Below are 71,490 nucleotides of genomic sequence, written 5' to 3' on the forward strand. Positions count from 1 at the left end.
TGGTTAACAAAATCATTTGCGCTCATTATATAGATCCAACCAGCTTCAAATCTGTAATTTAATTTATACTTTTGTCAAATGTTTTACAATTGGTTAATTTTCAAATGAAATATAATAGTGCATACTTCCCTATAGTTAATAGTTGTAAGTATCATTGTTCTTGAAGCCGTGAATTGGAATGGAAATCTCACTTGCACTGTTGCACTGGGGACTGCAGTATCATAATTTTAGGTAAGATGTGTATGTTTTTCCATCATTTAATATAAATGAGATTCGTGATAAGATAAACAAGTATAGTAATATTTTAATTTCTGAAGATGTGTTTTTCTTAACCTAAGTTTTAGCAATAGTAGATCATATTTATGGTAAGGAAAAAAAACAATTTGATAGAAATTTAAATTCATTCATTATTGGCAATTTTTTTCTATAATCAATATTTTTTCCACTTTTCTTTTGGTTCAAATAAATATAGAAAAGTTTTCAATCTCCCCTTGTACCTTTTTTATTCATAACTTCTTGGAAGCTGATAGAAAATTAATAATAATTTATGGATATCTGAAATATTGATAAACACTTGAGATATGTATGGAGAGGAAAAAGAGGTTTTAATAGAGATATATGAAAATATAAGTGTGCGTATATAACATACTACAGAGGAAACATAAGTTTTAATTTACAGAAGAAAAAAACGTTGATTGCCGTGTATATATATATATATATATATATATATAATATTGACATCAGGAAAATGGATGACATTCATTAATTTTAATATTTTTTTAATGAAGCAGCGGTTTCCATTATGTTAGAAACAAAAATAATAGTTTGACACACTCAATTGGTTTGACAGTCATGTGAGATCCTTGTTTTAAAATATTGATAGGGGATAATATGGGAAAGAAAGAAGGTGACGTTTTTTGAAAAGTTTCTTTCGTTTATAATTTTGAAATCAAAGCACATTATCATCTCATCTATGTCTGATCTCTGATTTGTGTCCATTATCTAAAGTTGTGGTTGAAACAGAGAAGAGCAAAGATCTTCCGAAGCAGAGCACACATTGGTCACATCCTTTTTTGAAGAGAGAATCATCTTAAGGTGATGTAACCTAGCCATCCTACGACGTAGCAAGAAGCCCATTTGGAAGAGGCTGGATTTGAGGGTGACCAAAGTAGAAACCTGCATGTTTATCATAAAAGGGTTAGGGTGTAGGTATTTTTTTTTCTTATATATGAACGATAGATGTATAGTACAAAAAGAAGTTTTTGTTTTTTTGCGTTGTTTTTTATCATCGTGTTGATATTTCTTTTCCTTTTCGGCTGCCTTCAATTGAACATTATGAGCATAAACAATTTTAGTCCTTGATAGTGCAAAAAACTTGAAAGGACGAAGGACGAAGTCTAATGTGGTAGATATGGTAGAGTTCTTTGAAGTCATAATGTAATGTTTTTTACACTCTTCCATTGAATTCAATGGACATTTTATTTTTCTTTTATAATTGTAGTTTTAGTTTTGGCAGAGTTCTTTTACTAATTAGCATTTGAATATGGTGCTTTGTTTTATTGGTAGTGCAACACTTACATTTTGTGCACATTGAATAATTGTGTTCTTTTAAATCTTGTAGTACCCTTAATTTTTGAGCACCGTGTACCTTAAATGTTTGATTTGTGCGTGTACGTCTGTCTCAACTTGATTGTGAAGAAATTGTGTAGTACGGTTAGGGTTTTGATGTTTGGAAGACTTGGAATGTGGTGGAATTGAGTTTACTGTGAGTTATTGTATGATGGAGGGTAATTATTGAGAATATACTATTGGTTTGTGATGGATGTATGAATATTAAAATCAGAACTAGAGTAATGTGAGTCCCAAAATATTTACGATAAAATTTATTTTATTTCTCTCCAGTGATGTATAACTCAGTTATTAAGTATGTATGAATTTAAAATATGATGAATTTAAAATATGAATTTCAGCCACCATCTTTGTTTTTACTGTTGCTCGTTTGTTACTAGCTCTCCTTGATGTGATCCAAAGCAAAGGATGTAATAGATAATGAGAATACCTCACATGGAATAGATAAAAACACTTCAACAAATTCCTTTATAGATTGACTCGTTGAAATGTTTTCCTTTAGAAAAATGTTCTTTTAACAACATTTTTTGACAATTTTTTTACAGTCATATATATGGTAGCTTGTGATTGATCTGTTTAAAATATACGGATCAATAAAATAGTGACACATAATCTATTATCAAAAAGTTATTAACATATCAGAGTCGAAACCAAGCTTTACTCATATAACACCGTGAGCTTATGTTCATGGTCATATGCTGGAATTAGTTTGACACCAAAAACAACTTTGTTCACTAATTTCTACTTCCTTTTTTTGATGTGTGTTGGAGAGTTGCTCAAGCCAAAAATAGAATCATGAAATCTCAATCATAAATCTACAAATTCTTGATAGCTAGAGTGACTTTGCTCTCTTGAATGCTTCCCTTCTTAGTGCAAAATTTTATTATGTTTTCTTTCCTTGTAAAACAAAGTCCTATATATATAAATTCAATGTTATGTAGTTCCAAAACAAAAGTCTCATTTTCAGTAGATCCGACAATATGACAAGTAAATTGATGGCATCATAAATTGTGTCATAATTAATGCGACCCTAGTCATTCATTTTTGCAAAATTCTGAAACAAAACACCCATCACTATTAAAATTTAGTTCCAATACTTCATAAAATCTACACTGGTTTATCATTTTTTTCTCATGCAATTTCAGTTTCTTAATTTTTTATTATTTTGTAATTTTAGATTGTGAATTTATTTATGCAATATTGATTCTTTAAGGTTTGATTGTTGGTAACTTTACTCAATTTTTTTAAGTTGAATTATCTTAACGGAGAAATTAAAATCATATGAAAATAATTTAGGAAACAAAATTGTGAATTTTACAAAATATAAGGATTAAGGTTGTAACTAAGCATAAATTTTAAAATCATTTTTCAATCATTATAGGGCATAGCTTATGAAGTGATTATATTAACATTTTAAAATTTTAAAATTGTGTACATTTTATAATATTGTATAGAACTAACACGCTCTAAAAAACTATTTTAATGATAAGGTTAATAAAATTAATGTTTAACTTGATTTTTCGAATTTTATCATTAATATATGTTATTATTTAAAATATAATCCCATTAATTTCATCCAACAAAAGTCGATAACAAATATCAAATTGTTTCCCGAAAAACATCAACTTATAAATTTATTTATTTATTTAAATATATTTTTTGTTTTTCAAATTGAAGGCAATAGCTATTTTGAGTACTATTTTTTTTAAGTTTTTTAGTTTTGTGAAATAGTTTTTATTATTTTTGCAATTAGATGATGTTTAGATTTGCCAAATTAGTCCATCTAATATGAATTAGTCTAACTCAAAAAAAACTCACAGGTTCAAAAAAAATTCTTTATTAAAAAAACTGACTAAATATCCATAAAATCCTTAGGTTAGCACTAGTTCATAGAATTCCTTTAACATGTTAACTATTTTATTTTTAATAATATTTAAAAGTTTTCTAATTAAGTTAATACATTGATTTAATTAATATTGTAACTTAATTATATCTACTAATCTTGCAAATTAAATTATACAATTGTATTAATATCTAATTTCTTATTTTTCTAGTTTTATAAGATTGTGTATAATTGTATTCAATTTTCATATATGAAAATGTTTATGTTATATTAGCATTGTTTTATAAAAACAATAACTTATTTGATTTTTTGATGGATGATTCTTTTGAGAAAAAAATCATTTCTTTAAGGATTAAATATGTTTTTGGTCCCTTAACTTTCAGTAAAAATTAGAATTGGTTATTCTTCAAATTTTGATCTAATTTAGTCTCCCAAATTGTGGAATGCATTGATTTAGTCTTTTTAACCAAATTGTATTAAGTTCATTTGAGATTTCAAACGCGTTTCTCAACTAATATTGAAGCAAAAATGTATCAAAGACATAAACAACTCAAAATTATTATGAAACACGTTTGAAACATCAAATAAACTTAACCAAATTTGATTAAAAAGACTAAATTCAGACATTCTTAAAACTTGGAGGATTAAATGGGTTAAAGTTTTGAAGAGTGACTAATTTCAATTTTGACTAAAAGTTAAAAGACCAAAAACATATTTAATTTTTAAAAAAAATATGAAACACACTTATTATATTTTAGATGTTAAAAATAAAATTAAGTTAAAAGATTATTTATATATAATCTTTTTAAAATATTTTATTAAAATACATTCACAAAAACTTTCATAACACGAAAAAATTAAAAGAAAATGTGCTTTTAGAATTATATTTAAATATAAGTAATTTTTAGACTTACAAAAAAAAATTAAACAATTTTTTTTCAAAATTATCATATTTTAAACTTAAACAAACTCAACATATATTATATTTTCAACTTTTCAAAATAATAAAATTACGTATCTAAAATTTGATTATAATTAAAAAAATATTATGAATAACTTTTTATATATAATCAATATTTATGTATTTATATTTAAAAAAAATAATATAAATAAAATATCATCCGAAACTTAAAAAATTTTAAAAAGAGAATGGAAAGCCAACGAAAATAGTAATTGAAAATACATTAAAAATAAACTAATTTAGTTTTTTTTTGGAGAACCTCATTCTAATACTGTCATAGAGACCCAAAAGACAGTAACATGGATAGTCTATTCAATATTTATCACGTGATTTAATTTATTAATAAGTCTTGTTAAAGTTTATTAAGATTTAAATATCTTTTAGTCTCCAAACTAGGGATCCAATTTATTTTTATTCTCCAATTAAAATTCCTCAACTCTTTTATTTTTATTCTTGGATTTGAATTTTTAATTAGCCTATACAAACACATGAAAATCAAACTTTTCTCACTTCATTCCCACATTTCAAAATTCCAATAACTCTAACCCTAAGCAAAATGCCACTTTGCTAATCAAAATATTCTTACACCAACCCTTTTTACTCATTAAGAAAGTGATGTGATGTCATTATCAACAAGTGTGAAGTGGAGTTATTTTAGTATATATCAAATATGTTACCACTTTTCAACAAAATAAACTAATGAAAAAGGAAGTCAAATATGAAATGAACACTACAATTTTTTCAAAGATTAAAGTCAACTATAGTAAAAGATTGTTGGTCACATTTTTGTAAAGGTGGCCAAAATAATGTTCCACTAAAATAACATTATACCCACAAATTGAAAAACTCAAAACATGTTTAAGTCGTTTTTTTTTAATTCTCTCATGGTCTTTTCATTATATTTTACTTTTTATACTTTATTAATTGTGATAGCGTTATAATGTTAGAGTACCTGAAGTGTTTTACATGGAGGGACCATATATTGGAGAACTTTTCATGTAGAAATCAAAATGAAAAAACAATGTTAAAGTACCTAAAGTGTTTTACATGGAGGGACCCAAATGAAATGCAAATGTTTTAGTATAAGATTAAACCAGAAAACAATGCACCAAAAACCCGACATTAGCATGACATTGATAAATGAAAAGTATTATTCATGAATAGGTTTATAATATAAAAGATCTTTAGGTAGCCTCTGAACTGCAACACACACATGTGATAGTTTTTTATGTAGGGACTGAAATCAAAAATAGTGTCTGAAGTATAAACCAAGTTTAAATTAAATCTTTCATACTATCTTAAAAAATCAAATAAAGAGAAAGTGAGAGAGCAAAACACAAAATCATAGTCCCAAGTAAATCTCTATTGAGTTCATTTGCATGTCAAATATTCTGTCTTGTGCTTATATGAATACATGATAAACTTCCTTTATTGTTGAAAACAACAAATAGAACAATAGTCAGCACATCATCAAAAGACTGATTGCTGCTTACTCAGTGGAAGATGCATCCTCGGCTGGAACACTTCCCCCTTCTTTGAAAAGGACAAAACATCACAATTTAGTTAGTTCATTTTTGTTAGATATATTAGATTATTAAATATCTTAAATAGATATCTTATCTTTATCTTTTATCTTCGGTTACTTTGTTATTATTTTTTATTTGTATTTTGGACTTAACTCATATTTTCTTTATTATAAATGCAATAGCCTAGATGTATTTTTTACACAAGAAAGATTAATCTCATACAGTTTTTCACTTTATTAAATAATTTTCATGATGCTGAGTGACATAAGGGAGAAGGGAATGTAAGTTTAGCCATCTTAACTCAACAAACGAAGCTATCAAAGTGCAACATACCTTCTCCTGAAGGAGCATAAGGAGATTTCCGGTAACGTGTTTGCTGCTGTGTCGGCTGAAAAGCATAAGCACCGAGTAGAAATTTGTCATGAACATTACATGAAATTGGTTCTTTTAACCTTTCAACCATTGGTAGAGAAATGGAGTGTTAAAGGACAAGGGAAGCTATGGAGCAGCACCCTTTATGCTACTATTGTTAAAAACCAGTCACTAAGGTCTTGTTTGAATAAACTTGTCTATAAGAACTTATGTGAAAAGAAAGCACAAAGCTAAAATATATTGAGCATTCAATAAGCTATGATCAACTTAAACTTTTTGAAGAAACTAAACAAAAAGGGTTTCAAATTGATTTTAACTTATATTAGAAGTTCAATTCATTTTACCTTCATATTTTCTCCTATACATTAAAGTTTTTTTTAACAACACCTAAGAATATTATCCACTTGATTTTTTGATTTTAAACTTGTAATGCATTTATTTTAACAGTAATGCGAAACAGATAACGTTATCAAAGCTTTTATTATATAGCAAGTGCAAGTCCAAATTTCAGAGTCATAACTAAGAGAAAGAGTCAAAATTTAATCGTCTAAATACATTTCTGTATTATTCTGCATCAATTTATACTAAATCTACCATCATTCTTACCAACCAATTTGCTAACAGGTATTTGAATAATTTTGCTGCACAATCATATCACCGCAAATCACAAGTTATAAATAAGTTTGTTCCATCGCTAATATAACATTATCTGTGATTTGAACTTCTTTGGAGACAATTGATTATTTTCTCTCTCTGTACAGTCTAAATGATATAGAACAATTTCATGAAACAGAATAAGAACATCAAGCAGCAAGCATTCACACATCAGAAGAACAACTACTATCAAGCCATAGAAAGCAGTATCACTATATCCAAATCAGGCATCGGAAAATTGATTAAGTACCTGTAACTTAGGCCGAAGAGCCTCAAGTGGTCCCTTAGGCTTCTCACCGCCTTGCTGTTTCACTCAAAGGCACAGAAGAGCATCAGCAAAGTGAACAAGAATAAAATCCAATATATGCAATTACTATATAGCTGTATTTTCCAGAAATACCTTTCCAAGTGCCCAGTCTGCAGAATCAAAGTAAGCACGCTCATGGTCCTAGCATAAAATTGAGTTTAGATGAACAATCAAATGAGCATTGATCAGTGGATACTCATGGGCATGAGCATCTTGATTTCAGAATGTAAGTGACAAACAAAGTTTACATAAAGAAACATCCACATGCACACACCTTAGATATGAGTGGTGGCTTTTTGGGTAGCATTCCTCCATATTTTTTCTTTACAGCTTCTTCCTACAAGGTTCATAAATTGTAAGTCACAATAATAAATCCTTACAAACTTACCATTGTGTCACAAGCTTCATCCTCTCAGTAAAGAGATTACTAATCTGAAGTCAAAATTTTAATTTAAGAATACTAAAACGCAAAATCTGAATACTACCTGCTTCTGAGATGATGGCATGGTGTTAGCTGACTCATTAGATGCATCCACGTCCATCTGTCCGAGATCTTTGTTATCCTCTATGTTAGACATGAGGTCCTTTTGAGTGTAAAACTGCAATTACAACACAGGCCATGTTAACAGAAAAGCTGTCTACTGCAACCACTTTACAATTAAGCACCGCTTAAAAGGAACATTATCTGGTCTTCCGACATGTCAAACTATTATAGGCACAGAAGCCGCAGATCATTATCTCGGTACAAGGTAGCAAAATCCATTTGCAAGCTTGCTATCAAACATCACCCAACCCATCAAAATGAAGCAGGTCACAAGCTTTTTGAGCAAAGGAACACATATCTGAGCATTAAATAAACTGCTAGAAAAAGCTTTTTCTGATACTTTTATCAGAAGACCAATAGCTCTTAAATAGAATACATTTTGGGATGCAAACCCACATACTAAGAATACATAAGGTCTAATAAATGAAATTCATAAAATACTACATGCACACTTAATTCCTAAGGGTCAATGATTCTCACACAGGAAATACAAAATCAGACAACTATCCCTAACATAATAACTACCCTATTTACAACTTTTTACTCTCTATTCAGGTCTAGTCTCAGAGATTCCAGCATAAACATTGGTTTTAGAAGTTCTGCAACTCTTCAACCCACCATAAATTCTAAAGTCTGCATCTCCCCTAAACAGTATCAGAGTCTAAATCATTGATGGGTATTCAGCAAAAGTGAAAAAGATTAAATATTTAAAAAGAAAACACAAAAATTGATAATGGGCTGGAACAAACAAATGGAGCAGCTATGAAGTGCAAAAGGGGCAGAATATCAGTATTATTTTGAAGATCAAGTTGCAGGAAATGGAAAGAACAAGATCGAAGAAGTCGCTCACCAGAGCGCAGGGGCCACAACAACCGTATTCAGCGGAGCACCGAACGGTGTCTCTCTAACTCTCTCTCTGTCTCTCTCTGTCTCTCTCTCTAACTCTCTCTCTCTTCCCTCTCTATGTCTGTTGTCTCAGTCTGAGATTCAATGCTCTCTTTTACATTCAATTATTTTTTGTCTTCTTTTATTTGCTTCATTTCATCTTATATTTTTGTAGTGTTGTTCTTATTGTTATTTAGTTACGCATACAATTTTGTCAAATCAGTGATCGTGTTCTGTGTTTTGAGATTAAAGAATAATTTTAATTAAGTTGATTACGCAACATGCACTGCACGCAGTTTGGTTTATACGCTCCATTAGAAGAAAAATAAAGAAAAGAGAGATAAATAAAGAACGGTGAAACAGAATGAAATATGCGTTTGATGATTTGAGAAAGTCACAACAACAAAAAGAAGTCATTTTCAGTAACAAATAAATAAAACTAAATAATGTATAATCATAAAATTATCCATATTTATAATACAAAGAGATATGAGTAATGAATATTTTTTAAAGGAAAAAAATCTCGAACTCTTAAACTAACTATCTCTCTAGAAGGAAAAAAGAAAAATACTTTCAAGTTTCATTCACATATAAACTTACTATTGTAAGAGGAGATACGAGAGAAAAAATATGTGATTCTATTAGATTGAATTATATTGCATACATATTCTCTTTGCAAGAATTATCGTCTAAGAACTTGTAATCAATCTTTTTATTGTAAATTCTGAAGAGAATTCAAACACTTAACATTTAACTTGGTAGAGTTAAATGGTAGCTAGACGATTTTGTCTGGTGGAAACCAAGAATGGGTAAAACTAAGTGACGTTTAACTTGGTGGAGTTAAACGATAGCTAGACGGGTTTGTCTGGTGAAACTAGGAGTGAGTTAAACTCAACTAGACAGTGCATCAGGAAGATATCGAGAGTGTCTAGGGATATCATGAATGGTGAATAATACTCTACAACTAGAAGTGGGTGAAACTCAGTCAATTCAGAGTAATGAGGGTTACTGAGTTGACTACGACAATTAGGAGAGGGTTAAACTCAACTAGACAATGTATAAGAAAGATACCGGAAGTGTCTAGGGATACTAGGAGCGATGAAAAATATTGCACAACAACCAAGAGTGCGTGAAACTCAGTCAGAATCATAGTAACAAGGGTTATTGAGTTGAGTGGGTTAAACTCAACTAGGCAATGTATCAGGAAGATACCAAAAGTGTCTAGGGATACTAGGAGTGGTGAAGAATACTACACAACCAAGAGTGGGTGAAACTCAGTTAGAGTCACACTAGAGGGGGTTACTGAGTTGACTAAGAGAACCAGAAGTGGGACGAACTCAACTAGATAGTGTAGTTGGAAGATATCTGGAGTGTCTACAGATACTAGGAGTGATGAATAATACTACAAAGTCAGGAGTGGGTGATACTCGACACTAGTTACAGTAACAGGGATACTAGGTTTGACTAGCATAAACAAGAGTGGTAAAAATACTCACATGTACCTCGTTGAAAATCTAATGGAACCCTATAAGAGGAGAATTGGATGTAACTCAATTGAGTGAACCACTATAAAATATTTATGTGTCATATCTTAACTTTACAAACATTCTATTTTCAAGGCAAAACAAATAATTAACATGCATGCTTAACAACAAAACTTCTTCCTCTAAGAGTTACTTCTCCATAACGCTATGGAGATTAGCTAAACACTATGTATAATGTTTATGGTTAAAAATTCAGACACTAATCGTTTTCCAAAAAGATAATATGTTTTAGTCTTCATTTATAAAATTCAAGATCCTATTGATAATTCATTATCAATTATATCTTTTTAAATCTTTTAATTTTTTTACTTGTGTATATTTTTTTATTGCTTGCCATTATCAATTATATCTTTATAAATCTTTTAATCTTTTTACTTCTTTATATTTTTTTATTGCTTGTGGTTGGAAAAGAAAGATACAAAGTGTAAAACTATACCACTACTTTATTATATTTAAAAAGAAGTAATGTATTTTTTAATTTATAGAAAACAAATCTACATAGGAAATAAGATTCTATGAAGCGTTTTTTTTTATTGTTTTTTAGTAAGAAGTGTTATATTTAATGTTTTTACATTAGAAACAAATAAATTTACCGTAACGAAAACTTAAGGGAGAAAGTAGGTAAATATTCTTGTAAAATGTGATAATTAAGATACCAAAAAAAATGGTTTGGAGATAATATGGTAATGGAATATTGTATAATATGTTTGTTTAGACGAGTTTCTCTAGTTGAAATTCTCTTGGTCGATTTTCTTCGGTCAACCTCCTCAGGTCGATATCTTAACCAACTTGTTCCAATTGAGCTTTTAGACTGACCTGTTTTAGATAAGTTTCAAGACCAACCTCTTCAACACTAAGTTTCCCAAGGTCAAACCCCTTCAGGTGAGTTCCAAGGTCGATCTCCTCCATGCTGAACTTTTCAACACTAACTCTACCAAGACCAAGCTCCTTTAGACTGAACTCTTCAACACTTGTTGTCCAATGCCAAGTCCCTCCCAGACAGAGCTCCTTTGGCCGCCACTATGGATTGATAGTTACTGAACAATCAACTAATCACAACATTTTTAGACTGAACAACATGACCAACTGATTACAGCATGATCAGATTAACAATGATAATAACGAATTAACCTGTTAATGCAAATTAAAATATGATTGAGTTTAGGTCGAAAAGAGGTAAAGATTCATCAGAACTCATTCATGTAAAGATCTCAAATATAACTTTAATATAACATGATTGCTAATCAAATAAACATATACTGGCTTTAATACTGAGTACCTTCTATTGGATGACGCTGAAAAGACATTAAAAGTCAAGCAATTAACTATCCTGAATCAACCCAGTTTACTATACAAACGACCTAGAATCTGTCCAGTTTACTACATAGTCTATCTACTATGTGACAATCACAAGATCGACTAAGTATCCCAACATATTTTTTAATAATTAACGTGATTTCATAGTTAACATTTAAATATGAAGCTATTTCAGAATACTGAACTAATTGTTTCATAAGTCAGACTCAAAAATTTTCATTTATGTATTTGGCGTTAATTTAAAATACCTCTTGTATTTTCTAATTTTGAAATAAATATTCATTCTTCTCTGTTCTATTTATTAAATGATACTCTTTTCTTCATTTGTCTTTAGGTAATCTTCTTTATATTTTTCTAATAAAATTATTCTCACTTTTCTTATATATTTAAAAATATTATATTAACTAAAATTTAAATGAAAATTTCAAATTTTAAAATAAAAGTAAAGAAAGTTATATAAAAAAAGTTTTAAAATAAAGTAAGAAAATTGAATATCATTTATTAAAAATGTGCGATGAACGAATGTTTATTTAAAAATATAAAAACTGAATACTAATTCATTAAATATATAAGAAAAGTGCATATTATTTAGGCTTAATACAATTGTTGGTCTCAATATTTGTTAACTTTATTTTAAATGGTCTTCGTTTTTTTAGAATGTTCAATATATTCCCTTATATCCTAATTTATGTTCAATTTAGTCATTTTTGTAAACGACGTTTAAATCGTTAACGACACAGTGTCAAAGTCAGCAATCTGACGTGCTGCCTCTCATCATCTTTATCCTGACCACTTCATCATCTTTCATCTTCAACCTCAGGCATAACACTTGCATTTATGATTTTAATTTTTCAATGGGGGACATTTTATCAGAGAACAAGGGTTAAGACTTTGTTCTTTTAGAATCTAGGAACCCGTCCTCAGGGTCACTTAAGAGAGATTATTCCCCAATCTCTTCTTTTATCCATTTGCCATAAGCAAAACCCATAAGCTTCAAGCTTCTTTCCCTTCCTTTCTTGCGGATGAACTGGTATTGGGCGTCTTTTTTCTCTCGTGCAAAGTTCTCGCCTAGGGAGAGTTTTCTTCTGCTTTTCTTTCTTCTTATTCAAGTTCGCGTGGAGGCAAGGGAACCATTCTTCTCTTCTATGCTTCAGGCTCGCGCATCAACCCTATTTGTAGAGGGTTCTCCTTCGCATAGAGGAATTTTGGTTTTTTGTTGGGGTTTTACTGATCTTGTTTGCAAAATTGGAAATGGGGATTTAGGGTTTTTCGGTTGGGAGAGTTTATGTTTTTAATCATTCAGTGTTTGCGATTGAGGTTGATGACTACGTTTTGGGTTGTCTTTAGGATTGAGAGTTATGTTCTTTATATGTGAATTGGTTTTTCTTTTGTTGCGCGAGTGGTGGCAAGGGAGGCGTAGATGGAGGTGGCTATGGATATCACGGTGGCCGTCAATTCGATGAAAACCCTAATATTAAGAGGGAGTCATTAAATATCATAAAATAAGTTTCAAAAAACATAAATTCACCTCATTATGCCTTATAGTGTTCACATCAGCCAATAAATGGCATGTCAATGACTGATTGTTCAGCTAGACATTTAGTCGTTAGACATTTAGCAGTTAAGAATTAAACGTCCTTTGTTAAAAGTACTAAATTGAACATAAATTACGATACAAAGGACTATATTGAACATCTAACAAAATAAGGACCATTTCGTATTAAGCCTATCATTTATTAAAATAATGAAAGTGTAAATGTTTATTTAAAAATATAAGAGATGTAAACGTTGGTTCATTAAAAATTGAAGTGAAATAGTCGTCTATTTTAAAAGTAAAAGAACAAGGCTTTTAACTAATTCTTGTAATTAATTTAGTTTAATAATAACTATATAAAATAATTAAAAGCTAAGTGAAAAAAATAAAATTAATTAGCAAAAAAACTATCCGAAACTTAAAAAAAAATATATACAATTTTTTTTCTTGTAAATCAATAATTAAAAAAATGAAACGAGTGGCTTATACGTGATATATTTAATTTGACATATGATAAATTTGGATAATGTTATATGTAGAAATGTTAAAGAATTGGTACCCCCAAACAGATCCAATGCATCTTCAAACCGACTCAAGGAGGATTCTAGTTCTCATTCAATCACTTTAACCATTTCTATTATATTTTTAACTCACCTTCATCAATTTGGATTAACCTAATCAACTTGATCATATAAATTAAATTACTTTAAAGTTTAAGACCGATTAATTTAACTCAACCAATCTCCTAGAATAGTAGAAATCCTTAAAATAAATTTTATATTTCAGAATAGAAGGTTTTTTATCATTATTATAGACACAACTTGTAAATAAAGTCAAATCAGTGTATTTCACAGCTTCAATTTCTTCATAAGAAAAAATGAGCAAATAAGCATTGTTGAAAATATAGCACTGATGTATAATATCACATTAATCACACCCTCTTTCTTGAAAAAATAGCACTGAAACTTGTAAATTTGAATTTTTATTTTGTGAATTAGAAAACAATTGAAGTTGGAGTGTATAAAGAATGCGAGGGTCCCACGCCATGTGAGTTCTATTATTCAGTCAACTGATACGGATAAAATTTAGTTAGATAAATTAGTCTCCAATTATTTAAAACATTTTAAGTAGATCTCTGGAAGGAAAAAAAATAATAATTACACTTTTATTAGCAGCTATTTTAATTGAATATAAATAATAATTTGCTGTTTTAATTTACAGAACCATTTAAAATAACAGGTAATTTAATGTGTTTTTGTTAAAAAATAAACTTTAAATTTAACTCAATCTCACAAAACTAATTTATAAAATAAGATTTTCAACCACTTATATATTTTAAATTGATGTTGTTTCTAAATGATGTGAGAATTCCAACCATTCTAAATAGAAATGAACTGGAAATTTGAATAAAAGTGTCATACTAAATCTTATATGATCCATATGCTATGAATGTGTAATATAATGAAAAAACGAAAAAGAAAAACAACATTAACTTGTGTAACATCAAATTGCAGAAAGGAGGGTGAAAATGTTAAAAATGAAGTTATGGATGGTGATGATAAAGGCATTTAGGAAATGAGAAATTTTTATTAGGTGTATGTACAAAGGAGCAAAAGTGAGTGTAGTAGTCCTTGGTAAGGTAAGGTAACCCTGAAAGAGAGCACCTTCAGATGTAAAACAAGATGAAGGGTATAGAAACCAAGGAACTTTTGCACTTGTAATACCGTACTTGGTTATAATAATTCAACCACACCCTCTTTCTCTCTCATTCACAAGGTACCTCCTTTTTGCAGTGTTGCTTTCATCTCAGAAATGCATCATCCCTTTTCTAGAATCCCTTCAGCACGACGTTCTTCGCCATTGCTTCTTCCCTTTCTTTTGATGAAGTTTGAATGGACTCCAACTCTTCCTGCGTTTGGAAGTCTCACAAAAGAGACCGGATGCCAGGGCCTGCTCAAGCCACATGTCAAAGGCCTCTTCATCTTCATCCATCATTTCAGCGTCTAAATCCCAAGGGAACCTACTTGAGTTGCATCGCTGGTTCTTCTCCAAACCAACCATGTTTACATGAAAACTGGGTCTATGGGTATTTGGCCTGCAAGCCATTCCCTGCAACACACACAAATGGACCAAACATCATCACCAATAACCTTTTAATCAAGTAAATTATAAAAAATAATGCTGTCTTTAATGTTATATTACGTACTCACCTGGCATATAGCCCATTCTGACACATCAAAAATTTTGCTTTCAGCACAAACAAAAGCACGTGGAATCTCCACCTATCAAGACAATATTAATTTAACAATGTAACATTAATTTTAACATAATTATTTGCCATGACTAATCTACCTTTTGAGGCCTGTCAAAAACCAAAGACCCTTTATATTCAACCCATCCATCTCCATCCTTTGCTTGATGAAACTGGCAGCAGTCCTGTTTCCACAGACATAGTAAGAATTCAATAGAGAGAAATAGAAAAACATGTAATTATAATTATAAATAAGGGAAAAAATCAGACCTGACACCATCTTGCTTTGGCCTTACTCCTGTTGGTACATACCCAAATATGTGAATTCCCACACTTGGTGCACTGTATTCGTCTGGACTCTTCAGAACGATAATCAGCGTTATCCTAAGGAGCACATCACATGTATCATCAATATTTTTATAATAAAGATCATCAATCATCCAAATAGTTGAGCAAACTGGTCCACACGTAACAATATTCTGATGTCCTTTGGAAATCATGTTATGTTGTCAGATAAATCCTCTTACTGCATTATCATTTATCGTATTTAATGTCTCCATCTTTACTATTTTTTATCACAAAATTCGTTACAGTCCTTAGTGAACTCTAACATTTGAAAAAATGACAGCAAAATTTTCAACTTTAAAAAGAATAGTGATTAACAGAAGCCACTGTCATTATGGTAGGGTCAAAATTTGAACTGTAAGAGATATGAAAAACCAAATGTTTTCAAAATCAGGTCAGTTATTGAGCTGGTGAAGAAACTGATTTGAAATTCAAACGTTAAAAATCATATTAAGTATTTTCACTGACCCACTGTGAACAAGTTTTTAAGGCCGATTCTGGGGTTTATTTAAACCAGAGAATAGACCATATCATCAGTTCTCTGGTCAAAACAACCAGTCCCGTTATCAAAACAACGCAAACCATTAATTTCACTCTATTAGGTAGTAAATGTGAGAAGGTGGATACTCTTGTTCAACACAAACTCTTGAGTTAAAAAATGCTTTTATAAAATGTAGGTAGTGTACATATATATACACACACAACCTGAGAAGATATGTAATTCACTTACAAGAATATCATATCATCGTATTTACCTGATGTGAACTACTATGAGATCTCTGGCAGACACTCTTAGCCATGGTTTCTTCTTTTCTTAATTTCTCATCATAATCTCGCTTCTTCACGGAGTCAGAGAGAACCTGAAGTTTCATATAACTAGTTAATGGAGGAAACAAAGCAGGTGGTATACGCATTGTGTATCAAATAAACATTAAATGTTTATCTATAAACTATAAGAAAGCCCTGCAGCTTATACTTCAAACTTTACCTCATATGCACATTGAAGCTTCTTAAATGACTCGCTTGCCAAAGAACTGCCCATATTTTTATCAGGATGCACAAGCATAGCCTGCACATAATTAATAAAAAATGGGAATATACAATATAAAACATCAGATCAGCAAATAAGAGAGTCTTTCTAACGTTTCATTTACTAGTGACATTTTAACTAATAGTTACAAATTTTGTTTCTGATTTCAAGATTTTGAGAAGTAAATGCTGAAAACAGAACAAAATGAAGACATGGTGACATCTTTTGTAATTAATAAATGAAAACAGAAAACAAACCAAACACTTTTTAAGTATGCTAGTAAACACAATATAATTTAATTCCCAAGGTGATTCCTCATACATTGTAATATTGCTTGAACACAGTGGCCTAAATAAATATTTTGATAACAATTAAGAAAAAAGAAGATAGGCAAAGCAAAATTAAACTAAAAATACCTTTTTCCTGTATTCCTTTTTCAAAACTGCTGCATCAATTTTCTTGTGGCGGCTAAATCCAAGGGCATCATAATGATTCAGACTCTTCAATATCCTTTTCATTTCATCAGTTGAGCTTGTTGTTTCTTGTTCTCTCACAATTTTGTTAACAGAAAGTTCTTTCTTGTTATCAACAACTGCTGTGGAAACAGCAGGTTTACTGGATGATTTACATGAATGCAAATTCTCAGATTCTTCGGTAGGAATAGGATATTCAAACTCTTTAGAGAAGTCATCTTCCACAACTGTTTCTGATTGCTTATGCTCTTCAGAATGTGAGCTTTCACTCACATTATCAAACCATTGGAGCAGAAAATTCAAAATGTCATTGGAGAGGAATGCAAGGTTTAGAGCAAGAAAAACACCCAGCCATCCAACTCGTACTTGAACACAGTATATAGCATATATAGTTCCAACTAATACCACCAAACGTGCATGATTTAGGGAGAATAAATAACCTGCAAGTGGATAATTGAAACAAAATTTGAGGATTACAAAGGTAAAATATTCAACATTAATAGAAGTCCAGCATTTCCCTTAAAAGATTGCCAACAGAAGTGAGTTTCATGTCAATAATAGCCAACGACACAGTACAGACTCAAGCAGATGGTAAAAATAAGGCCACACCTTTTTAATAGCGGGAAATTAGTCATATGACCAAAGAAAATGGGACAATTGATAGGGATCATAAACACAACTAAAAGATATTTCCTTAACTATGAAGAGATTAATAACAATGTATACATTACAAAAGAGGTGTTTTAGTCTAATTATGGTCCTTAGTAGAATATAAAGTGTAATGCAAAAAGCAAGAAGAATACCGTACCTCCTACTATGAGTAACGTTCCAGTTATCCAGAAGTTAGCATACATCCACAAAATAAGGATGGCAAAAAGGCCGACAATAAAAAGTCCAGGAGTATACCCTAAGTATTGGATAGCAACTCCAGCAACACCCTGAAGCATCAAATTGAACTTTGAGAAGCAATGTATAAATTATTTGCTACTAAATTGAAATGAGCAACCAATACAGAACAACTATAACTCCAAATTTAAGGTGGCAAACCAATGTCAAAATGCTAACAGAAGCAAGAGACTGAACAATGCAATTTACATACTTGCTATTAAAAGGCACCTTTTTGTATAAATAAATGTGTCTAACTGAATTCAAATAAAGGTAAACAGAGATAGTAATTTTGAAATAGGATGTTAGATGGACACAATGATTGATTGTCATGCTTAGCTCCTAGTGCCAGGAAAATGTTTAACCCCCGTTCAGCCATAATACTGTTTCTATTTCTGTCATTATATGCAGGTCCTACAAAAGACTCAATATTAGAAAAAACCAATGCCATCAATGCATTTCCCTACAGAAAAAATTAAAATCAATACAACCGAATAATCTGTATTAGTTGACACTAACATCTAGACAACCACCTGTAGTTCACTTTTGGATATTGTTTTAATAAAAATAACACCGTTCCCTGAAGCTTGAAACCTAATTCTATCATAAAATTCTTATAGAGCATTGCAAAATTTTAAGAATGATTGTTAAAATACAATAGCGAGTTCCTTGTACCATGCTACATTATAGAATATGACCAATAAGGCAATTGTAAATAGCGAATCATACCACTAAAGGATAAGTTAACTTAAAACTGCTATCGAACAAAAGTGGGTATAACAATTACACAAAAAAACAGCTAAAGGAGAAATAAGGACAAATTACATTTACACCCCCTAAGGTTTAGCAACATTCGCTTCATATTCTAGCCTCGTTTTACCCTACACAAGCCCCCTAAGTTTATAAAACAATGCAACTCCATATATGCTTCCTGCTATTACAGAATCTCCCTTAACTTGCGGTTAGACAAATGAAGGAAGATCAAAGTTCTGCTAAAAATGAAAGGGGTATCCAGTGTAATTTCGTTAAACCTCAAGAGATGCTAGTGTAATTTGTCCCCAAGAATATATACCTAGACAACAGACTTTGACACGCAGATCAGAAACCCATAACCAAAAGAATGAAGATTTAGACGAGTTGAAACAAAGACATACCATACTAACAAGCACGTATACCAAGCAATACATCGAAGTCAGACTAAGAAAGCAGCTCCACATTATAAGCAGAAGCATAACTGGACCAAACTTAATGAACGACTGAAAGCCCCTCAGAGCAGAGTCCTTCCAGAAAATCAATGACCACCTAAGTAAGCTCCCAAATCGGGAGCAACCCCGGCACACCATAGGCCAATGCCGTTCAAAGAACATAGCAATCCTGTCCCGGCAACAACTCACCACGGTTCGAGCACGCCAGCCGGCGACCTTGTGCGACCGAAACCATTGCCAACACTGCTTGAACAACCCTATATCCTCCATCACCAAGGCCTCTCAAATTCCCCAGAATCTTGGTGAAACCTTACTCCTACGACTACAACAGGCACCTCATCTCATCATTTCAAACAGAATAGCAAATTGCTGATACTATTGATTCCCGTCACCATCGATCCAATGCCTCATATATCCAAACCCTTTTTAACCTAGATCATCAATGCCATCCATAAACAAACAACCACCTTGATCTACAAAATTCAAATAAATTAATTAAATAAGGCCTGCTACTCCAACTCCCTACATAAATCCACCAAATTCACGGGTTTCACAAGATCAATGGCTCCTCGTCCAAAAAGGTAAAGAAGAACAAACACAAACCCCCCCACCCCCCTATCGATAAGATCAAAAGAGAACATTGTGTGAGTCCATGAGGGCACTAAATACAATCGCGTTCAAAAGGGGGTAAATTGCTTCCGAAATAAGCTTCCCAAAAGCAAGCACTGTTCACGGAAGCCCCACACAAACATAAAAACACACAAAGTAATACAGTCGAATAAGAAGATATAAACTCTCTCTTTTTTCACAAACACAATGCGACCCCTTTCCCTTTCCCTTTTCCACGCCCTACTTGAACTCCAGCGCTATCAACCTCGACCCTTTTCCGGGTTCGAGACCTAGCACTGCAGAATGGGGCGAAAACCGCTGAAAGGAAAGAACTTGAAAGTGACCCAGAAGCCGTGGGAGCCCTAAGAGAAAAGGGTATGAGCCACTGAAGGAGAAGATCGAAGTTGAGACTCTGGAAGACCGACAGAGAATGAGGAAAAGGTGAAGAAAGAAAGGGTTATTGGATTTTTTGCAGAAGGAGAAGATAAACTTGGCCGTTCTTTCTCTTTTCGATTTTGTTTTAATTTTTATTCCTCTCAGGGATTGCTTGTGAAAAAGAGAGAGTAAGTTTAAAAGTTTCAAAAAGTCTTGTAAAGGGTGAAGAGACGAGTGAGAGAGAGAGTTTTTTTGTTGCAGAAGAGGAGAGAGGGAGAGAGAATTTGACATTTTTTTAAATTATTAATATTATTTACTTTTATTTTTGTTCAGAAATATTAATTGGGTTTGCTTTGTGGATTAGGGTTTGAGAGGTGTGTAATAATGGTGGAGTGGGGTCCACTCTGCATTGAATGTTGTAATTCCTAATGTTGCTTCTTATTAAGTATATTTATTTCATTCTTAAAACCTTTTCCATTCAACTAATACAGGACAAGATTCTCTTAATCCATTCAGAAAAATAATTTATTCTTTTTGTACCATTCATTAGTTTTTTGCTACAGAACATTAACTGATTTAGTTAAAGGAACATTAAACTTCTCAATCATTTGTATACAAGTTTTTATATTGAAACTTATTTCTCTTGATTTTTATTTAATTAGTTAATATATTTCTAATTAAAAGTGTTCTTTTATAACAGCAGTTGCAGATAGTGTTAGCATTCTAACAATCGCTGCTACTCCATGTTGTCCCTCCTCTGGGGTTCACTGCTTCTTACATTTTCAACCAATTTGGCTATGCGAAAAAATATTTCATTTTTCAAAAATTATTTTGTTTGAATGAAATAATGAACTTTTTCTATGAAAAAATAATTTGTCTACCCTCTACATAAGAAGTACATCGCAGTGAATGTAAACATGTATGAATTAAAAAGGAATTAAGGTGAAAAGGAAAAGGTGTATGAAGTATAATTATTTTGTCAATGTAATTTCCCCTTTAAAAAAGCATTACCCTAACTTAATTATTTTGTAAATAACTTTACTTTGAGATTGGTTTAATGCTGGTCAAACCTCAAAGCCGCAAAGAATAATTCCATTCCTAAAGCCGTGATTTAAAAAAAAGGTTTAATATATATCAATTATTTTCCAAAGTTTGGATGGGATTCTTTTTTCATTTGTAAAATTTAGTTGATATGATCATTTTAATTTTTTTTAATATAAAAAATATTGAATTTTATCAGGTTTTTTTCTTTACATTTTTGACGATTTTAATTCCTAAAAAATACAGCTCCACAGTTTAAGGTCGTTATAGTTTTTCTCTAATCGCACGATTTCTAAAGGTTTTTAATAAAGTCGCTGTTATTTTCTAACGTTTTGATAAAACTGCTAGTATCCGCAAGGATTTCGTAAAATCTACCGAAACCCACATCTTACAAGGGTTTTGCAAAAGGATAATGATACTTTGACAATATTTTAACATCATTCACGGGTCATTTTGTGATTGATTCAAAATTACTTCAGAATCAATACTAATAATCACAAACATCAAGATGAACCAATCACATGATATATAGATGGTATTAAAATATTGTAAAGAAATATTGTCAAAGTATCACTATCCTTCACAGAAACTACATATACTAATCAGAAACAAGTATTTATGTGATACATAAAAATAATCTAGGATTTAAGAATTACTAAAATAATGATTCTTAAGGTCGTATTCATTTCCGGTCACTTTATTTTGTATATATTTTGTATAATAAAAGAAACATAATAAATAAAAGAATCATATTAAATGAAATAGAAAAAATGGCCCGATCTTTTTTTTATCAACGGCAAATTTTCAGTAGAAGAGCAGGTTCCTTCGGAACACTTATTTTTTTCTATTTCAGTATACTGGGTCTCTTTCTTTCATTTCAAAAAATTGATCTAATTTCTATTTGGAAATGAAAGAAAAGTGTGGGGATAATTCTAAAAACACAAGTAAATTTTTTTATATATTATTTGTAATTTATTTGATTATGATAAAAATATTTAATATATAAAATATATTTGAAACTAAAATTGAATATTATAACATAAACAATAAATATGATTTAATACAATAAATTGTTCATCATAAAATAATAATATTATTTAATAATAAACATTAAAAAAATCATTGTATATTGATAAAAAAAAAACTGTGTACCCGAAAAACACCAACAGAAAATATGTTACTAGAGAAATAAATTATGTGGTGGAATATAAATTAAAGTTAACTTACTAGGTAATAATATGAAAGTGTAAAACTGAAATTCAAATTGTAATTCACTATGTTAACTTCGTTATTGTGAGTCCTAATCTGTATCCAAAAGTAGATGCAGACAATATAAAATAACTTCAAATATTATGATATATATATATATATATATATATATATATATATATATATATATATATATATATATATATATATATATATAATATTCATCTGAGAATTATAAAGTACACAGACAAAACAATTTAATCACGTCCCTCATAAAATAACATGAATAGTTTTATCTGAGTATGAGAACTATCTATCTTAGCATAAAGGAACTGAAACAATAATATTGAGAGAGTACATTTGTTGAATAAGTGATTGAAAAATAAAGTAACAAATAATCAAATAGGATAAGATCATAAATTCACTTTCCCTTCTTTTTTGCTTACCAATTTAAGCTTACTGATTTTTCAATTTATTTACGAGAATTGGTGAAAGAAAAAATAATGAATCATAAAATAATGTGATGATTAGAATCAAACCAATATCTACTATGCTTAGACTGCTATTAGACTATACGCAAGCAAAAACAAAGAAGTTGACACTATTTTTGACAGATCAAAAACAACATAATTTGGTGCTATGAAGCTAGCAGAAACTTAAACAGAATGCTAGTGCTGGTGGCAATCTGTCATCGAAGCTCTTTCACATTTTCATAGCCTCTTTCTGATGGACAGACCTTACACCACATCACACATCAACATTAAGCCACAAATTGACAATATATATAATAGTTTAAAACAAATGAGCAATGCACCAGATTAACACGTGCACATGATTATGACATGACCAAAAATAACTCAAACAAAAGGAAATCAGCGATTAAAATGATAAAAAAACTTGCACAAACACAATAGACACTCGATCAAACACTAGAAATCCTATATTTGATAGATTAGAAGCAATGAAACAGTAACATCAAACTCATAACAGCAAGACAAGACAGAATACAATGAACAACACGGAAGCACGAATAGAATGACTTATCTCAAGCAGTTGGTGCTCAACCTGAGCTCTGAATATCACTTGATAGACATACTTTCAAACCTAATACATTTCTTGCACCTCAGATGACTGTTATCACATGTTTCTTATGGGAGAATTTAACTTGACATTATACTAAATGTTAAATGTTCTAAACAACGGCAAACATAACGAAGAATAATAAAAGAGACGTTTAGACGAAAACGGCGGCAAGAGGACAAGGGCAAATCTGATTCTTGAATTTGGGAAGAAGATGTGAAAAAGCACATGCGACAACAAAGAGAAGCAAACGAAGAAAAAGAAGTCACGAAAACAGATACTGTGAAGAAATTAGGGATTTCAATAATACTAACTTCAACCCTTACCGGGAGTTTATTTTAGAAACCGTTTATTTTTTTTTTTAAATATTAACTATAGTTGGGTGTATAATCAATTTATGGAAGTTTTCTAAACGGTTAGAAATTAACCTATAGTAAAATTAGATATTTTTGTAATAAATAAAATAATTAAAACTGAATTAAATAAATTTAATTGGGAGTGAATTGAGTAAGTTATTTTATAAAATTAAATCTCTTTAATATTAATGTCCTTTTTTCTAAAGATGTTATCCTTTGATAATCAAGTTATATTTTTTTGTATAATATTAAATTAGAAGAAGTAATAAATAATAAATAAATGGTGTATATCTTAAAATTTTCACATATTTAAATTATATTACTTAATAAATTTTTGTGTGCACAAAATCTTGTTAGATATCTAATATCGTCATTACTTTTATTAGAAAATAATTATTTTAATTATAATTTATTAAATAATGTATTGACTTTTGAGGGTGATGTGATGTATTGAATACAGTAAAAATTATATATAAATTAATTTTTTGTGTGTTAAATATATGCATAATGTATTATATTTATAATATAAAATATAAAGATGATATATCTAATACTCTTAAAATTGGTGTATAGAAATCACATGTACAAAACTTGTTACTAATATATCCAATAAAGACTTAATAAAAATATCTACTTTTGTATTCAAATGACACCAAATTGTTAATGATTTGCAAATATGACATAGAAGTCAAAATATCAACCTTAAAGACTCCCAGTAAGCAACTAATCTAGGATGTTACTCTATATAAATCTTTTCTTGCAAATCAGTGTCAAGGAATGCATTCTTGACATTCAGTTAATAAATAGACCATTGTTGAAAAACCACTATGGCAATAAATAAACTAACAAAAGTCATCTTTGTCACTAGAGAAAAAATATATATGAACACGTCAAACATAATGGTGACAGAAGGGAGGCCAAAGATAGCAGTGAAAGAAGCGATGGATGAACACGAGAAAGAAACCCTAAAAATCCAAGATTCTCCAATCAAGGCTCCTGAAAAAGAAAAAAAGAGTGACATCGACCCTTTGAATATATGCCTAAGAGGAGACAAAATGTGTGACAATGAACAATAGACCTAAAAGAGGAGAAAGAGTAACAATGACGCTCTGAATTGCTGCTTGAAAGAAGATGAGAGGTGCCACCACGCACAATAGAAAAGGGAGAAGATCAACCACTTTGAAAGGCATTGAAAGCATGTAGGAGCTCCGATGAAGGCATGGTTGAAGGCATAGTAATTGCGTAGCTAAGACGATAAAAAATTGTGTGGTTGTCGATCAAAACTGGAACTTCAGCGACAACGATAATAGACAATGTTGTTGGGGGCAAGAACGACGAATGCAGTGATAAAGGCGACAAAATCTTTTACAAACTAGGCTCTAGATACAATGTTTAATATAGTAAAATTATATATAGGATTAATCTCTCTTGTGTTGATATATACATATGATGCTTTATTAATAATAGAAAAAATATGGACTAAACCTAAAATACAAATAAATATAATAACAAAGTAACTAAACATAACAAATAAAGATAAGATAAAATAACATATTTAACATGATGAATATGAACCAAATGATCTAACTCATTCACATAAAAGATTAATTAAAATTTGAGTTTGACAATTATGTATGTAATCTCACATGAACCAACGTAGTTCAAAATGCAATGGCCATTGTCATCTCTAAAAACATCACACAATATTATACTAAAATGTTTATTAAAAATGTGAATTTTAATAAAAATTTCAGTACAACATTTATGTAAAAGTAAATTTGGTCTTGATGGAAGATTGCCTCGAGGAGAAGACCGATTGGCACAACACGAGCTAGATTGAGTTTCATCGAAGCTTCCTCAACAAAGAACGCGCCGGAATGAACAAAAGCTCAAAGGAGATTGGAAGAAAACCCTAGGCGTGAAGGGAGAATACGAATCCGAAAGCGAACACTCCAAAACTGAGAACGGACTCACGAAAACCCTAGGATATAGGTTTTGTTTGGTGGATGTTGAATGTTTGGAGGTGGAAGAGGATTTAAACGGTTATTAAACCCTAGAAGATGAATAACAACCTAGATGAATCGATTAAATGGTTGAAAAGTGAGATTGATCGGTGGAAAGGCTATTTAATCAATGGAAAAAGGTTTAATCGGTAGAAAATTGTGATCAATCGGTGAGAAAGGAGGAAAACATAATGGAATAGGTTGTATGGTTCGGTAAGGTAGGAAATGATGAAGAAGATGATTGAACGTTGATAAAAATGGAAGATGTGGATCTTAGTTGTGATAGCTAAACCTGAAAAGTAAAATTGTGAACGAAGAACTCTCGAGAGAGAGTGAAATGTAGTTGTGGTTGATGTGAGAGAGAACGCGGAGATGTGTTTCTCGTATGAAGGCTCGAGAGCGAAATATGATTGAAGACATGGTTGAGGAAGTATGAGTGGTTGATGAAGTATGCCACAGAAGATGAAGTGGATTTGTTGGAGCACAACGTCGTGAAGGAGAGAGAAATTCTATGGAAGCACAATGGAGAATGGAAAAATAACAGTGAGGAAGTGTGCTTTGAAGGTGGCTAGAGGAGAATCTCTATGATTCTTTAGCCTCGACTTTCAAGGAGGAATTTATTCTAGGTTTCAAAAAATTAATTCTCATTAATCTCAAAAGTGTCTAATACAATGGTAAGGCTGGGTAATTATAGTAATTCATGCTTCATGCAAGCTAAAATGACATACAAAAACCTAGAAAAATACAAATAGAAGACATTGAGGAAGGTTCATCGAACAATATTCCATCATGTCTTAAAGAGGAAAAAATTGGGACTGAATTGAATAAACTTAACAAAAAATTGGGATTAAATTGATATTAATACTAACTTGATACTTGTGACTAACATTAACTTAACATGTGATAATGACATTGACACTGACAGTGTCATGGAACATAATGTTGACTTGACATGTAGATAATATTTTTTAAAATTAAAAAACCACTAACGAAGACACATGAAACACACAATTCACCTTTCGTTAGTTATTTAAATGCCTTTTAAAAAAACATAATTGACGAAAATTAAGACTTTTTTAATAAAAATAATAATCACATAGAACAAAAAACTAATTTAGTGTTAAAGAGGAATAAAAAAAATAAGACTAAATTGAATAAATTTAACACAAAATTGGGAATAAATTGAAGAAATTTATCAAAAATTTAGGACTTAATTAAATATAAAACATTAACATATGATACTAGTACTGACTTGACACATGTGACTAACATTGACTTAACACGTAATACTAACATTAATTCTAATAATGTCATATCATATGACATAATATAGACTTAACATGTGAACAATTCATTTTAAAATAAAAAATAAAAATACCACTAACAGATACAAGTTAAACATATTATTCTCCTTTCATTAATTATTTAAATATCTTTAGAAAAACATAATTATTAAAAATTAAGATTTTATTGAATAAAAAAAGTAATTACATTGAAAAAAAACTAATGTAGTATTTAAGCCAATAATTTATCATATCTTAGTTTATTTTATTAGAGTTATTAGCTAATCAATTAAAAAATTAAAATATATTTATATAATTAAATATAAGGGTTAAATATGTTTTAAATCTCTAAACTATTAAGCGAATTAAAGTATCTTCTCCTTAAAAAAACTTTAATTTTTTTATTTCTAAATTTTCATCTTACACCTCCAAAATTTTAACAATACCCAAATTTTAATAATACTTTTTTAGATAATGATACTATAATAATTTTTACATTCATTTAACAAAATATAAAAATAAAATGATTATAAAAATGTAAAATTTTATATTTTAAAAAAATAACGAATATAATAAGTTTAAGTAGGTGAAATATTCATTGTTTATACTTTTTAATTCATAATTATCGACTTTTAAACGTAGATTAAAAAATTTAATTAACCGCATCGAAAGCCTGTTAAGTTTTTTTTTAATGCATAATGTCTAAAGTTGAATGGATCTTACTTTTGAAGTGCTGACACGACACACCATCAACATTAAAGACACTGACTGTAACCACTTCATCCCAGAAATAGGTGAAGGAATTTATTCTCCCAGTCTCTGTCAGTATCCTCAACTTCAAACTTAACATTCTTACCATGCTGGTTAGGTTATTTATTTCCTATCGTTATTATCACTTTAAACTTTTACCAATGTTATTCAATGATGAAATTTAAAGAGTATTTAATTTCAAATGAAAAACAAAAGGGTGTTTTACCAATTAAATGCTTTATGTTTTTTCAAAATATGTTTAAAATGTTTTAGATTAAAACTCAATTATTAAAAAATAATTGATGACTAAAGTATGTTGATTTAACTTACTGAATTGTAATAAAGGAAAAAAAAATACTTATCCTCACATAATACTTTTTATTCATTTCAAAGTTTACATGAAAAAAATATATGTTAAAGTATTTAATTTCTAGTACTTAGTTATTATAATCTATAATAAAATATTGATTTTAACTATGTTTTTAATTCCAATTGTTATATTTTTTTTCAAATTAAAAAATACATCTTAAAATATCTTTTAACAAATTTAAAATAAATAAAAGTTATATTTGCTAAGTCTCTATCCAACAAAGGGAAAAGAAATAGAAAAAGGAAAGAAGAAAAATGTGAAAAATAAAATCAAAATAAAGATTGTTTAGTTAAAGAAATACAAAATTGAAAAAAAGATGATATTATAATGTTGTAACTGTTGCAATATAAAAAATCAAATATTGAAAAAAAGAATAACTTCATCTATCATTAATTTAGTGGAATCGGTTACGACATAGGGTAGAAAGCTTGATAGAACCGATTTCAAACTTTTGAAATCGATTACAGTTTTGGTAAAATCAGTTACACATCTTTCGTCTTCAACCTCATTGTTTTTCTTTACTGTCATGGAAGCTATATTAACATTTTGGTATCATTTTTAGGGAGTTCCAGAAAACGCTCAACAGCTCCTAAGCTTGATTAATAACTGGAAAGGTATTTCTTTGCAATGTCTGGAATCAATTACACCGGTATGAAATCGGTTCCTTCTTTTCAAATTCTCTCCTAGTATGCATGCACATCAACCAAAAGCTCAAGTTAAAAATGCAAGATGCGAAAATTACTCATTCGTGCAAATCATTCCTTTCACTTGCTTTTAAATAATTCAAAACGAACACAAATTTACCCGTAAATCTGTCTGCGATAAGATTTTCGTGAATAATAATTTCTCCATAAGCGAACACAGGGTTAACCTTATAATAGAGGGAGTGTGTCACCCTTGTCAGAAAAAAAATGACACATTTCAAAAAAGTGTTCACAAATGGGGTATTATGTCTGATCACCAACTATTCTAACCTTACAAGCTAGTTGATAGGAATTATCCATTCAACATTCTGAATTGCAGACAAGAGTTCTACATATTTTACACAGCATAATTCTATTTTTGAATTTCATTAACTACTCCAGAACATTGGAAGTTTACCACACTCAAGATAGGGACTTCTCCAGCTGTAATTACAAGAACATGAGACATTATTGCTCCAACCATATAGTACAAATGACAGCCATAGGAAATGTACTAGCAATTTCTTGCTAGTGAGTGAGTGGTTTTTTCTTCTTTTCACCATTCTTACTTTCCAAACAAACCCTAAATCTCAACTCCATCTTCAAGACAAACTAAAAAAACTGTGCCTATGATATGTGATGGTTTACAAGGGTAGCTTTAAGAAAGACATAATGAGACAAGAAACAGGATACATATAAAACCAAAAAATCTTCAAATTTATCATTGAACACAAGCTCTCATCATATTTACAGAACAGCACATAGCAACTCCCTAGTCATGTAGGATTACATCCAAGACAAAAAATCACTCAAAAAAGTATGAAAAAACTTGCAAAATTTACATCAGATACAAGTCTAAGGAAATTACTAAAGGAGAAATCAACATGTGTTGATGTTCACATGCTCATGCTTTCATCATATACTGCAGCAAAAGTTGTAGTTGTGACAGAAGACATGGTAGTGTCATGGTTGTCTGAAGAAGAGTATGTATCGTAGGTAGATGAATTCTTCACATAACTACTACTTTCTTCGTTCCTTCTTACTTTGAGGTCCATGAAATCAGAAATTAAGGCAGGTTTTGTTATCTTACTGTCATCAACATCTATTTTTCCAGTGAGCATCTTCACCACAGAAGACATTGATGGCCGAAGCTTTGGCGATTCCTGAGTGCAAAGAAGACCAATCTTCATAAACTTACAAGCCTGCTCGGCATCGAATTCCCCGTCAAGTGATGTATCTACCAGTCCCACCAATTCCTTTCTCTCATAAAGTTCCCAAGTCTGTAAGATCAGAAGCTAAAATAAGAGAAAATCCAGAAACTATGATCACACTTATGCAATGAAATGCCAATGCCCATGTGACATTGGAAGAATGAAACATGCATACCCTCTCTAGAAGAAATTGTTCTTCTATTGGTAATCGTGTGTTCGTGTTACATCTTCCACTGACTATCTCCACAAGGAGGACACCAAAGCTGTAAACATCTGCTTTCCTTGTTAGCTTCCCCCCTATTGCATACTCGGGTGCCAAATAACCTCTGAAATGAATCATTCATCAGCAAATTTCTCACATAAAATAATTGTTCACAAATTTTACATGATTATATGTAAACAGTCAAAGAGAAGCACTCTTCTATCTTAATAAACATACCCCAAGAATTGTTAACTTCCCTGTATAAATCAAAGTTCTTGAATTTTAAATTGAGGGAGAGGGATTAACAAGTATCCAAATTTGGAATTGGGAAGGCTGATTTGCAGTTTCAAGGGGAAACACAACAGCATAAAGATCTTCCAACTTTTTCAGTGATTGTAATTTATAATACTTACATTGTTCCTGCTACTCGGGTGCTAACATGAGTCATGTTTGCTGGAATAAGCTTTGCAAGACCAAAATCTGAAATTTTGGGTGTAAGATCTTTATCAAGGAGGATGTTGCTTGCTTTTATATCCCTGTGAACAATATGAGGCCTTACTTCTTCATGAAGATAGGCCAGTCCACGAGCAATACCAATACTTATTTTACATCTTGTTCGCCAATCAAAGTACATTTTATTGTGATTTCCACCTATAAATAAAGAGATAGAAAAAATTGATTAAAAAAGATTTAGAGCAAGGTTGAGAGAGTCTAAGGCTAGTTTTAATAAAACTTTCATAGATGTATAATATGAAACATTCATGTGTTTTCACTTAACAATTTAAGCTTTTAATATAGTCTATGCATTATGCACATTTCCAACCCAAAAAGCACTTGTGTGAGGATGGGCATGTTAGAGATATAATACCCAAATTTATGTCTTCACCTAATATCTTAAGGTTATAAGGGATAGTTGGTTAGTGACAAAAACAAATCCATGTTCAAATCTTTCTAATCAAACACGTTTCATGCTAGTATTTGAATTATCTATATTGTTTGACACGTTCCCGCTTCAGTGTTAACTTGGAAACACATTTGACGTAATTGGAGTAAAAGGACTATATCCATTCATTTTCAAAGTTTGGAAACCAAATCGTATCAAAGTTTCAGACAGAGACGAATTCCAATTTTTGTCAAAATTTGGATACTAAAAACATATTTAACCATAAGTGAAAAAGAGAAAGTTACCCAAGCAAAAAGCAAAAATAGAAAAGAAAATAATTTACCTAGAAGAGTTTGTGACAGGCTATTATTCTCAAGGTAATTGTAGACTAATATTCTGCTATTTTTGTCAACACTGCAACCATATAACTTGACCAAATTTTCATGCTCTATCTCTGAGATTACATTAATCTCTGTCAAGAACTCCTTCACTCCTTGTCTTGATTCTGCTGCAAGAACTTTTATTGCAGCAACTTTTCCATCTTTAAGTCGTCCCTGATCATCCACCACAATAAGTTAAGTTTCATTATCAATGTTGTCCTCCACAAGAAGAAGGAAAAGACAATGATGAGAAAAATAGCTGAGATGACACATGCAGCATGGTCTAGTTTACCTTGTAGACAGAACCAAAACCACCCTCTCCAATTTTATTGGCTTGACTGAAGTCATCAGTGGCATTTCTTAATTGTTTGTAGGAGTAGAGTTTAACATTATGAATGCCTGAAATATTTATAACAAATCAGTTAATATCTAAGATTCAATTCAGAACCTGATATTGAATTAAAACCTAATATTGTAAGTAGACTTTTATGAAACTATTATATAACAGATAACAGATAACATATATCCCAATTCAAGAACACAATCATATCACTGGAAAAAAAAAATTTAAAAAACAATACGATGCCTTCTTTGTATATCCTACTTTAATTGGTATAACATGTAATCAAGTTACCTTCACCAATTTCTGGGTCTTTTCTTGCTGAAGATGATGACTTACTGGAAAATAAAGGAAAACAAGTCATAGCTAAATGAAGTATAAGGAGCTTCAAAAGTCAAATAGTATCACTTGCTTCCAATGGTCACCTGGTTGAACCATCAAAATGTGTTAATGTTTTGAAGAGTAATAAAGTGGGAAGAAAGTACGTACAATTAATTGAACATGATGAAAGATAATCCAAAGCAATTTCATTATTTCCATAAGATGTCTGAGATAAGAAAACTAATCACTGATACCAAAACTCAAGTTTTGCCACAAATGTTCTCAAAGCCACACCATAAGACTTAAACAAATGCACAAAAATAAACAACTGACAGAATTGAACAAATGCACAAAAATAAAACAACTGACAGAATTGATCAAAAGCACAAATTCTCTTTATCAGTGCTGAAATCATGCCCTTTCTTCTCAATCCTTTGACAAATTTCCCATTTTTATCCATATCAATTTATATGCATCTCAATCCCTGATGAATTCATAAGTTTTACAAATATTGTTGCTTAACACTTGACAATGCAATACTTCAACCGAAAACCAAGCTTTTCACAAGATTTCCCAACTTCTCTGATCTAACCTCCAATTACTATGCATTGCATCCCAAGCTACATTACTTAGGAATCAAATTTTAATGATCTTCACACTAATTCAGTTTCTGCTTAGATCAAAGAAATCACTAATGAAAAACTGAGCTAAGTTCAATAGTCACAGAGACAGTATGAAGAAACCAAACTCAACCAAAAAAAAAACAAGAACTTTCCAAAAGAAAAAGAAATTGTTCATAACTACCATCCCACTCCCACAAACCAAAAGGATAAAAAGCTTGAACTTTCCCAGAGACAAAGGAGAAAAAAGAAAATACTACAAATCCATGATAAAAGGGTACTCAAAAACAAGCCAGAAAAAAAATGAATGGAACAAACCTCAGAAGGTGGGTGAAACGAGTAAAGAAGAAAAAAACAAAGATGAGTCTAAAAAAGTTGTGCTGAATACTCCGTTGAGAAAGCGTGAAGATGGGGTTGTGTTGTGTGGTTGTGTTGGTTTTATCAGAGGAATGTCCACGTCATGAGCATGATCATGATGCAACCATAAACCAACGCGTACTCGGTTTGAATCTTCTCTCTTTCCTTTTCGGACAAGAGTCAAGACCAAGACCGAGGCTGCTTCAACCAAACGGTGTTTTATAGTACACCAACCAACACATATGTTCATTCTCCTTTCACATTCTCAAATTGCTCCTTTTCACACTATCTATTACGCAGAAGCTGTGAATAATTTTTCTTTCTTTCTGGAAATAAATTTAGTATCTTTATGTTTCACCTGTACGAAAGTTCGTACTTTGTGGGTTCTATGTTTTATGTTACTTGCACCCTTTTTTTAATTCTTCAGAAAGTTCAAACATAGATGAAAAACATGTGATTAGATGGATATTATATAAAATAACTTATGCGAAGGTTTACATAATTTAGGGTATGGCAGTTGTTGGAGACAACGAATGAAAAAGATAAAAAAAACATCTAATGCTATATTTTAATCCTTAATTTTCAGTTATATTGATCTTTGAACTTATGTTTTAATAATAAAATGATATTACAAAGCTTATTATTTAATCGCAAGACTTTTTGTAATAAAAAGCTAACATATACATTAGGTTGTTTCAATAACTAATTTAGCATTGTCTCATATATTTAATTACGAAATGGCTCATTTATCCAATGTTTTAGTAACAACTGCATCAAGTTGTGTTCCATCTAATATGGACAAAAAAGAATGAAAAAAAAAAGAACCCAAAGGGGGACCAAAGTTTACTTTCCCATGTGTATTCAGAATTCCTTCAAATTTTATTTTAGTTTTTCTGTTGTAACCTGCTTGTGATAATTTCTGATTTTTTTTTCTGAATTTTGTTTTTTGGAATTTATAAAAAATAATATTCACGTATCATCCTTAATTAAAGAAAGGCATTCATGTCATTTTCAAGTATGTCTTGCGTAGAAAAATAAAACATTATAATGCATTTTTATAATATTGATAGACAAACAAGAACATTTTTGTTTTTTTACGTGTATATATATATATATATATATTCAACCCAATGTATCATGAAGATGATTTTTACGGATTTTTTAAATTTTTTATGTGTTTAAGTGAATTTTATTTTGTCCTTTCTTCGATGCTCGTCATTTATAGACGTATATTTGTAAAAAAGATATTTTCACGTCCAAGTTAGTAAAGTGTATGAACTGTTTTTTATTTTATTTACTTCGATAGATATTATTTATAGGAATTATAAGTTTGTGCTAATTAATAATGTTTTATCATAAGTTAATTTCCATCAAACCTAATTATTATTTAAGGGTGAAATTTTCTTTTGTCTCTCTTCGATGCTCGTGATTTATAGACGGATGGTGGTGTATTTGTAAAATATACCCTAACGTCCAAGTTAGTAAAGTGTATGAACGTCTTTTTATTTTATTTACTTTGATAGATATTATTTATAGGATAATTATAAGTTTGTGCTAACCATGTTTTATCATAAGTTAATTTATATAAAACCTAATCATTATTTAAGGATGACCCGTTTAGTTTGAAAGATATAGCGACTTGACCTCTCAGATGATCGTCTTGATATTTATGATTGTATAGATCATCTGATCTAAGATTAATCGAACGGTCATACAGTACACAATCAAACGACAACCCAATTGATAATATTTTCTTATATTCATATATGAAATATTCACTAATAAAAAATGTATGATTTGCACGTATATATATCATATTTTTTTCTCTCTCCATCTTCTTTTGATCCATGCACCAAAATATAGGATGTCTTTGACTTGAGAGAGTTAAGTGTTGACCTGTTTTGCACTTTTAATAGTTATGAGTACATTTTAGTTTTAAAATGACAACAGTTAACACAAATGAGAAGATACACGAGCATTTTGACCTGTGGCAACATATGGCTGCAATGGATTCTCATCTATCTATGAAGTATTACTGATTATTTTTTTAAGAAAATAAAAAAAAGCAATGTGATTTTATCAACAGTTTAGTAGAAAAGAAAATAACAAAAATACGTATAAAATATTTGTTTCTATTTATACCGTATAAATAATTTTCTTTTAATTCAATTTTTCTTGAATTTTGAATATAATAAAACATATGAATACACTCTCACTTTTTCTCCAACTTGGTTAGTTCCCGCAGTTTTTAAGAAACTCCTTAAAAGTAGAACAGTTTAGTAGTATAAACCTGTTGGTGATTATTTGATGCTATTTTTTATAAAGGTTTTTGCAAGGAAAACATATTTTTTAGGAGTTAATGTTAGCATTATTTTTTAAATATTAAATAAATATTATAGCATTTTCAGTTTCTATTTTTAAGGAACATAAAGTGGTCCATTAAGCCATTATTTTTATCCTTTTAACTGCATATAGGTTATGTAGCAGTTATTAATTTTTAAACGTAAAGCCCATTTATTTTGAAACCTGTGATGGTCAGACTTTATATAAGGGAATGGGTTACTCTCAGTTTTGATCACTAAGCCTACTCCTCTATTTAGAAAAAACACACCATCGAGTTTGAGTGAGTCAAGGTTTAGAAAACAAAGTTGTCTGTGTTTAGATTTACAAAATTGCAATGGCAGGAGGTACGCACATTATTCTTTCATTTTTGCTTCCGCTGTTTTTGATCTAAATGTGTTACTGTGATGTTAATATAACATGTTTAGGTCAATTTCATACTCTGCTATTTTATCATTTGGTATCAGAGCAGTTTTTCCTCTGCCTTGTCTGGTTCACTCCTCTGCGTATTGTGTTTTTAGTTTTATCAATTTTATTTTTTTTTAAACTAAATCGAAAGAAGAAAATTTTCTGTGTTGAAGATGATCGAAACGACATTTGTTTTTGCGTTTCAATTTGGGCATCTTTCAGAAAACTATATTCAGTTTTTATTTTTCTTCTTTATTTGCTGTATACATAGGCGCACTGGAGATTGAAAGAAGGTACGCTCCTTCTGTTTTTAATTAATATTGCACGCTTCTTAGTTTTAATATCCAGAGTTTTTATACATGCACGTTGCTTCCTTTTCTTATTGCTGTTATAATATATATAATATATATAATATATATAGCACTGGTATACAGGCACTGATATGCGTGAATATTATACTAACATTAGATATTAGTATAATAGTTTTTAATATTATATATTTATAATATGACTCTTATATTTTATTTAGATTAAATATAAGAGAGAAATTTAATGTTTAGTGATAAATATAATTTTTAATAATTAGAGAATAGCCACAACATCTTTAATTAATTAAATTATATTATAAAGATCACTTTATTGAAACATTAATTGTAATTAATTATATATAATGTGATGAAATATACCCAGGATTTTCCTTACGTTTGTATGATTAATTAGGATAAAATATTTATTATAATTAATCATACAAATGTAAGGAAAATCCTGTGGGTATATTTCATCACATTATATATAATTAATTACAATTAATGTTTCAATAAAGTGATCTTTATAATATAATTTAATTAATTAAAGATGCTGTGGCTATTCTCTAATTATTAAAAATTATATTTATCACTAAACATTAAATTCTCTCTTATATTTAATCTAAATAAAATATAAGAGTCATATTATAAATATATAATATTAAAAATTATTATACTAATATCTAATGTTAGTATAATATTCACGCATACCAGTGCCTGTATACCAGTGCTATATATATTATATATATTATATACTCTCAAAGAACTTCGACATGAAGGATATGGGAGAGGCATCTTATGTCATTGGCATTAAGATCCATAGAGAAAGATCTCGAGGCATTTTGGGTTTGTCTCAAGAGACCTATATCAACAAAGTTTTAGAGAGGTTTAACATGAAGAATTGTTCACCAAGTGTAGCTCCCATTGTAAAGGGTGACAAACTTGAATTAAGTCAATGCCCGGAAAATGATCTTGAGCGGGAACAGATGAAAAATATTCCATATGCTTCAGTTGTCGGAAGTCTTATGTATGCTCAAGTTTGTACTAGACCTGACATTGCATTTGCAGTTGGAGTTTTAGGAAGATATCAGAGTAATCCAGGTGTTGACCACTGGAAAGCTGCAAAGAAAATAATGAGATATCTTCAAGGAACAAAAGATTTCATGCTCATGTATAGACGAACTGATAATTTGGAAGTGGTAGGCTACTCTGATTCAGACTTTGCTAGTTGTGTTGATACTAGAAAATCTACATCTGGCTATGTTTTCATGCTAGCTTGTGGAGCTGTATCCTGGAGTAGCAAAAAGCAGACCTTGACTGCCACTTCTACTATGGAAGCTGAGTTCGTTTCTTGTTTTGAGGCTACCTCGCATGGTGTATGGTTAAAGAGTTTCATTTCTGGGCTTAGAGTTGTGGACTCTATTTCTAGGCCATTAAAGTTGTACTGTGACAACTCTGTTGCAGTGTTTATGGCTAAGAACAATAAAACTGGATGTCGAAGTAAGCACATTGACATCAAATACTTAGCCATCAAAGAACGTGTTAAGGAAAAGAAAGTGGTCATTGAACACATAAGCACTGAGTTCATGATTGCTGATCCTTTAACTAAAGGCATGCCACCAAAGAATTTTAAGGATCATGTAGTGCAAATGGGACTTGGTTCCACGATGTAATTTCGTTATCAGTACATTTATTATTTTCAATGAAACTCTTATTCAGTTTGATGTTTTTCTCATATGTTTTTTGTGCACATTTATTTTGAGAAGATATCATTTAGTTTTGATCTAGTATAAACATATGGTTTATGCATTAAGTTGAGAGCTAATGTTGAGAGAAATATATATTGTGGTACATGGAAGATAACACTCACTATCAGAGGACCTATCGCCATGACTCGTATATATTCTGTCACTTGTTGTGGTTAATAATTGGATAAATGGACCAAGTGGGAGAATGTTAGCATTATTTTTTAAATATTAAATAAATATTATAGCATTTTCAGTTTCTATTTTTAAGGAACATAAAGTGGTCCATTAAGCCATTATTTTTATCCTTTTAACTGCATATAGGTTATGTAGCAGTTATTAATTTTTAAACGTAAAGCCCATTTATTTTGAAACCTGTGATGGCCAGACTTTATATAAGGGAATGAGTTACTCTCAGTTTTGATCACTAAGCCTACTCCTCTATTCAGAAAAAACACACCATCGAGTTTGAGTGAGTCAAGGTTTAGAAAACAAAGTTGTCTGTGTTTAGATTTACAAAATTGCAATGGCAAGAGGTACGCACATTATTTTTTCATTTTTGCTTCCGCTGTTTTTGATCTAAATGTGTTACTGTGATGTTAATATAACATGTTTAGGTCAATTTCATACTCTGCTATTTTATCAGTTAAAACCGTTGATAATGTTAAAAATAATTCTGAAAAAAAAATACTTTTGTAGTGTCTCTTTATCTAAAGATAAAAGTGTAAGTTAGAATTTTATGTGAATTATAAATAAATAAAAATGTTAATATATAAAGAACAAAATTAATAAATTTATTATTTTAATATTTTTAAATTGAAAATGACATTATTACTTTTTATATAAACTCAATGTTTATAGATAGCCAAATATATATCTTACGAATACATTCACAAACACTCTAAGTCTTCAAATTTAGAGATATTTGTAATACTCATCTCAGTAACTAAGTAGAGAGTTGTGTCTCTAGAAAATGTTTCGACATTCAAGTCAGTCAAATACCTTCTAAAAAATTGATAATATTAAGAAAATATAAAATAATATTATCTAATATAATAATTTATTGTATATAATAATTAAAAATAATAATAATGACGTAATACTTCATGTACTAAATATTTTGTAAATATATATTATTACGAAATATAATTATGTAATCAAATCGAGGTTTGGCCATATAGTGTTAATATATTAATATTTAGTGTTTTTCAAATTATTTTAGACTAATAAAATTAAATAAACCTTGTTGAACTGCTTGGTTGAGCATAATTATTGAACTGTTCTATTTAAATATGATAAAAAAGAATGCTTCTAAACTAAAATTTATAAAATCTAAATTAATAAAAAAAAGTTCTAAAAGATCAAAATAAACTGCATGTTTTTTTCCCCCTAAAACTAGGTTCATGTCTAAATTCTAAAAGTATATTTTACTCTTGATAAACAAATCATTGTTGGTATTGTTACATTGTTGAATTCAACTTCAAAATCCACGTTACATTCACTCACTTTCAAAATATAATATGGTGGTTGATCAACCATTACTCTCTTTTTTAATTATAAAAGCATATGGTTTTATTTCACTTTCGTACGACAACAAAATTCTTCGTAGGTATCCCGTAGGTTTGAAAATAGCTTTGGTACTAAACCTTTCAAGTGGAAAAACAAAGAAACGTAGAAGCAGCATGTTTTACAATTTTGACCCAATACGAAAAATTTTATGTACACATTTTAATACATTTTTTTTATGTTTTGACTTTCTAAACTTGAAAAGACAGTTTTCATTTTTATAATCCAGAATTTTTATATTAAATATTTAACTTCTCAAATTTAATATCATATCAAAATATTTTAATGAAGTTATCTTAAATCCAAACAATCTTGAACTTATTACCTAATTATGATTGGAGATGTGCTAACTTTGGAAATAACATGATTATTTTTATGTGCAAGAAATTGTTTCCATATATAAGAATCTATATCTTACAGAAACACTTTATGATGAAAAAAAGAAGAAGAAGTAAAGAGAGTTACTTTCTGTTTTTTTTTTTATCTTTAAGATAAAATAAAATAAAAGAGAGAGCCGATTAAATAGAAAATGGGAGAAATAAAAATATTATTAATTTATATAAACGTTTGTATAATATCATGTAAGTAAAATTTAATAAAATCAAATAAAAAAAGTAACGAGAAGCCAAAAATCTTAAATCTGAACCACAAATGATAAAATTATATTTCATCGAGTTGTATGAAAATAAATTATATTCTTAGTAATGAATTGTTTTTCTTTTCTCACAAGGATAAATTGTTATATGGATAATAAAAAAAATAGTTAATAATAATAAAAAAAAAGAGTTCATAAATGTGTTCAAGGTTCACGTGCTGCCGTAGAAATTGTTGAAAAATATTTTTGTTGACAACATCAACACGTTGTCGTTTTGCGGAATTTCGCGCTTCACGCTTCTTGTCGTCCACCTTTCATGGCGGAGAAGACTTTCACATTTTCAACTTTAGTTGTTATGTTTGGATTACGTTTTATTTATCTAAAAGATTGAATATTTTTATTATTTTTTATTAAAACAATTTGTTTGTTTTTAAATTATTTTTTGTTTTTGTTTAATTATCCTAACATTTAATTTAATTTTATTGTCAATGAAATCAAATAGCATAACAATTATTTATGTCCTTTTATGTTTAATTAGTAGAGTTTTTCTTCTCATTGAATTTATATCGTATTGTTTGATTAGTCATAGACCAGATAGTCAATTATTAATAAGATATTCAAACAAACTATCACCAAAATCAAATGATCGCGAAGTTTGGTTAATCAGTCAATTATTAAGGTAATTGATTCTAATGTTAAACAACTTCAGCTAAAGTGTGATTATAAAAAATGAGGTTGTTGATTAAAAGTTCACTCAAAAGTCTATAAATATAGGTTAGAGGTAAGGAGGTAAGTTTGCATTTACTACACCATTAATATCTATAGTGTCAAACATTGAGCTGAATTTGACATCGGCCTTTTATATGTACTTCCAAACAGATTGGACGAATGACTACAAGATATTTGAAGTAGAAGACAACTTTTGAACCCCTTGGACGACTTTTTAGATGTTGGATGTTGACCTCAACCATACACCAGAAACATTTCTTAGCCCATTGTAGGGTCGAGTATTCAACAACCAACAGAAACTCAATGGTGACTACAAAGAACATGACAAACAATGTCATGACGAAGGAGAATAAGAATCATCCTAGTAAGTAACAACATATGAGAACCATGTAGCAGGAGATGAAGTAGATGCAGTGAAGGTATGAAAAGGAATTAACCGCCCTCAAGGCCGAAAACATAGTTATGCATCAAAAGGAGAGCGCTCGACACTCTATGCCTCGAGCCTCAGCATAACAACAATAACAACAAAAGTTTCAGTCTAGTTCATCCAAGTGAAGTACCTGACAAACATTAGAAAGGGGAAGGGTTGAATAATGTTAATGGAAAAACCTTTTCACAACTATCCTTATATAGTACTTTTGTCAAGTATAAGATTTCTCATTATTAAAGGCTCGTCTTTGTAAATGATTTTAATCAATGAATTATTTTCTTCGTGCTATATAGGATATTCATTTTAGTGTCTGTGAGAGCATGTTTTTTAATAAATAATCATTTAGTATAGAAAGCTCTTGTATTTGAAACTAAAATGCAATTGCAGGTTTTAATGAGAATAACATTGAGACAAAGATAAACAATAAATGCACAAATAACTTTATACTCATTCACTCAAACTGAGCTACGTCCAATCTCCTCTATCTATAAAGTGTTCCACTAGAATCTTCAACATGATTATAACTGAGTATTCTCACCACTCTTGGTATCCTTAGGCACTCCTAGTATCCCCGATATGATGTCTAGTTGAGTTTCACCCTCTTCTGGTTGTGCAATATTCTTCACCACTCCTGATATCCCCAATCAACGAATAACTTTCCGTTATCCTAGACTAGTTTCACACAACTCCTGGTATCCTTAGTTAGGGAATAACTTCCCGTTATCTTAGACTAGTTGAATATTTGCACCACTCTTGTACTAGACAATTTTAGTATCCTCTAATACGCTGTCTAGATTTCCTTAACTAGTAAGAGTTTTATAACAAGTGTTTTAATTCTCTTGAGAATTGTAATTAATAATTGCTTACAAGTTGTTTAGATTATTACTTTTTACAATAAAATATGTGTTCAATACAATACAGTTTATAGATTCACTGTTTGTTTCTTTCTTTTCTCTCTTTCAACAAAAGCAAAAACAAATATTATAATGAAGCTTAGAAAGTATTTTTTTCACAACAAATATATGACTACAACAACGATACAATGAGCACTTGCTAATGAGGCGTGGAGGAATAGAAGAAGAAGACTCGGAAGAAAGAGTGGAATGCATTAGACTTTCAACAATATCAAATAGAAGAGAGAGGAGAATCTTAACTGGTCAAAGATTCCTCAGTCAAAAGGATAAAAATGTCATTTAAAATAAAAGTTAGAGGTGAAAATGTCATTTACACATAGAGGTGCAAGAAGAAACGAGTGAGAGGTGCAGAGAGAAGAAATTTTCATTTACTTTAAGCTACTTATCGAACCACCTCGACCTTGCCCAATCTTCCAATTCTTTCCTAAATCTTCCCTTTTCTGTTCAGCAAGGAAACCAAACGATGAGTAGCACATCCTTTAAGGTTGCCGTGTTGGGAAGTGGAAGTAAGCACCGCATGCACTTGATCTGAAATCAACTCGTATTTATGTATTTATTTATTTACATTTAGTATTTTTGGTTTTTAGTGAACTAATTTTGAATAATAATTTTGATAATAAAAATGGAATATTGACAGTTTCAGGAGCCGTATGTGCTTCAACTCTTGCCAGAAATGGGGTTTCTGTTACTCTCTTTGAGTCAGCTAGAGGCCCTGGTGGACGCATGTCCCAAAGAAGGTATTTTTATTTATTTACTGAGTTCCCTCCATTTATTCTAATTGGGTTCTGTGGAATTGCTGTTCAAAAGCCATTGGAATAGCATTTTGATGGTACCCAGTGGATTCAGGGAGAATTTTTATATAAGTCGTTAGTGACATTACATAATTTTCTGTTATCTCCTAGAAAAAGTATTTATTTTTTAGGGGAGATAAAACAAACAGATTTGACGTTTTTTATTGGTACATGTATTTGTTTGCTCTGAATATGTGGAACTAGGAAAGGTTTGTCACGGCTCATGTTTTTCACCTTTTCAGATTGGTAGCATGTAGCTTGATCTCTCTGTGAAATTTTTCTCTATTTTCAGTCTTTTAGGCTGTATTATTTTAAGCAACTAATATGTTTTATGGACTTTTTATTTTATTTTATTTTCTGAGATAATTTGCTGACTGACATACCTTAGTCAAAGAAGGGACACTGACATTTAGTGATAGTTAGTTTACTTTAAGGTGTAGCACAGTTAATATTGTTTTTTCCTCACTAATGGAATTTCCTTCATCTGTTTGGTGATAATTTGAAAGAGGATCCTGAATTTTGTCAATTTGATGCAATCCAGGGAGAAAACTGAAGATGGGCAGGAGCTGCATTTTGACCATGGTGCTCCATTTTTCTCCGTTGGCAAGTCTGAAGTGTTACGACTGGTTGAAGAGTGGGTATCAAGGGGTCTTGTAGCTGAATGGAACGAAAAGTTTGGCTTCTTTGATTTTCACACCCATAAATTTAAAAACATAGAGCAGGTTGACAAGTATTATTCATATGCTCAAATGGTTTTATGCTGTATAAGTTGTGTATAGTGATTACAGAGTGTCATGCTTTTATGTTATTGGTCAGTGGTGCAAGTTAAGTTCATAAAATCTTACTATTTAAGACTTCCGAAAAAATAATTTTGAGCTCTGTTAAGTTAATAGGTGAACATTGAAAAGTTAGACTACAAATCTTCTAAGAAAGTTGAGGTGTAAATTTTAACTTTTTTAAGGACTTTAGTTCACGTTACATCTATGATTTCATTCTATATTTTGTTTTTTACGAGTGTTTGTCGAGAACTTTATCCAAATTGCATCTACTATTTCTTTGAAAAAGAATTATGTTTGCTATGTAAATGCAGAAGTTGTCTTTCATGTTCTCATGACAAATGTAGACTTTTGACAGAGGTTTGGTGTTGATATATGAAAAAATATATATTAGCAGCGCCTTATAAATGTCAATACTACATGGTGAAAATACGAAGGTGTATATATCATAGCAGCACCTTAGAATTTAGATTTTGGAAAACTTATTTTCTGTAAAATTCATCACATTTTACTTCCATTCAAAATGTTATGTAGCAATCCAAATTCTGTAGACCACTTGGACAAAACCTTGTGTATCTGAGATTACTTTTTTCTTGAATAGTGGTTTCTGTGACTGGAATATTTATTAGGAAGGATTAAGCAAGAGATATGTAGGTGTTCCAGGCATGAATGCTATCTGCAAATCATTGGGAAGTGAGAATGGTATCAACTTTCTCTTCACTATCTAGTATTGTTGTTTAGAGTTGACCATGAAGATAGTAGAAAGTTTATTCATTAGTTTTGTCATGGTTAGGTGTGGAAAGCAAGTTTGGTGTGGGTATTGGAAGGATTGAATGGTTGCATGATGATAAAGAGTGGTCATTGACAGGAGTGAATGGGCAAAATCTTGGTCAGTTTAAGGGGCTTGTTGCATCAGACAAGAACATAGTTTCTCCCCGGATTACACAAGTAACAGGACGGCTGCCACTACTTGGTATGGGTGTGATGGTTTTCTTTTGCTGGCTCTCTTTATTTTTCCATGTTATTCCTCATTCATTTTATCTTTTTTGTGGAGACAATGTTGGACTCTGTAATAGGTCTTTATTTTAGAAAGTCATCTGTGTAGATAATGAAGAAACTTGGCCAAAACAAATAAAGTTCATCTGAGAAGATTATATCAGTCACCTTCAAAATGTTAAACACAGCTAGTACCAGCAGAATCATGTTTTGATGAGGAATTGTTCTAATGTTATGCTAGATAGCATGAATGCAAATGCATTTGATAAGTGTTTCTTTCATTTTGTCATTTTTGCAATACTCTGGAAAGCTAAGAAGGATCTCAACAATTTCTTGCTAGATTGCAATACTGATGCAGTGTTTCTTGTGACCTACTAAAAATTCCTTTAGTTAAACCAATATAAATGAAGTTTGATGATTTAATCCATGGTCAATTTCATAATCAATTAAATAAATAATTGATACATTCAAGGTGAATTTGAACTTGAAGATCTGGATAGTATGGATTATGTATTATTGACTATGTCTACACTCGTGCAAGCGATGCAGATACAAATTTAGTGCCAGAGTTGTCAGAAAAGCTGCTCAACCTTCCTGTTAAGCCATGTTTCATTGTTATGCTGGCATTTGCAGAGCCTCTATCAACAGTATGATATAGTCATACAACTCCCAATCTATTATTGAGTTCTATAACCTTACAAATATATTAATTGCATATGGCTCATCTGGTTTTGGCATGATGGTTCTTGATTTCCTTTTCAGTTTTTAGTGACTTGATGACGACTTCTTGTGAAAAAGTTATGTAGTTTGATATCTACTGTATAAAACAACTGAAAAATGACTTGAGCAAAGTTAATGTGTTAAATTTTTATAACCATAAGATTCAACATAAGGTATTGATACAAGCTAGTTGAATTGTGGCTTAGCTGAGTATTCTAATATTCTGTTCAGTACCATTTTTCTGACATATAATTGAGGATCTTAGTCTACAAAATTCATCTTATGATTCAGATTCCAGTCAAAGCATTTTCTTTTGAAAATTCTAAAGTTTTAAGTCGGGCTTATTGTGATAGCAGCAAGCCTAGCCGTTCTACTGCAAGGTATGTTGCATTTGTGTTATAACTATACTTTATATCTAAGTTCAATTGTTAATAAGGTGGTAACCGGTATATCTACAGTGAAAGATGGGTTCTTCATTCTACACCAGAATACGCTGAGGATGTAATTGCTCTAACTGGACTTAACAAGCCCTCAGACATTACACTCAACAAAGTGGCTGAACAGCTTTTGCAAGAATTTCAAAGTACAGGGCTTATCAAATCTCCACCATTTTTCAAGAAAGCTCATAGATGGTAAGTAACTAAGAATTAATGTATATAGAGCTCTGAGTTCGCTGCTATTTCTCATGCCATGGACATGTTACACTAAGGAGTTAGTGCCTTGAAAGAACTATCTTGAGTTATAGAGCATTACTATACGTTATCATTAGATGGTTATTCAGCTCCATTTGCACTTCTTATCCATTAATCTTTTTCACATTTCAGAAACTCGGTTGCCTTTACCTCTGGTTCATAATATATGAATTTTGTTTTGGAAAACCTTTTTCTTCTTAACAAAGTTTTAATCTATTTATTTTAGGTCCAAATAAACTCATGCTAGGCATCATAAAAAAATAAAAAAATAAATAAAAAAAAAGAGAAAGAAAAGAAAAAAGCATTGAAAAACCATACTAAACCCATGATAAAATTACATCGCACACGTATAAAAAAAAATCATGGATGGATAAAAGTAAACTACTCATCATTTCCTTCACAAAAATATTTCATGCTTTGAACGCCATACATTCCAAAAAAGCCTTTAAAAGTCGATTTTTAGAAATATTTGTTTTGGAAGATTTAGTATTAACTTTCTTTAACCTATCCCTACCAGGTTTTTTATAGTTTGAACTAACTCATCATTCGGTTTAACGTTAGAATATTTCTTATCATAAAGCATATTAGCACATTTAAAAGCTAATTTCTATTATTCTGCGAAACGAACTTTCTTAGCATCAAAGAATTAGGAATTGTCTCAAAACTATTAAGATGAATCTAGTTGTTGTAAACCCTGCATCCTATTTTAGATAACAGCTTTGCATGATGACAAGTATATAATAACTAGTGTTGAGTTAATGAAAGAATGCTAGCTTGTCAGAGACCACTGTACTGATCTATTTTTTATTGATATGATTTGAACACAGGTATCAAAAGAATTTACAACAACTCACATACACTTTAATGATGTTTGAAACAACGTCATTATATTTTAGTACTCCTATTTATCTGCTTTATCATTAGAAGCTGCAGAGAATTTCAATAATAACAATAATGCTGCATGCAACTATTTCCATTCTGTTTATGATGAGAAAGGTTTTGTTTTAATGTTGCAAAGTTGATTGCTTTAACAGGGGGAGTGCATTTCCAGCTGCTAGTATTGCCCCAGAAGAAAAATGTCTTTGGGATAGAAACAAGAGACTAGCCATCTGTGGAGACTTCTGTGTCAGTCCTAATGTTGAAGGCGCCATAGATAGTGGTTTGGCAGCTGCATTAAAGCTTACAGATAGTGTCAGCTCTTTATAGTTGGAGCTTTTGTTATCTTAAGTCCTTCTTTGGGATTGTGTTTCTGGGAAAATTCATGTTCAAAATTTGTTTTAAGACATCATTGTATTCTAAGCATAATAAGGTAAGGCATCTGTCATGTGCACTAACTAGATGATGGCTACATCAACTATATTTGTGAGTATGTTACATCTCTTTAGTTAAATAAAACACATTTAAGACAGCACTATGACAAGGCAAGAAATCAGATTACAAGCCATTTTTGGTAATGATTGTGTACTGAATGAATCAACTTACTAATAAGTAAATTTGGATACTAAGAAGTAAAATGGAATAATAAATTTTTTGAAGAAACAAATGGGGATTTAAACAGAAATTACTCTTCAAATTAATAGTGATTTGTTTGTTGGTGATCATCATGATTGTCATGGTAGATTAGAATAAGGACATGTTTCCACAAACTTTTTCATAAAACAAAATAAGAAAAGAAATAAAATAAATTCTTATAAAAGTTAAACTTAATTTATATATAAATTACAAAATAAGAATGTATAATAACTCTAATTTGGTTTTATGTTTCTTTTTTCTTTCATTGTAGTGGTTATGGATAATTTTTTCTAATAATGATTAGCGAGGAACTAAATTTGCTTTATAAAAAAAATTACATTTACTAGGTTAATATAGGTCATCCAGTAATATTTGCTTTATAAAGAAAAATCACTATTAAGCACATTAATTATTTATTTGATTTTCTTAACTAGTTGTCCAAGTATTTTATTTTTATGAGTTAAATCAAGAGGAGATAATAAACGAAGATGAAAATAAATTTTCGAAAACTTGTTTCACAAATAATTTGACTAATCCTCCATAATTTAATTTATACTAAATAAATGTGGTGTTAACGGAAGCTAAGGCAAAACAAAGCCATTATAACTTTTTCGTTGTTCTTTTAGTGAATATGTGTTAAGTGCAATTCTACAGTAAATTTCACCTTAAAACACACACACACATGTCGTAAAATCTCTTCTTTTTTTCGACCAGAAAAAAAAATGTTTTTTTTTTCCTATGGGAATATCCATCAATTTTCTTTCATGAAGATTTTTGTTTGCATATTTATGATGATGAACAACAGGTGAAAAATTGATCTGATTTCAGATAATGTTCACATTATCATATCCCTGTGTCTACCACAAATGAAATGCCACGTGTGAGAAAACCAATCACAAATCCTTGGTCACTATTGTTGTTATTACTATGAGTGGCACATGTTTTGTTTCCCATAGCAAAGAAGAAGCATTTGCAGAAGCAGCAAAACTTAGTCTGAGCTGAAAAATGGCCTCTTCAGTGATGGCATCTGTGGCCCTTAAACCTGCCCCTTTCACTGTTGAGAAGTCCTCAGTCAGAGGACTTCCCTCCCTTTCAAGGAACTCCTCTTCATTCAGAGTTGTGGCCAGTGGTGGCAAGAAGATCAAGACTGACACGCCCTATGGTTTGATTTCATGCTTGCCCTTTTGAAAACTCTGAAAAACACACACACCCTTTTGTTAATCTTGATGATTTTTGTCTGAATGTTTGCAGGAATTAGTGGTGGCATGAACTTGAGGGATGGACTTGATGCATCTGGCAGGAAAGGAAAGGTTTGTGTTTTAATTAGCCATCTTTGCTTGGATCTTAGAACATAATTAACACATGCTGTTTTGACTATAAAGTATTCACAAAATAAGTAATCTCAGTTGTTTTCAAAAGAAAATTAACTGAAACTCAAGTTTCTGTATGATTTGTTATGTGTATGACTGATAAGAAAGTTAACTGATGTGTGTATCATGATTTGTTATGTATGCGTTTGATTTTGGTTATTGATTTTTTTAATCAGGGACTGAAATTGTTTACCTCTGTTTAAGATTTTGAAATTGTTACTTTATTTCATAACTTTAGAGTCTGAATTTCTCTGATAAAGGAATCTGAAGTTGATTCGTTGTTTTGAGATTGTTGGTAGTATTTACTGTATTATTCTTCTAACTTTCAAACATGAATTCAGGGAAAGGGTGTGTACCAATTTGTTGACAAATACGGTGCTAATGTTGATGGATACAGGTAATAATAATAAGATCTAGATCTATATTAATAAAAATTATTTTCATTTATTTGTGCATTTAAATTTCTATTCTAATTGCATTTGCCTGATTTATTATGCAGTCCTATCTATGACACAAAGGACTGGTCCCCAACCGGTGATGTCTACGCTGGAGGTAAGAAACATGAATGACATTCAAGAAAAATTAGCATGAAAAAGAAGAAAAAAAAAAGTTCTAATCTACATATGAAATTATTTTCACTCATTATTCATTGGAATATATTCCTCTAAAGCAATATATATATTATAAATTATGAAAATGAGTACCCTTATTCTTAAGTTGTTGAATTTAGAGAATCCTTGTGCTTTCTTATTCATGTGTTTCCACATCACAGGAAGAGTAGTTTATCATTATAGTAAGTTTTTCATGTGATGAATAGATATTTTTGAGAATAAAAGTTGAAAGTGAAAGATGTTGTGTTGGTGTTTTTATGATGCAGGTACGACTGGTTTGGCTATCTGGGCTGTAACTCTACTTGGTCTGCTAGCTGGTGGTGTACTTCTTGTCTACAACACAAGTGCTTTGGCACAATAGACTTTGCAGATCCATGTTTATTTTACAACTTAGTTCATGTACCTATTTAAACTTCAAGAATACTTCATCAACTACTTTGTGGATATGTGATATTCCTTCTGTTCTATAAATGCTTGGATGTGAAAATCTTTTTGCTACTATAATCATGCATGCATCTTCGTTGGATGTGTTGTCTCTTCTCCTTGCAAATGGAACTTAATAAAAAGTGAGACTTTTTAAAGAAGGGAGATTAAAGAAGATATTTTCAGTAAATTTTAATTAATAATGAGACGTGTGACTCGATTTGTCACAGTACATTCTTTACAAAGGAAACCGATAAATGTATTTTTAACATTTATCTAACTGTTATGCTTCTATTTTCATAATAAAACAACTTGAACAATAGCTTAATTCTGATTATTTTTAGAAAATATTCTTTCAAACATAGACTATGTTTCTATTCTGACAAAATCTTCTGAGTGCATTCCTTTCAAGGATGCTAGTTGGGGGAAATCACGTTCACTTGACTTTGTTTTTCATGATGAAAATGAAAGGGTCGTTCCATGGCGTAACAATGTTGCAACTCATTTGTACTCGAACACAGATGTTAATGCCTTTTGCAATCTCAGCCTTCGCATTGCTTTGAAATCGAGTGAAATGAACTCAAACTAAAGTGAACCCAAGAGTTCGATATGAAATTTATATGGCAATAATGAACTGAAACAGCCAAACAAAAACATGTATACAAGGTGCTGCAAAACATGCTGACAAAATTAGTTCTCCAAAACATGCTGACAAAATTAGTTCTCCAACATCTCTGCTGTTTCGTCTTTCTGTGACATAATTAGTGCAAAATCTTACAAGGGTGTTTCAATGATGCTGCAACTATGGAGCCGCCAGCTACGGTGTTTCAATAAGCAAGCTACACTGTCACTTCCTAATGTTACTTCATTTCCTACTACTGCAAATATCTCCTTTTCCTGCCACGATAGACAATTGTAAGCATGGAATTACAACTATCAACAAGTAAATACAACGACGATCTTCAGCAATGGTTATTGTCCCTCCATTTGTCGCCTCACGAAACTGTAAAAGATACAAATTTAGTTTGTTCAAAACCGCCAAGCACAAGTGTGTCAAATAAAAAGAATTCAGACAGACGTATCAAAAAACACAAATGGGAGGCAGAGAAGTTAATGTAACTTTTGTTGTATAAATGCAGAGTGATCCAATCCCAAAAAATAGTTCAAGGAAAAACAGTTGATCCCTTCAAAGACGAGGTTTGACATTTACATATTTATATTATACTCTTTCTGGACTCACACAAGAAAATAAAATCATATTCAGCTTTAATTTCGTAACTTAAAATGACTTTATCTTTAATCCTGAATATCATAATAATAAATGTAATTTTTAAGGTAATTTAGAAAAAAGAAATCTTTATTGTAAGAAAACAAAAGCATCAAATAAACTTAATTGCAATTCTTAACCTAAGTAAATAACTTAGCTTCATAAATAAGTACAGTGTTAGTACTCTTTAGTACATTTATCCAAGTATACTTTAAAAATTAATAACTAACAATTAATTTAGGATTCAACTTGATATTCCCATCACCGACAAACAAACCACTTTGAAAAGATATATCAGTGAAACTTTTTACTTCCACAATTTCAATATATAATCGATATTTCGTTATTAATTCAATATAATAGTGTCTGTAATTTTAACGTTACAAAACTCTGATGATCTGTAATACTATTTTACTTGGTTCTTTGTTATAATCAACTATAACTATGTGAAATATTAGCTAGCCTGGCATTTTATTATTGTCTCAAATAATTAAAAATTATACGAACCAAACCGACCTGTGGTCAAACACAAGGTCTAATTACGACAACGAGATAATGTTCTGTCAACCGAACAGATACCCCACGTTTTATTCAATAATGTAGGCTAACTACGAATGCAAATGTCTCAAATTTAGTGCAGGAGATTCTTTCGTAATCAAACAATCATTCGAGCATTATGTATATAATGTACTGGTAGTACGTGTTTAAAAACCCTTAACTCTTGACATATTAGATCTTTTTGACATGCATATTAAATAAAACAAGCTAAGTAATGTAGATAGTAATCATGTTTGAGGGGTCCAGAAGGCTACCTTTTCATTCTCTGCCGCTATCTTCATCGTCACCATCAGCTTCCTTAACATCAACAGTGAAACCATATTCCTGATCACAACCCAGGTATGAATCACACATGAAATAAAGAGCATAGGATTTCCTTCCAGTATCAGCAGGAGCAGCAAACTCCAGTTTGGCTTTTAACTTCCTCTGCAGGGAAACCCGTTTAATGGCAAGCAACAGATTGGTTTTGGTATCACCAACAACAAGCCACCATCCTTCCTCCTTGGCTTTTGGATACCTTGGAGCATCAACGGGTCCTATTTCTGTCTTTCCCTCAAGATCCCGCTCAAGAGTGACCAGTACAGTTACATCCTCCCCAGCTCGAACATTGTCACTGTCCAGAACCTCATATGACAAATCAATATTAGGAAACCGGTTGCAAAATCGGGCAATATCCAACAACTGTGAATCTGACATGCCCAGTAATTCACGCCTTTCATCATCCTCCATCTCTAATAAATCAAAAACAGTTTCGATACTCTTCCCGGGGTTATCCTGGCATTTTTTGGCCAGATCCTTTGTGAAATGAGGAAGCTGTAGTAGCATGGAATCACGTTCCCACATACCCTGTGTCACCATTTGACTGACCTCCATAGTAAGAAGAGCCAGACTCAGCCAACCATTGCTTGATATCACGTCTACCATTGCCTGAAGCAGTCTATTTGCAGAAAGAAGCACCTCCTTCTGGTCTAATGCAAGGTTCCCACCAACAAATTGCCTAGAGAAATGGGCCTGTAGCAAGGCATTAGCTTTTACATGCGGATCTGTGACCTTGGGGTTTTCAAAGGAAAACCTCTGGTGATTAATCAACTTACGAACAACCTCTTCCTCTCCAGGTCGTATTGGAAGCTGAGCATACTCTGAAGCTGAAGACAAAATCTCCAACAGACCTTTCATTTTTGTTTTTGAAGTCACCGATGATGAAAACCTTTCAATTGTTGTGTAACTGATGTAATAATAAGATGCTATCATTCCAAGATTGAGAGGAGAAAGGTCCATATCGTCCTCAATAGTCATGCACTTGCTTGCTTCTAAATCACTCAAGGTATTTTCCACCATTTCTGAGAGGTGATCAGAAAGATGTCTGTGACTAACTCCTTGTAAATTGTAGTAGTTGGGATTCTGTGTGAGCCGCCTGTACATGAATGTCCATGTAAGGTAATCTACAGCATCTTGCTTGTTCTCAATAATTCCAGCAACAATTTCAGCATTCAAGTTATCATGCAAGAAGTGATGAAGATGGCTTTCAACAGGGAATGCTTCATATAAAAACTTCTTGTAGTACTCCTTACGAGGAGCATGGCACAAGATGACACATTTTCCAGAATTGTCTACCAGAGGACGGCTGGCATGACCCATCATCTGCAGGAGATCAGTAACAGGGTAATCTGTCTGTGCATTCTCTCGCCCATCGTAGTACTGTGTGCCCATCACAACGACCAAATGAGCTGACAATGTCACCCCCCAACACATGGAACTATTTAAAACACAAACTTGAATCCAGCCTGCATCGAATAGCTGTGTCACAATGTCATGATCAAGACTGTTCAAGCCCTCATGCAGGTATCCCACTCCTTCACGCAAAGTAACTTTCAACATTTCATCACTAATCTTGTCGAGGAAAGGTTCAAGCTCTTCTGGGGACCGCAACAAAAATGGCTTCTCTCCACTGTCTGCACCTGAGTATGTAATCAGATCCACGGCAGTCAACCGAACATGCTTCCTAGTAGGTACAAATACGAGCGCAGGTTTCTTATTCTTTGCATGTTGAACAATAGCAGTGTAAGTTGGCTTGGTCATTGCCTGCATCCTTGCCTCAAAGTTAGCAATATCTACACCTTGAATGTGAATTTCCAAAGGCACTGGACGAACACCTGGGGGGAAATTGAAAAGACCATGGGAGGTAGCTCCAATCCATTCTCCGAGATCTTTTGCATTTGCAAGTGAGGTAGACAAAGCCACAATGCGTATCTTGTTTTCAACTTGACTAGCAATATATCGCATCCTGGAAACAACAACCTCTAAAACAGGACCTCCTTGACCTCCAATCAAGTGGAGCTCATCAATGATGAAAAGACTAACTTGTTGAACATGTTTCCTCTGTTTCCAGCGACGGGACAATGCATCCCATTTCTCAGGAGTACTGATAATAATCTGACCTTTCTCGAGAAGTTTCAAGTCAGTTGCAGTTTCTCCAGTCAACTCAACCACCCTCAGTTTTAGACCATTTCCAAACTTCCTCTCCCAATCACGGTACCTCTCTTTGGCAAGAGCTTCGATGGGTGCAACATAAACAACACGCATGACACTATCAGGACCTTTCTGATGATTCCTCAAAACAGCAAATTCTGCACATATAGTCTTACCACTCCCAGTTGGAGCAGCAACTAGGACATTGTCATCTGAATTGTATAAAACTGTGAAAACTTGTGTCTGAACAGGATTAAAATGCTTAAAATCCTGATATAGAGCTTCATATGATGGATTTCGCAGTGCAGTCACAGGAAGTGGCTGCAGATCCAGTAGTTCAGTTGGTGGAGGATACTTTTCAGGTAAGATCAGGTGTCTGAAAGAAACAGGTAAAACAGTTTGGGACCCAAGCCATTTATCTGAAACGACATGGATAAAGTACTGAGGGGGAAGAGGCTCGTAAATAGGCACTGTGAAATTCAGTGTGTGGTCCTCATCAATATACTGCTTTTTCAGCATAAAATATTCATGGTGAAGAATGTATTCTCCATCGTTATCCTCCACAATCACCCAGAATGGTTCAACATATCCATGAATTCTGTCATCCCAAGCAAAATCCGGAGTTATAGTCAGCTCAACTCTCAAAACTGTCCTAGTAATTGGCTGCACATGTGCTGCAAGGTTCAGTTTAGGAAACTGATGAATAAATTTATGAAGTGTCCTTCCCATCTTCGGTGCACGAATGAGTTCACCTATCTCTTGTGATGATAAATCGTAATACCTTTCCCAAGCCAGATCTTTCTTCTCCAATTTCGTTAGTAAATCACTTGGAATTCCATTGAATTGACGAAGAGGAGTTTGGACACTCCACATCCTCTTGGTCACCATTTTGCACAAGTTCAAAGCCTTCTCAGCCAATTGTGCCCAGCCACGTTTCAAAACAATCTCAAATAGTGCCCGTAAAAGGCGTCCAGCACTCTGAAAAGAAAAGGGGGGAATACGAGAATCAGCAACGAGACAAATGAACAGACATTTACAAAATTAGTCAATTAAGAACGGCAATGAATGAAGTCTAACCTGAGTTATAAAGACCATATCAGATGTCAGTGAGAGTCCTTCGAGCTTTAATTGTGAAATGTATGCTTGCAGTAAAACATTGATCTTTGCACTTGGCTCTTCCAGACTTTCCTTGATGGGAATGGGAACACGGTCCAAAAGTTTTGCTAGCTCCATCTTCTCATCCTGCCTTACTGTTACATACTTAAATTCTTCACTTAATGAGAACAATCGGCATAGCTCTATGTCCCCCATTGTAGGCTTCAAATGCTCGTTATATGTCGATATGGTTCCATGTGTTATGTAGTAGTAGCTAGCAATACGGCCTAGATCAGTGACCTGAAAATATCCACTCTTCCTATCATACTTCACCAAATTATTTCTATCCAAGATGGTTGCAGCAGTATGGATCTGCGAGATTTCAACAAAATAGATTAATCAATATCCACCAAAAAAACGACATTATGAACAGGCAATATACAACATTAAACTTTATCAATAAAAACCATTTTCTTCTTTCTTATTTCAATTCTTGGTTCCCAACAATATCATATTTTGATTCAGAAAAGATTTAAAGTAGAAAAAAATAAAAATAACTTATGAGGCCAAGAACCTATTGCTAACTAGAATGAATATTTTTCACAACCAATGTCGATTTGGTTCCCTTGTCATGCAACTCTACAGTAATAATGACAATGGTAAGCACAAACATAACTGAAGCACAACAGATAAAGATCACTAAAAAGTTAAAAGAAACAGGAAAGAAATACACCTAATCAATAAAGCAAATAAGTACAATCACATCAACCTAAGTTCACATAATTGTATAATATAGTGAGATGTTAGAGTGTTGAGATGCGTACCAAGTCAGCCCTTCTCTCTTCCAATGTTATATCCCTTGTTAGGATGTCAGGTGCTATACCATACAACGAAGGATTCCTCAGCATGCGGACATACAAGTAAGTATATCCAATCCAATTACAAGCTTCCCTAGCATTTTGTACAGTACCAAGAACAATCTCTGCATTCAGCTGATCAGCCAGCTTGGACACAAACTGACTTTCAATAGGAAGTTGTTGGTTCATAAGAGAGAGGTAATACTGCAACTCACTATGACCAGTAACAATTATTCCCTCACCGTATGAATCATATTGCGGCCTTCCAGCACGACCCAGCATCTGCATCACATCAAGAGGACTTAATTCAGTCCAGGCCCCCTTTTCGGGATTATAAATCTGTGTTCCTTTAATAATCACTGTATGGGCCGGTAGATTAACACCCCACGCAAGGGTCGCAGTTGATACCAACACTTGAACATGTCCATCAGCAAAAAGATCTTCAACAAGCTGGCGATCTGTCCTGGTCATACCAGCATGATGAATAGCAAAACCATATGGCAGAAGATCTTTAAGATCATTGCTCTTTACAAGATCAGTATGAGTTTGAAGAATCTCACGGCTTGCGCTATCTTCTTTAAGGAACCTACCGAGAGTGTCCTTTCCCAGTGCGGCATCTCTGATGGCTCTAGCAGTTTTGGCAGTTTCTTTCCTAGAGTGTACAAATATAAGAACCTGATGTTTCCCAGCCACAGCCATAACTTTCTCATAACAGATATCATTCATCAACTGGAACCTCTGAAGTGGCTTCTTCACTGTGATTCCAACATACTGCTGAGAAAGTGGAACAGGTCTGTAACTATTATCAAAATAAAACAAACCCTTCTTCAGATCAACTCGCAAGAACAGTGCAACATCTTCATAATTAGGGAGAGTAGCAGACAGTCCCACCAAACGAATATAATCCTTTGTGGTTTCAATTTGCCTTACTGTTCTAGCAACGATACTTTCAAGAACAGGTCCTCTGTTGTCATGAAGTAGATGAATCTCATCAATAATCACAAGTTTTACAAGCTGTGTATAAGTTCGGTCTCCCGACTTTCGGGTGATAATATCCCACTTCTCAGGGGTTGTCACTATAATCTGAGTCTCTTCTATCTGTTGCCGGGTTAGTGACTGGTCTCCACTGAGCTCCCTGACTTTAACATCATATTCCTGCAATCTATTGGACAAATTCCCAACTACCTCAGCAACAAGAGCTTTCATAGGTGCAACATACACAATTTTATAAGCACTATGGTCAATCGAGCCATCCTCAGGATTCCTATGCCGTGCAATTTGTTGAAGTATAGTGAGAACTGCAACATTAGTTTTTCCAGCTCCCGTTGGGGCACAGAGCAGAAGATTATCGGGCTTAAAAAGTGCAGTCTCATATACTTTGCTCTGCACTCTATTCAACTGTGTCATTCCTTTAAAAGCCGGTTGTGCCCAATCAGGCATAGATGATATTTTCACAAGCTTCTCATTTGGATCAAGCGCTTTAGCTTTCAAGGCAGGCACGTGTATCTCTTCATATCCCTTACTAAGATGCCTATAAGACCCATCAGGCAGGTCACACTTCTTCTTAGCCATGAAAAAACCACCTTGAGCAAAAGCAATGTTATCAAGATCAAGCATCTGCCGCTGTCCCTTCAACCATCCACTCTCTCCATCTCTATCAGCAAGCCCCCTCCTGCCCCTGTCCCTCTCTTTATCCCCATCTCCACCAGTGTCATCCTTCAACCTCCTAGCCTCCTCCCTTATACTCTTCTCCAAGTTCTTCTGCCTCTCCTTCGCGGATGCCCTTGTAGCGTGCAACTGCTCCAAAATCGGCTGCAACTCAGTTCCCTTCATCTCCTCCTCAATCCTCTCTCTCTCCTCCTGGTCCTGTGCCCTTGCCAACCGTGTACACCACACAATCTTCAACCTATTCCTAAGCAAAAACTTAATGAGGCTGAACTTATCAAACTCGAGGTGAAACAAAAGTTTGCTCTCCACCTCCCTGTCATCCCCCTCAGCCAGAATCTTGAGCACCTCCTCCGCGAGCTTCTGGCACTGCTGCGGATCAATCTGCTGCTCGAAAGCCAGAGAGATTTTCCTCTGAAGCCAATACGCATCAATATCCTGCACATTCAAACTCATCCCTTCATTACCATCTTCCATATCCTCGTCATCAATCCCACCCCCCATTTGCATAGCCGCAGAACCATTCTGCTCCACCCCATCCTCCTCCTCTTCCTCATCATCCTGCACAATATCCAAATCACTCTCCTCGTCATCATCCTCGTTCTCCTCAAACTCGACAGCAACACCAACATCATCATCAAGCCCCTCTTCACCATCCATAGCCGAATTCCCATTGGAAACATCAGCAGCCTCCTGAAAGTCAGTAATCAACTTCCCAATCGAAACTAGCTGGTCAAAAACATGGTTAGGTATGGGATTCAAAAGCTTCTCTATATCTTTCTTCTTGTCCGTGTTCTTAAGAGTATCGTTTTTAAGCACAGCAAGTATCTCATCAGCAGCAGCACTGACAATGCTGAGGGGCTGGCCGCCGAGCTGGTGCTGGATGACACTGAGCATGGCCTCATAGGCTGCGCGCGTCTCCTTCGTCTTGGGCTGGTACACGCCGTCGTCGGAGGCGGAGAGAACACTATCATGCTGAACACGGCGCCGCTTTGAGGGGACGGAGGCGGCGGCATCGGCGGCGGCGTCACGGTCCTTCTTTTTCTTCTTGTTCTTCGCCTTTTCAAGCTTCTCGTCTAGCTCCACCGGTCGGCCCCGGTAGGCGCGGTCGCCGAAGCTCTTTGGGTCAATCTTGCCCCATAGAGACTCGGGCTCACCGGTGGGCTCATGCGTGTCGCGCGGCCTAGAGTCGGTGGTGAGAACCAAGCTGGAGTTGGCACGGTACTCGTACTGCTTGAACCGCGCGTGCGCTTCCGCACCTCCACCTAGGTGCGCCATTTCCGAAAACCTAGAAAAACCTGCAGGAGCAAATGCGAAAGCGTGAAACCCTAAGAAGCAATTGAAGAAGAAAAGATATTTGAAAATTTCAAGGGTGAAAGCGTACACTAATTTGAAACTGCGAGAGAACGACGTTGACACTGGTAATGGTGGCAGTGTTGTGAATGGTGAAACGTGGTTCTCAGAACGTCATTCTGATAAATGAGAAGCCTTTACAAAGAGGGAGAAAAATAGATCAAGGGTTCGTGGGAAACACGGACAATGTTTTAGTGTGATGAAAAATTAAGGCGGTGGTGTTAATGGGTCTGGCCCGTCCTTTTGGACACGCTTGATTTGGGCTGTCAGGCCCACTTTCAAATACTTTTTTCCTAAAATCCCATTTCAAAATTCATATTTTTGAAAATCGTAGAAAATTTATTCCAAAAGTGACCTTTATAATAGTTATTTTAAAATTGTAGGGGTACAATTAGAAATTACAGGGATGAAAGAAGAACTAGCCAAAATATTTTCACGAATAATTACATCCTGGGCTCAGCATTGCTTCTTACAAAGATTTGCGATTTATAATTAAGTTTGATTCAACCTAAATGTTTTGTTGTGTAGATAACCGTTTGTTTTTATACATCTCATAATTCACCGTATCTTTACTCATAAGTCTTAAGATGGCGAATATAAAAAAAATCTTAGAAAAACATTTAGGATGGTAGAAAATATAAAAACAATTAATATCAAATACTCAGACACAATAATAAATGATTGATAAGTTAAACTATATAAGAGAGTTTGAGTTAAACATGTAAGCTTACTATATTTAAGGGATATTCAGTTGAACTCTCGAAAAAACAAAAAATTATCAAGATAATGTCTTTGATAAAAACACTCTAAAAGTTTAAACCTGAAACACAAAGGAAAACATAACATCCTAAACGTTATTCTCTAAAAGGCAAAATCACAAAAAACATTTACATCAGTCTAAACGATACCATGAGCTAAACTGTTATTTTATCTAACGATGAAGTTTCTACTCAACGTTTGGTATCTTTAGAAGAAAAACTTAATTGTTAAACAAAACCTCAACGGTAGAAAATTGAAAAGCACTTTGTTATTCTGAACAAGAATTAAATAACATTAAATGTTCAATGTCAAAAAACAACATAAGTGATTAGGGATAAGATATATCTGTTGCATACACAATCTACTCTATTATTTGTAGATAACCTACTTTACACGCATCCACAAGCTTAAATTAAAATATCATAAGTGGATGTTAGAGACAAAAAATATATTCACTCAATGTTCTTCACTTGAGAAGCGGTGTCTAAAAGAAAGTACAACATGTTGGTTCAAGTCTGGTGACTGGGCTTAGACAAGTACGTCCCTCCATGATCAAGTGAAGCCCTAGCAAGTGGCCAAATGGTAGATAGCCAGATGAATCATGAGAGGTAGAGAGCAAGAGATGATCAGTGTTGACCATGGTGTACTCAAGGATAAGAAAAGACTTTTGTTGTAGGGGAGGTGGAGGTGGAGAACCATAGTCCTTTGTTTGAGGGGAGGATGTTGGGTACAAACAAAGTCCCACTTCAGAAAAAACAAGAGAAGGATATGTGCTTATATGCACATAAGATACCTCCATTGGTAAGAGGCTTTTTGGAGTGATACCAATAGCAAATCCGTGAAGGCTTAGCCTAAAGCGGACAAAATCTTACCAGCGTGGAGATTTATGTGTGTATGTTGAACCTCCCTACACAACCTACTTCAAGTAAAGTAGTGAAAAAACAAGCATGTTCTGACAAGTTGACTTTAACTAACGGTTGTTGTACATGAAAAAAGGAAGACACAAGATCATTTAGATGAAGAATCAAGAGGATAACAAATACTCAATTGTAATCTTGTTGAAGATTATAGTGGAGTGACTGAACGTAACTCAGTTGGAGTGAACCAGTATAAAAATATCTATGCAATTGTTATTTATCTCTTGTCTAAATGCTTCTCATATAAAACTTGCAACTGCATTTTTATTTCTAAATACAAGAACTTTACACACTAAACGATTATTATTCAATTGAGAAAGTTCTTACAAATACTACAGTGTACGTTCTGAATAACACGTTGAAAGCAACAACTTTTTATAATCATTTACAAGGTCGAGCGTTTAAGCATTCATTTGATAAATCCAAAATTCGACAAACATGCTATATCAGAAGAGTTGTGAAAAGAATTTTACTTTATTAACCACTTCTGGTTTACAAGTATTCTAACCACTTCTGGTTTAACCCTAGTCAAAACAACTAGACGGTTTAACTCAACAGAGGAGCAGAGAAGCAGAGGAGAGAGAAATAAAATGCAAACTTCTTTGCTACGTTACCACAAAGTTAACTCTGTTTGTGCAAAATTAACGAAATGGACTTGATTGGTGTAATTATACAAACTGTGGATGAAATTAAACCTTTTATAAAAGCGAGGACGAAGTTGAAAAAAAACCCCTTAATTTGGGGATCAATTAAGCAATTAGGCCTTAAATTTATCATGATTAATTTACAAAGTTCTTGCTTTTAATTGAGAATGTACTTTGGATGTGAGAATGCCAACAAATTAATTGTTAATTTACATTGATTAATTTGAAAATCTAAGACATTAGTTAATTGAAGAATAATCTTTAGATAACTAATGATGAATCCTATTTTGAAAAAGTAGTAAAATCAACTTATTTTCCTTATCATTGTTTTTATTTTTTTAAATCTTTTTATAAATTTCTTTCTATCTTTTGTTATTTTGTTGCTTAATCTTCTATTTTATTTTATTACTTTTATTATTTTATTTAACTAACCCCTTTTTGTATAGATTTTATCAGAACTAATTTGTTAGAAATCAATTTCGTGTTTGTTGGGATACGACTTAAGATTGAATTTACCTTTCTATTTTGTTGGCTACTATCTTAGCAATACTGAAGTTGTTATAGTTTAGTAGTATTAATTTGATTGTGTCAGCGACAACATTATCAAATTTGTCATTGTTGACGAGGAACACGGTTAGAATTTTTATAATTTTGGTTCTTAATTTATTTTTGTTATTTTAATTTTATTTTTGTTTATCACTAACATTTTCTTTTTCTCTATTTTTTCTATTTTTTATTTTATTTTATTTCCTTTATTCATTTTAATTTAGTAAATTTGTGTTTTTTCATAATTTTTGTTTGAAGAATTTTATTAGAAAATTTGTAAAACTGTTTGGGGAACACTTTAACTAAGGAAAGATAAGGTAATTAAGTTGTTCATTGAGACACACCTCTTTTTCCCGAAAGTCCACTCAACAAGCTTTCAACTTATTTCTTTTCAGAAAACCTCTTTGAAAAATGTAAAATAAATTTTCATATGAAAATAATCAACAATGTGATTTTCAAATAAAATATGATTACTATCCTTAACAATCATATGATTCATATGGTTATCAGCAACATGTTGTCACACCTACTACTGCACCTGATATAACTAAGTTGACTATATGTCAAATAAATGATCTATATTGTATATTATCTTTTCTGAAATATGAACAACCATATGGACCATCCTATAAAGAAGTTGGGTTATTAATGATGAAGTGAAAGAGAAACTATAAATTGTAGATGAAAGGTTGTGAGCTGATCAAAGATGGAAAAATATTGTGTATGAGTGATATGAAAATGATAAAATGTTATGCAACATGATGAAGGATGCAAGTAACAACAACTTTTTAGAATTACTTCTAAGTGTTAATTTCACCATTCACTCCTATTCAAGATTTCCTGATACTATATAGTTTAAAGCACTTCAACACAACATGAAAAAAGATGTACTTCTAAAGTTAGTTATTAGAGGAGAACAAATGTGTGGTGATTTAAGTCAACTAATGAATGACAAAGCTAGGGAGACTGAGTTAGAATTTTTTTTCGAAGATAATGGTTGACCAAAATATTGAATTTAAGAAAATGAGAGAGGACAAGAATTATAGGTTGTAGAATTGGATATTTGATGTGAACATCAAGATTCAAATATCAAATCAACAACCAACTATAGAATCACATCATGCTGATATGTCTACTAATGGACATACATATTTTACTAAAAGTGTTGTTGAATTTGTAACCATGAAGCAACAAAGTTAACTACTTCAAGTGTAGATTTTTGCTCACAATATGAGATTATGAGGATTACTCATGATCCTTTAATCATCCTAATGCACCAATGATGTTGAAATTGAGTTGAAACCATATGCTTCACACATCTAGTTTGTTGATGTGAACAATGAAAGTAGATTTTTAGTGGTGATATTTGTTAACTTAATTGCGGAACAAAAAGAAAGGTTGCTACAACAGAAAAACAAGTTAGATTTAAATTCATTTGATATCATTGTTGATAAGAATTTAAAGATGCATGCATGCTTATTTTTTGTTTTAGCATAAACAAAAAAATTGTTATTAAAAATTTAAAAATATTTGTTTTTATTAAAAATATAATTTTTAAAATTAATAAAATCATATAAAGAGACTTGTACTTTATAAAATTAAAGAAAATAAATTTTGACATATCAGTCAAAAGTTTCAAAAGTTTTTTTTGTCACTTCCCAAAAATAAGTTTATAAAAGATAATTTTTAAGTGTGGGAGGGACAAATATTAATTATTTATGATTGTTTTTTGTTTTCTATTTTTAAATTTTTGTTTTATTTCCAATAAAAATGTGATTTATTTTTGAGAAAATTATAAAAGTATTATCTTTTTATTGAAGAAACTTTTATTCAATATGTCTCATAAGAAATTCACCCAAAAATATTTTATTGCTTTCAATATATCATATTAATATTAGAATTTAGGATTTGATTAGTAACAAAAACTATCAACAATAATCACCACCTGGAAGAGTGTTCAGTTATGGTCCATTAACCAAACGGTTATCTTTAAACAGTAATTAAATCTGATAGTGATTAACTTACGACAAAACAAGATTAGCACAATTGGAGCATAATTAGGTCGACAATAATCCAAAAACTCATTCTAAAACTGAATAGTTTAAAAGACTAATAGTTTAACATATAGATCTGAATAGTTTAAAAGACGAACCGTAACAAATACAAAACGTATGAAACTTGTTGAACATATAACTTCAAACCAAAACATTTATAATAAACGTTTTCTTTATGGTTTTTATTTTGGAAAAAAGAAACTTCATTGCTTATCACAATTTGTCTAATAATCGTTATCTATCTTCCATTGGAACTCATTAACTGATATCTTAACATTTTTGCGTTTTGACCTCACAGGCAATATAGATCCACTTGTTTCTTACACCTGTTTCAAAGTTGAAAGCACTTTAGATTATTAATTGACTTCAGTTATTTATTTTTGGATTGAAAATATTAATGGTCAAGATGATTGAGTATTATTTAAAAAGAAATATAGTCTAAATTGTCGGTGGCAGTAATAAATTACTATTTAAGAACTCTGACTAACACAACATTTACATTGTATAAATTCTTCATTTCTTGCCTTTCGTATCAATGTGTTTATTTGGATAACTACAAGGTCTTTTCACTACTACTTTTTCAATTAAAATTTTATTTTGGTAAATTGTGCGAATATTTAATGTAAAATTTTATAATTACGGATATTATTAAGATTAGCAACTGTATACATTTGATGAACTATATAATTAACTAAGTTTTACTATTACTTTGTGTTTTAAAGTTAAACTTAATGATATATTTTATCAAACAATTCTCATCATTTTGTAATTTGTTGGTATACTTTATTATTATATCTTTAAATTTTTACGTATTTGGCCGACATATTAAATATGTTACAAAATGGTTAGAAGAAAGATTTAAAAAATAAAATATCAGCAGAATGACGTTGTTTTTTTTTTTCTATATATTGGAGTAATTTAGTCTTGGCTGTTTTTATAATATGTCAACATGTTTTGAACTTTAACAAATTAGTAAAATGTGCTAAAATTATAAAATAAGACGATAAAAAGTGAGAAAAATTCAGATAATAAAATTCACAAAATAATTATAAATAGAGGGTAAGACTGTGTGATCTGTGAATAAGCACCAAATTTATTTAGTGGATTAATTGAAAAGTATTGAATAAATTGTAAACTTTACGAGAATTGAATTACGCAAATTGTAGGAGAAGTAAATTTTATGAGAAAATAATGACTAAATTGTAAGACAAACTAGTGTAGACAATATTTTTAATTTTATATATATTGAAATCTCATATTATTAGAAATAAGATTCATAAATGAATATAAATATCATTGGTAAAATTGACTGAAATATGGACAAATCGATAATATCGATCACATGAAATAATAATAATAATATTATATATATTGTGTCAATAATTTTTTATTATGAAATAATCATAATAACATTATTTTTAAGTAGTAAAATACCATATTATTAGAAATTATGTAAGTTATTTTATTAATATATATACTTTATCTTTTTTGAATGTCCTTTAATTGATTTATAAAATGGGATGAATAGTTTTTCAAAATTGATCAAGAACATAAATTACATTAATATTTTTTAGTTATCGATAGATGTTATTTGATGAAATGATAAAAGTGATGTTTTAGACATTTTAAAGTGTAGATGAAACTAAAAGTCTCATAGTTGAAGATGCAATCAAGGTGGTTGGTTTGATGAAAAACGTAGCTAAAAAAATAAAGAAGAAAACAGCAAACAAGTCAGCGAATCCTTAAGCTGAGATCATAGTGATTTAGTCTTCTCTCATAGTAATTGTCTCTTCCAATTAATCAACCCCACAAAAGGGACACTTTAAAGATGATTAACTTTCCTTTGTTTTAATGTGTTTGACATTGCACTTCACATAAACTTTTTCACCTAAGCAAATTATTGCTAAGGATTAAAACATTTCAAGAAAAATATCTTCATGCGGCTATTGTAACTACAAATTTTGAAATTAGTTATTAAGAATATGAAACCAACAATTAAATTTAATCCTTTTATATTAGTTATTCATCATTTTCTCAATACTACTATAATGGCTTCAAAGATTTAGTATATGCACTAAAAAAATTATTTATTTTTACTCTTTGTTCATTTCCTTAGTCTATTATTTGGTGGTTGTGGTGAAGATTTTGTAAGAATTATAATATATTTTGGTCTAATAAAATGTCACCATGACACTACCTCACATAAAATGTATTAACAATAAAACTGTTTTTTTTTTTTTTTTCTTAGGTATCTGCAAAAGGTACTCCGACACTCAATGTCAAATAAATGCAATTACCTACCTCTTTATCTTACATCTGTATTTATAGGTTCTGAAGTGGGCTTTTGTTTAAGGTTGATCCAATTAGGACCCAATATCTTGTAAATATGTTTTGGCTTACTAATTATCTTGATGTTTTCTTAACGTACGAGATACTGATTGGTCATTGATGTTGGAAGCAACCGATCGATCTATGTTGTTTTGTAGGTTTTGAAAGATTGACCGAATTCAGTACAAAAATATTTTTAATATAATTTAAAATATTAAGATTAATATTAAAGATATGAGAGAGCCACGGTACCAAAAACTCAGTGAAAAATCAAGTTCAAATTTTCTCATGATAAAAATAGTTTTTCAAAGATATTAATAACATGAAACTCAAGATAGAGTTTGGCAACAAAAAAAAATCATTCACTAACTAGAATTAACTACAAATATTTATAAGTTTGAATTACAAGTCCCATTTTCCTAATATATTGGGACACATAATGGAGGGATGTGTATCATAGTAATAGCCAAACACCACAGGTAAAAACATAGGCACTCACCATCACTTCAAACAATGGATTAATTTCATCTTCACCTTTTGCATTTTTTGTTTTCTTGTTTTAATTTTTGTTTGCCATGGTGGCATTGGGAAATGAAGTCCCACATCAGTAATTGTTCCAAAGGTGGGGCATCCCCACTTCAGATAAATAACTCTCTGAGCTTCCTTCTCCAAAGCTTGGAGACCCTTTGAGACTTTGGTTCAGAGGATTCCTTTCCATCTTTGTGATCTGACTCAAAACAGCTTTCAACACTTTTCTGTCACAGGATAAAGGGTCTAAGCAGTAACCCAAATTCGGTGCTCCTCCTCCATATGCAGTCGCAGGTAATTTAGGCTCCATGGTTGTCATGTGGTTGAAAATAGGGTTTGCTTGGTTCTGAGAGAAAATGGAGAAGCAGGGCACTTGCTCAAACTCATCTGCATGAGCTTGAGTTTGATCAAAACTAATGTAAGAGTCCATTAATGCAGGAAGAGATGAAGAGCCTGTGTCTTCATAGCAGCTACCCATGCTAGGTTTGACTGAAACTTCTCTGTTTTTGTAGAACACTCTACACAAAACCCAGTCTTCCTGTATTCACATAATGTGCACATTGTTTAAGCAAACCTCTTTTAATTTTGGATTAGGCAAAAAAGTTAAGAAAGTGAAAGGAAAACAATTTGATTGATCTTATAATATATATGTGTGTGTGTGTACAGTGGCTGCTCTCAACACAAAGCCAAATACCATACACATGGAAGAATTTGGTGCTTTCATAGGCTTACATAAGTGTAAAATAAAAAAATCCAATAGGATTTTCTTAGGTCAGCTACCCCATATATCTTATGTAGTCACATTCTAGCCAATAGCCAAGTGAGACAAATTTGGTTTTGGCACAGAGCAAAAACTATCCCTAAAAGTCAAAAGTCCTCAAATTTTTTAATGCAAATCACTAGCTGCCTCCCTGATGCATGCAAAGGAAACCAAACAAGGTCCTTCCCAAAAGTCTATGTATAACATAATATTCTATGTATATACTGACCATTCAAAGTGGTTAATGGAAAAACAGGTTCCCCATTGCTTACTCATTTTGGTCCAATATGCATTAGCTGGAATAAAATGTTGTCACAACATAACATAAAATACTTCAGATAAATGCATGTAAATGAAACATGTTTAGAGAACAAAGAAACCAGATCCTTTTTATACATTATTCAGTCAGAATAAATATATAATCACTGTTATCTCATCATAAAATTGTTCAATATCAATGATAATATATAATCAGTTGATAATGTTACACACTAAGACTTAAACTCATTCCATTAGTGTGTTTATATATACCTTAGAAGAAGAAACTTTAGGAGGTCCATGGGGCCCTTCAATGCGAAACTCATGCATCACCCACTCAGTTTTTCTCCCTTTGGGTGCCCTTCCTTGATAGAACACCAAAGTCTTCCTCATGCCAACAAGGGTGCCCTTGCGTAGGATAGGCCTGTCCTTCCCTGTGGCCTTCCAGTACCCTGAGGCAGTGGCACGGTTTGTGCGTAATCCTGTTGCATACTTACGGTCTCTTTGTGTATAGAAATACCACTCTTTCCCTCCCACACATGCTGTGTCTGCATAACCATTACAACACAGAATTACTATCAACAATCTAAGAATATCATTGCCAAAATAATGATACATTATAAGTAATTTGTAGAGAAAAAAAATTGTATGTTGTGTTGTAGAATATCATTGTTACTATGTAAGTTGAAGTTAAAAAGTGACTCAAATGTATAGAAAAGAAAGGGGTGCTTATATTTTTCAGCTGATGTATAATCTCTTGATTTCAGTGAGAAGAGTAACATGTGCAGTTAGGTCAATAAGGTGTGTCGTGTGTTCAAGTCAACTATGATTAGTTAAAAACAATTGTTCGCATTAACAATATTATCTTTTTGTTTATAATATAATCCTAAATTAAATGAGTACGGTTTTCTTTACTTTGTCTTATTAGAAGAATTGAAAATTTTGATTTGGCAGAACAAGGAAATAAAAGTTATTATATGCATATTATTCCATTGTATAATAGAGTCTGGGTTATTTTAGAAATGCACACACGTATATATAATAATCAATCAGAACACAGTTTAAAGAAAAATACAAAAACCAAATCGTTCTTGATGAGAAGCAATTATTATTATCTGAATACAAATTATTCTGTTTACTATTCAGATAGGCCCCTATTTATAACCAGCTTATAATTCTTCCATTAATTGCTCTTGTTTCTTCTGATTTACCTATCCTTATCAGTTTCTTTTCCTATATGACATCCTTATATAAAATACAAAACTAATTATGTTGATTTCATAATCAAACAGTTTGTATTATTTCTATAATAATGTAAACTATGAACACATGGCCTAGCACACCAAAGCAATGTTGACCCATCATATCAGGCCTGAAATCTCTATTTGTCCTTGTTGATAAAAAAAAATGTTATTAAGCACCTCAATAATTATTCATGTGGTACCAAAATAAATAAATACACAGGTATTTTAAGTGTTTTTAAAAATATTTAAAAATTAAGAAGGAAAGAGATCATTTTTCCTGTTTGGAGATAAAATTTACATAAGGGATTAAATTATCAATAAAGTAATAGTTGCTGCAAATTATTATTCAACTGATGAAGGGGGGAAAAACAAAGGCAATCAGGACAAGAAAGTTAAAGAGAAAATGTAAATCTAATTGTGTTTCTTATGATAAGTCAAATCTTACAGTGTAATTGTTTTTGACATGAAAGTACTCTGAACATGGTGAGATCCAGCTAGAATAGTGATAAGGCTTGGGAGAGTTCAATCACTTTAATATGACATGTAAGGGGGTGATGTTCATGTGCAGGTGTGTTTTTGCAATGAAAATCATTATTTGAATTATTTTGGTGAAAAAATCACTGTCAAACACTTTATAATAGGACAAAATTCAATGAGTCAAAATTTTCAAAACTGAAAAAAAGTTATGAAGGTGATGTATATCATGCACTAACCGTTGGATAATATTACAATATTATCATATATAAACTATATCTATCTATCTATCTATCTATATATATATATATATATATATATATATATATATATATATATATATACATGCACATATATGATTTTTAGAGCTTCCCATTCAAAGTTTCCAACCTAACTGTGCACAGATCCCTTTCAATGAGAGAGCACTGTATCTGCATCCACAATTCCTTATTAACATTTTCATATATATCATTAATAATTATTAAGTACGGAAGACAATTTTTTTTATTAAAATAAAAATAACTTCTCTAATATATTTTATCTTTATTATATAATATAGTACAGGAGTGCAAACTGAAAATTAAAGTTATGTCCCACAAGAAAATGCAAACTGACAACAGTGATGTTTTTCCAATTATTAACAAGGAAGAAAATATTCAACTAACATGGATCATACATCACACATGGAATTACTGATATATCAGAAAGAAAAAGGATGAACGGTTTTGATGTTGTTCTTTCACCAAGCAAACAGAATCATGTCATAAACCAGAAGGTTAATGAAAAGTTGATGATGAACCATAATTTTCTGATGAATTGATGTGTAAGAATTAGAGGTATTCTGTAATGTCTCACTAGTTACAGATGGCAGCTATATATTGTTTGCCATCAAAGCACTATCAGAAGTGCATGTATAGATTGGGATCTATAATAGCCATTGCAGTTGCTATCATCACCTCACCCCCTCATCACAAGAATTCAAAACAAATGAAAGCAACAACTCATTTTGTACTTTATCAACCGTAATAGGAAACTGGAATGGATCAAGCATGCTGCATGCCCATTATAAGTATCATGTGGGGTGACTTTGTCCTTGATTGTGAGGTGAAGAAAACCACACAAAGTTTTCTGGCTCAAGCAGAATCTTTCCCAGTTTCACTTATAAGAAGAAAAACTAAATGAATTGTGTCAAGACTCTAATCATCATACATATATATAGAGAAGTTATAAGAAACATGGCATGTAACATGATTAATAGTTTATATCAGAGAATGCATGATATACAAAAGAAGAAGAATACTACTCACCAGGAATATCCCAAGGTTCACACTTGTTAAGGTCAACATCTATCATGAGAAGGGAATCATTGTGTGTGACCTTCTTCATCAAGTAATCACACACAAGCTCTTCATC

The 71,490-nt window shown here is 31.7% G+C and overlaps 7 protein-coding genes across 10 annotated transcripts in view; 2 read left to right on the forward strand and 5 right to left on the reverse strand.

The window, feature by feature from the left end:
* Positions 1–5,778: 5,778 nt before the first annotated feature.
* Positions 5,779–8,857, reverse strand: LOC124825092 (cAMP-regulated phosphoprotein 19-related protein). Its single transcript, XM_047297629.2, has 7 exons — positions 8,687–8,857; positions 7,778–7,891; positions 7,567–7,629; positions 7,386–7,433; positions 7,236–7,289; positions 6,293–6,347; positions 5,779–5,966 (listed from the first exon to the last, which is right to left on the reverse strand). Exons 2-7 carry the CDS (start codon positions 7,868–7,870, stop codon positions 5,923–5,925), a joined length of 357 nt encoding a protein of 118 aa, XP_047153585.1. The 5' UTR covers positions 7,871–7,891; positions 8,687–8,857; the 3' UTR covers positions 5,779–5,922.
* A 5,826-nt stretch (positions 8,858–14,683) lies between these two features.
* Positions 14,684–20,563, reverse strand: LOC124825093 (uncharacterized). The gene is made up of 9 exons (XM_047297631.2): positions 19,255–20,563; positions 18,024–18,153; positions 17,159–17,655; positions 16,701–16,781; positions 16,468–16,572; positions 15,638–15,751; positions 15,469–15,552; positions 15,327–15,398; positions 14,684–15,225 (listed from the first exon to the last, which is right to left on the reverse strand). The coding sequence occupies exons 1-9, from the start codon at positions 19,573–19,575 to the stop codon at positions 14,956–14,958; spliced, it is 1,674 nt and encodes a 557-aa protein (XP_047153587.1). The 5' UTR covers positions 19,576–20,563; the 3' UTR covers positions 14,684–14,955.
* Positions 20,564–29,760: 9,197 nt separating this feature from the next.
* LOC124825094 (Protein kinase superfamily protein) lies at positions 29,761–33,554 on the reverse strand. 3 transcript variants are annotated; one of them, XM_047297635.2, is made up of 7 exons: positions 33,340–33,554; positions 32,375–32,505; positions 32,033–32,139; positions 31,704–31,914; positions 30,891–31,128; positions 30,451–30,601; positions 29,761–30,344 (listed from the first exon to the last, which is right to left on the reverse strand). In XM_047297635.2, the coding sequence occupies exons 2-7, from the start codon at positions 32,442–32,444 to the stop codon at positions 29,961–29,963; spliced, it is 1,161 nt and encodes a 386-aa protein (XP_047153591.1). In that variant the 5' UTR covers positions 32,445–32,505; positions 33,340–33,554; the 3' UTR covers positions 29,761–29,960. The 3 variants fall into 3 exon arrangements, with proteins under 3 accessions (XP_047153591.1, XP_087965957.1, XP_087965956.1); XM_088109831.1 differs by lacking the exon at positions 33,340–33,554 and adding an exon at positions 33,206–33,316; XM_088109830.1 differs by lacking the exon at positions 33,340–33,554 and having other exon boundaries at positions 32,375–33,318.
* Positions 33,555–42,758: 9,204 nt separating this feature from the next.
* Positions 42,759–47,796, forward strand: LOC124819433 (FAD/NAD(P)-binding oxidoreductase family protein). The gene is made up of 9 exons (XM_047290954.2): positions 42,759–42,916; positions 43,048–43,147; positions 43,743–43,923; positions 44,607–44,679; positions 44,771–44,950; positions 45,523–45,620; positions 45,985–46,073; positions 46,152–46,325; positions 47,420–47,796. Exons 1-9 carry the CDS (start codon positions 42,874–42,876, stop codon positions 47,589–47,591), a joined length of 1,110 nt encoding a protein of 369 aa, XP_047146910.2. The 5' UTR covers positions 42,759–42,873; the 3' UTR covers positions 47,592–47,796.
* Positions 47,797–48,830: 1,034 nt separating this feature from the next.
* Positions 48,831–50,404, forward strand: PSBR (photosystem II subunit R). Its single transcript, XM_088109327.1, has 5 exons — positions 48,831–49,059; positions 49,149–49,207; positions 49,609–49,664; positions 49,767–49,819; positions 50,145–50,404. Exons 1-5 carry the CDS (start codon positions 48,903–48,905, stop codon positions 50,237–50,239), a joined length of 420 nt encoding a protein of 139 aa, XP_087965453.1. The 5' UTR covers positions 48,831–48,902; the 3' UTR covers positions 50,240–50,404.
* A 532-nt stretch (positions 50,405–50,936) lies between these two features.
* EMB1507 (U5 small nuclear ribonucleoprotein helicase) lies at positions 50,937–59,749 on the reverse strand. Of its 2 annotated transcripts, none has more exons than XM_088109326.1 (5): positions 59,597–59,749; positions 56,515–59,510; positions 55,673–56,062; positions 52,381–55,573; positions 50,937–51,198 (listed from the first exon to the last, which is right to left on the reverse strand). In XM_088109326.1, the coding sequence occupies exons 2-4, from the start codon at positions 59,488–59,490 to the stop codon at positions 52,385–52,387; spliced, it is 6,555 nt and encodes a 2,184-aa protein (XP_087965452.1). In that variant the 5' UTR covers positions 59,491–59,510; positions 59,597–59,749; the 3' UTR covers positions 50,937–51,198; positions 52,381–52,384. The 2 variants fall into 2 exon arrangements, with proteins under 2 accessions (XP_087965452.1, XP_047146915.2); XM_047290959.2 differs by having other exon boundaries at positions 50,937–51,304; positions 59,597–59,748.
* A 7,399-nt stretch (positions 59,750–67,148) lies between these two features.
* The window catches only part of LOC124819432 (NAC domain-containing protein 21/22-like), a 4,737-nt gene continuing 395 nt past the window's right edge, over positions 67,149–71,490 (reverse strand). Inside the window, exons 1-3 of the mRNA XM_047290953.2 lie at positions 71,385–71,490; positions 68,633–68,907; positions 67,149–67,879 (exon numbers count right to left, since the gene is read on the reverse strand). The exon at positions 71,385–71,490 is cut by the window's right edge and continues 395 nt beyond it. Coding sequence (XP_047146909.1) covers positions 67,418–67,879; positions 68,633–68,907; positions 71,385–71,490 — 843 coding nt within the window. The 3' untranslated portion in view covers positions 67,149–67,417. The remainder of the gene's footprint in view (positions 67,880–68,632; positions 68,908–71,384) is intronic.

This window comes from Vigna umbellata, chromosome 3, assembly GCF_029865625.1.
Source record: "Vigna umbellata cultivar VRB3 chromosome 3, Vumbellata_1.0, whole genome shotgun sequence".
Lineage (NCBI taxonomy): Eukaryota > Viridiplantae > Streptophyta > Magnoliopsida > Fabales > Fabaceae > Vigna > Vigna umbellata.

Coding starts and splice junctions, on each gene's coding strand:
- LOC124825092 (XM_047297629.2), bottom strand. CDS start 7,870: ATGTCTAACATAGAGGATAACAAAGATCTCGGACAGATGGACGTGGAT. Junction 7,630..7,777: donor TGCCATCATCTCAGAAGCAG/GTAGTATTCAGA, acceptor TGAACCTTGTAG/GAAGAAGCTGTAAAGAAAAA. Junction 6,348..7,235: donor CTCTTCGGCCTAAGTTACAG/GTACTTAATCAA, acceptor TATGCTTTTCAG/CCGACACAGCAGCAAACACG.
- LOC124825093 (XM_047297631.2), bottom strand. CDS start 19,575: ATGGAGGATATAGGGTTGTTCAAGCAGTGTTGGCAATGGTTTCGGTCG. Junction 18,154..19,254: donor TATACGTGCTTGTTAGTATG/GTATGTCTTTGT, acceptor TTGATGCTTCAG/GGTGTTGCTGGAGTTGCTAT. Junction 16,573..16,700: donor AGCTTCAATGTGCATATGAG/GTAAAGTTTGAA, acceptor ATGAAACTTCAG/GTTCTCTCTGACTCCGTGAA.
- LOC124825094 (XM_047297635.2), bottom strand. CDS start 32,444: ATGACTTGTTTTCCTTTATTTTCCAGTAAGTCATCATCTTCAGCAAGA. Junction 31,129..31,703: donor CCTGTCACAAACTCTTCTAG/GTAAATTATTTT, acceptor CTTTATTTATAG/GTGGAAATCACAATAAAATG. Junction 30,602..30,890: donor ACCCGAGTAGCAGGAACAAT/GTAAGTATTATA, acceptor GATTCATTTCAG/AGGTTATTTGGCACCCGAGT.
- LOC124819433 (XM_047290954.2), top strand. CDS start 42,874: ATGAGTAGCACATCCTTTAAGGTTGCCGTGTTGGGAAGTGGAA. Junction 45,621..45,984: donor TTGCAGAGCCTCTATCAACA/GTATGATATAGT, acceptor CTTATGATTCAG/ATTCCAGTCAAAGCATTTTC. Junction 46,074..46,151: donor CCTAGCCGTTCTACTGCAAG/GTATGTTGCATT, acceptor GTATATCTACAG/TGAAAGATGGGTTCTTCATT.
- PSBR (XM_088109327.1), top strand. CDS start 48,903: ATGGCCTCTTCAGTGATGGCATCTGTGGCCCTTAAACCTGCCCCTTTC. Junction 49,060..49,148: donor CAAGACTGACACGCCCTATG/GTTTGATTTCAT, acceptor GAATGTTTGCAG/GAATTAGTGGTGGCATGAAC. Junction 49,665..49,766: donor GCTAATGTTGATGGATACAG/GTAATAATAATA, acceptor TTTATTATGCAG/TCCTATCTATGACACAAAGG.
- EMB1507 (XM_088109326.1), bottom strand. CDS start 59,490: ATGGCGCACCTAGGTGGAGGTGCGGAAGCGCACGCGCGGTTCAAGCAG. Junction 56,063..56,514: donor AAGAGAGAAGGGCTGACTTG/GTACGCATCTCA, acceptor GAAATCTCGCAG/ATCCATACTGCTGCAACCAT. Junction 55,574..55,672: donor ATATGGTCTTTATAACTCAG/GTTAGACTTCAT, acceptor TTTTCTTTTCAG/AGTGCTGGACGCCTTTTACG.